Genomic DNA, 72,089 nt, shown 5'->3' with positions numbered 1-72,089 from the left:
GTCGTAAGACATCGAAGGTAGCTTAACTATTTAACCTTTGACACTTTACGTCGATGTGAAACTAATAATCCGGCTGGGCCGACTTGTTCTAACTTGAAAAGGTACACATTTCCCCTCACATTTATAACTTGAAAAGGTACACATTTCCCCTCACTTTTCTAAGTTGAAAAGGTTCACATTTCTTCATCTCTCTTTTCGAACGTTTATTTATAAATTAATAGCTTTGAATCCCTTCCCAGCTAGTTTAGTTGGTGCTATAAATCTAATAGTGTTATAAACAATCCACCCAACAATTCTTATTGTAAAGTTAGTGAAATTTAAGTTTTATACACTAAAGCCCAGTTCACACTATACAATTAAATGGGACACTTAATTATATCCCACTAACGACGTGTAAGCAAGAAAATTGTATAGTGTGAACAGAAAAAGTGTAATAATAACTCCCACTTTTACTGTTCACACTATACAATTTTCTTGCTTACAATTAGTTGGATACCCTTAAGTGGTCCAATTAAATGTAAAGGGTGAACTGGGCAAGATTCAGACACTAAGATTAACGCAGTGAAAAAAAAAACAAATATCCTTGGTCGATTTGAATAGATCGTCGCGTGCACTTTTTACGAATATCAACAAAGATTTCTATTTTAATACGAACCACCAATGGACTGGAAATATATCGAGTTATTTTATTTTGTCTATTTACGAAAATCATGAGCAATGGAATAAATATATAATTCGATTTTAATTTTATATAGATGTTAGCTCTTCTCGGGGAGTGTGTTGAATTTACAGTGAATAGTTTTAAAAAGATTTCTACTGATGGAAGTCCAATTGATTGTAAACAGGTAGCGATTTTCTCGTTTCTGTACAAAATCATATATGGGTTTTTCGAATGTTTCACCTATTGTATTTGTTTAAAGAGATTATGGAAATTTCACGTTAGACGTCATTGCAAATGTAGCTTTTGGGACTAACAGTAAGTTGAACTCCACGCTGAATCGAACAACCTGTAATTCAACACGCCCGAAAGGTGTTTGACGCCGAACATAACTGGAAAACAATTAATGCTTGTAAGCAGAAAATGTTTTTTGTTCCGAATTCGATAGTACATTACAGTAAACATACTAGTATGAGGTTTGACCATTTTAATTAATACCCTTTTTTCTGTATTTTAAAATGATCTCTTAAAATAGTTACATTTACTTTAAAAAAGTTAATACCGTCAAGGTTGAAGATATTTGAAAAAATATTTCCCACTGCAATAACCAAAATATAGACTGAGGGTAAAATCAACAAATATATTTGTGATCTAGAATTTATCGTTTTATATAAATCTAAATGAAAATATTTATTTGAAACTAATCATTAATTTGACAAAGACCTTCGGGTCGAAACTCAACCTATGAATGAGTTAGTTTTAATTAATTGTTAATGTTTTAAAAAATTGTCAAAAATTGAAATAAAACAAGTTTTACATCCATGTGTTTCCTCCGTTCAAAATATTTTTAAATTATTATTTTCCATGGATCCTGAATCTTTCAACATTTATTTCTAACCATTAATGATTAGGAATTTCTAAGTTACCTAGGGTAGCACCATTTTTTAAAGCCATTGTAGCTTTATGCGTGCTGACGGACGGACATTATGTCGACGCTATCTCATTGGCTAAGAGATAGACTCGTGAGAGAGGAATATTTTTTAGTATAAATTGATTTACGTGAGACGTAGGTGATGGAAGAGCGGGGGTCGCTTGACCTCCGCTAGTTAGTGTCAGGTAAAGGTTTTTTTACCTCCCCTAGGAGGGGTTATACAATCATCGTGTCTGTCTGTTTGTGGGCTGCGAACGCGTTACCGGGGCAAAGTTCAAAACGCGTTACCGGAGCAAAGTCGAAAAACCGTTTATGCAGTTTAAAGGTTGGCAAAACCACCGTCTGACGGTGAGCGTTAACAGAGTATTTTGCGGTTGGCGCGGTTTGGTATGGTTGTTTTTTCGTTAACGCTCACCGTCGTGACGGTTTCAACTCAGTTTCATTGGAAATTAAGTTATTGTAATGTATGTGCGTAATGTGGGAATATTGAGTTTGTGATATGACGGTTGTGGGTGTTCAGTGTGTTGAATTTGCATTTTGTATGTATGGGCGTTTTCTCTCTAACTTCTTCTTTTTGACTTTTGGGACGGACCGAGTGCTGAGGGTTACGATAAACGTCTCAACGTCCAAATGGCTGGGTTTCCACCAATTGTTTACGGTATTCGTCTTAGTATCAATTTGCGATCGCATCAGGCGGGATTTGAACCCGAGACCTCCTGTTTGACAGGCGGACGTTCTTATTACGCTTCATCGAAAATTAGACCTTCAGCTTTATCGGAAGCGTTTATTACAAATTAACCGAGTATTAAATTTCGGTTTTTATTAAATAGAACGAAATTTCGTGTTCCATTTAAATTATTGCATCGAAGTAATTCTAATATAGCGTATTCTCTGTTGATTAAAAACGAAAGCGCCGCCCAGGTTTCGAACCCGAGCCCTTCTGCACGACAGGCGAATGTTCTACCACAGAACCACCGATAGAAGTTACGCTTCTTTGAAAATTATAAACTCAGCTTAGTGGAAGAGTATATTAATGATTTTTAAAGTCAAAATTTTTTACGTATGAAATTTTAAAGGTCAAATCTGGTTTTAGCGCAGTCAGCCGAGATAAGAGGGTTAAAGGGTAGACCCTGTGGGTGGTCCACTTTGTTAATTTTTGGTATTTATTTACGGGTTTTCTTATCGATCTATGTATAGTTGTGTTAATGCAAGGCGATAATTTAACGTTTATTGCATTACCAGCTGTCGGTTAGTCAAGTGGCTCTCTGTACTTTGTTGATGGTAAGGTTTTTGCTTCTTGTAAATACATTTGGTGTGGATATTTGGATATCTACGATTTTTAACGCAGTCAATGATTTCCTGGGTGTGCGAGTCATTATATGATATTGGAAATTGGACGGTATTGGTCTTTTTCATGCGGTATGTGTCACAACGTCAACTGGAAGTCTACGAGTGTTGAAATAAAATGAGCGTTAAAGATGCGGCAAGTATTTCGTAAGCGAGAAAAATACAAATACCATCTGATATTTATTTCATTAAAATTTGCTTCGTATTATATTCAACCGATAAACTTGTACTGTAAAAAGGTTTAAATTCAATTGTGCATTGTTTTAGTACGTCTAACTCACTGTTGTAACTACTTAATTTATAATATTTTGAATAAATTAAAATCGGTTGTTTCGTCTCATTTTTTTTATTTTAATTAAAATTTTATACCGGGCGGGATGGAACCGGGATAACGCTTTTAGTAAATAACTCTGAATTGCGGAGATATATCTTTAAGGGTCATCTCGAGAAATTAATACCATTAGGGACAATTCTTCCGAGGAGAGGTATATTTTGGCAAGCTTGTCAACTTGTTTTATATCGCAGTCGGCAATCGGTACCTTCAAATGTAAACAACCAGAGACGTGCATGATACTTGTTGGAAATGAACGGTGCTCGAGTAATACCTAGTGATGTGAATTTACCGGTAAAAATAAAAACGGTGAATTTACCATGAACTTTTTTATTTAATCAAAATAATGGTTTGATGTCACAATAATTATTAAATAAAAAATGCTTTAATCAAAGTAGTTGGAAGGTTTATTTAAGGGGTAGTTGGGATCTATAAAGGCACAGATATTGGAAATGTTTTAGAATTAAAGAGTTATTTTTTGGAATTATTTTAAAAAGCAAAATATATTTCTAAAATAATTTCCATCGATTTTCCTCACCTTTTATAGATTTTAAAACCCTTTCCTTAAATTTGAGCCTTGAAACAAAATTAAGTCTAAGTGGTCGGGATACTTCCCCCACGGGTGTCCCCACCCCTATCCCCACGTATCCCCCCGTTGGCGTGGCCGTTACACATATTTCTCCCTGATTAATCAGTTATTGTGTGTGGTGGTGTCTAAGGCCTAGGGTCGACACCGATGTGTGTGAGTCTCAAACAAAAAAAAAAGCCCTGTATAGACGTCTGCTATGCTGTCGTAACTGGATTCTGCAGTTTTGTGTTTCAAACTACTACTCGGAAAATATTATAACCTTAATTAACATGCTGTTTTATATGTTAAATTAAAATTTTGTATAAATACATAAGAAATTAAACGGTTAAAGGAGTTTGCAACTTTCTATGTAAGCTAATTCTCTTAACGAATTTATAAAACAGACATGTACTAAATTCTATCTATCCAAGTCTGCACTTATTATTTTAAACTTCTGGTTTAAAGTAGAATTATACATCAGTATTTAAATTTGGCATACATCATGAAAAACTGAAGATCCTCACAAGTCAAGTACCCGCTGGTAGTAAAAAAGAGTAACATTTAGAGTTACATTAAAATGACCACATTTCTTTCTAGAAAGGCCTGATGAAATATGTGCAGTTACACTGCAGTAGCCTGTTTGAATTGTTAAAGGGACTTTCAAGAAAGACCTAGTCGAAATGAAATAAGTCATTCAGTCGTAACTTTGGGTTCACAATGTACGGAAACTGAATTACGTATTTTAAATTGACTAGAGGGTCTCTTGGAAGTCTTTAATTAAAGAAAATTCATGACTTATCTTTTCTAAGCTAAAGGAAAAGACACATGGCTCTCCTTGCACTTACAGGCTCTCTCTATAGGAAGATAATATCATCTGTTGTTCGTGAAAATAGAATCTATAATTACTTCCAAATTTCCTCTGTTAACTTGAACAGTCTTGATAAAATTTATTGCAAATCTCTTTTATTCATGACTTTTTTACTAGTTTAGTTTCTATAATGACTTTCAGCAATTTAAATGCTGTAATTTTACACGTAATCCTTTACAATTTAAAATTTTCTCAGTTTACTGTTACAGTTTCAAGGCTCAAATTTAAGGAAAGGGTTTTAAAATCTATAAAAGGTGAGGAAAATCGATGGAAATTATTTTAGAAATATATTTTGCTTTTTAAAATAATTCCAAAAAATAACTCTTTAATTCTAAAACATTTCCAATATCTGTGCCTTCATAGATCCCAACTAGCCCTTAAATAAACCTTCCAACTGCTTTGATTAAAGCATTTTTTATTTAATAGCTGTCCCTTTGCTCTGCCTCACAGGGCACATTTTTCCTAAAATTAATAATTTAAAATAAAGCCATAGGTTAGAAAATAAATAGGTTTAATTTTGAATATATATTGAGAACAGAAATTTTAGTATTATTGAATGTAATTTAATATATTGAATATTATTTTAAATATTTTACTACACATTGGGAAATAATGATGATAATTGGTTATGTCAAATTGAGTTTTAATTTCCCATTGAGACTTAGATAACAAGATAATAGGTGTATAACTGGTTCTAGTAAGCAAGTGAAATATGCTAATTTTGGACTTTTTGGTAAAACTTTCAATAAAAAACAGACCTTTGATGAGATAGTGTTTAAGGGTAGCATAGCATGATTTGTGAATAGCTTTTAATCGTTTACTTTTATCTCAATCATGTATCAAGAGTTTCCAACTCTGCCGAGCTTTCAAATTAAAAACCAACCACGTGTAATTTATATTCACCGAGGCAAAGTGTAATTTATATTCACCGAGGCAAAGTGTAATTTATATTCACTAAGGCAAACGTGTAATTTATAGCCACAAAGGCAAACATTTATCAACAGTACTTGAAAGGTGACTGTACTACCTTACAACGGTATGGCTCGTAACACTACTGATGATAACTGATCCTCAAATAACAATAATTTCAGTCTACTCACTCGTTAAGCTTTTGAATAATTAAGACGCCTTTACATAGAGGATTAAGTTTGAATGCCCAGAATGTTTATTCTTATGAAAAATTATTCAAATATTTACCATACTTCATTACTGTAATTAAAATTCCCAAAATTATTTACACAATGCAGGATGGATACACCTAAATTAAAATTTAATTATTCAATTTTTCTTAAAAAATCAGCTTGTTAAAAAAACTTATGGAACTAAATTTCACTGTCCACAAAATTCTTTCTGGTACTACTAAATTATCTAAATAAGTTATTTTTTACCTAGAATATATGATCGGGTAATTCGGGTTCTACGGGCTAATTTTCCCGACGAAGCAAAGGCTTAACGGTAAAATGTTAATTTCTATTACACTACAATTAAATTCATTACGATAATGATAATTTTAGTTAAAAAATACTTAACTCGAAGACGGACAAAATTTGATTTTTGCGTTTTTCCGGGAACCTGGATACGAGCTGATCAGTTGGCCTTCCATGTCAAAAATGATACTCTAACTCATTACAGTACGAAGGTTCTTATCTACAGTCGACTAACTTTCGTTAAATGACGGGATTCTAATACGATTCTCGCTGATACATTAAAATTAACTGTAGTACTGCCAGACAATAATTGTTGACAGTAAGTATAATCCCGCTAGGGATCCACAATACTGAATCTTGGGCATGAAAATCGCTTAAAATAAAGTCTTAAATTTTTAGCACCAGACTATTGATTCTCCTGCGCTTGGCTGTATTAATTTTAGCCTTAGGAAATCGCGCTGACCCCTTAAATAAGAATGGCCTTCCGGCCATTCTTAAATATATTTTACCATAGCCTTAGGTTACATTAAACTTAGAGAAACCTCATAGATAACCCCTTAGAAATACAGTTAAATGTACGGAACGTAAAATCACAGTGCCGGAAATTCGAAGTCTTTAACAGGAAAATGATTTGGTTTTCTGGTCCAATGTAAAATGTAATTGTTTCTTCTTTTATTTGAAGTTTAACAAAATATTTTGGGTGTTTTTTGCTTTATGAAAGTAATTGGTAAATTTACCGGTAAAACCACTCGGTAAATTTACCGTTATTTTACCATTACCGAGGTAAATTTACCGGCTCACATCTCTAGTAATACCGTACCAGTTCGAACCAAAATACTCCCAGACCGAATTAAATAATAGGCAAGTTGAACAAAATAATAGTTTAGAAATAAATTTGGATGTTGACGATATAAGAAGGTCCTGTAACTGCAACAATCGTGTGCCGCCGTGGCTATGCCTCGGCTAAGAAGCAGAGGAATTAAGGGGCCTAATTGTTCAAAATGACTTAAAATCTGATCTTGTTTGTGGTCAAACTATACGAAATGCTAGGAGAGCTATGCGGGAAGTGTCTGAAGATACTGGTAAAAACATAAATTGTATTATAGACCATGAAGACTTCGCATCGGTTTGTCTGAAAACTAATTACAGAGGTTATTATCACCTAAGGGAGACATGGACAACCTCCTAGAGTATTAACAAACAGGTATGATACTATTAAAATAATATTACTGTATGCTTTTAATTACTTGTTGGTCATTGCTAACGTATTGTTTTGATTTTAGGACATACAGTTAAACGGCTTACCATAATTTCTCTCACATGGTACACGATCATTTGGGAAGAAGAAACCGGTACAAGATACCATTATGTGCAATGTCCCAAATAAGGAAATATTTTCCGAAAATAAACCCAAATAGTTATGTTGGTTATAAAGCTGCATGGCATTTCCCTTAAATTGTGATATATTTGACTAGTCCCAAGAATACTCAATATTTACTAGAGATCTTATTTTAAATTTTCCAAAAAAGTACAAACATTAGTAAATTGAATTTAGATAAAATTGTTAATATAATTATTTTTTTAACTTTCCTTATTAGTCCTTAATACTTCTGTACCTAGACTAGATAAATGTAATTAACTTACGCTTTTTAGTTCAATTTTTAATGCAAATAAAAAGTGTAAATAGGGAGAGTAAATGTATGTGACAAAAACCTATATATTTTGATATTATTGGGTACAAAAGATCTCAAACTGGTAATGTACTTTAAATAAAAAATGTCTAAAGTGGTAATAGTCGTCTTTTTGCAGCGTTAATTAGTGTAGATTTTTCCGGACAAGGTGTGGGGGCTGTTAAGAAACTGTTAAAACTATGTGGAATGTTAAAAATAAGACTTACAAGTTTCAAAACTAAATGTTAAAAAGATTAAAATAAAAGATTTTCTTAAAAGGTATTTTGTATTTTTAAACTTGTTTTTCGGTCGTTAATGATGTATTCGTACACGTCAAAATAACCCTCTGATCCCAATAAACAATGGGTTATCACTTATCAGAGCCACCACAAAATTACGCTCTGGGCCCAATAATCAATGGGTTACCAGAGCCGCCAAATGCGGAACTCTCGTCAAGTTACCTATCCCTCCTGCCGTCAAACAGAGGACTATTGCCGCAAGAAAGAGTAGCACACGTCCGGGCAAGCAGTGAGGCCTCTCAATTTACTTTTAACATTTTCATACCTCCCGGTGGATCAACATCCAACGAGGGAACGCAAAACGCGTCCGCAGCTAAAAGGCAAAACACTTTATCTACATGAACAATCCAAATAATTATCAGCAGAACATTTCCACAAACTACGCGCAGAACATTCCGTTTCCGGAAGATAGGCTTCCACCACTAATCATCTCGAAATACAACGGAGAATATACAAAATGTAATAACTTCTGGAGCCGATTCAGCGCTACCATCGAGAATCATCCAAGGTTAAGTTAAATAGAAAAATTTATCTATCTGACTTCTTATTTAGAAGGGGAAGCTCTTACAAGGAGACATCCCGAAGTGTAACCCACCGATTTTATTCAAACTCGGGGGATTGGCAGACCTTCATGTAACTTGAAAAATCCCTAAGGGAATTTATTCAATGGGCAACCGTTTTGCCATGGCAACGAAAAATGTTTTTGACAAGAACAAATGGAAATTTTCCGTTTGAAAATAACATGGGATTCTGACCGATTCCTAGGACCCCCCCCCCCCCCCCGTGAAAAATTTGAACAAATTTCAAAATTTCGAAAATGCCAAAAATAGAAAAAATAAATAAAAATTGACAAAAAAAACATCAAAATTGATCAACTTTTGATTAATTTGAGGTCAAAATCCCATGTTATTTTCAATGGGAAAATTTAATATTTTGTGTTGTCAAAAACATTTTTCGTTGCCATGGCAATACGGTTGCCCATTGAATAAATTCCCTTTAGGATTTTTCATGATACATGAAGGTCTACCAATCCTCCGAGTTGGAACAAAATCGGTGGGTTACACTTCGGGATGTCTCCTTGTTAGAGCAGTTGATGGTTTAGTTGAGAATGAAGCTTCATATGATGAAGCCGTTCAGATTTTAAAAGAGACGTTCTATAAAAATCAGATATTTATCCATACCCACATGGATAAGTTAAAACAAATTCAGCCCGTTAACGATTCAAATGATATTAAAGGGTTACGCGGCTTGCTAAGCACTTGTCAAACCAATTTAAGAAGCTTAAAGGTTTTGGGTTTTAAGATCGCTGATAGAGCTACGTTTCTCGTTCTTGAATTATTAATAATAATAATAATAATAATAATAATAATATGGCTTTATTGTGGATATCCAACTCAGTTGTAACAACTGATTTCCAGTTGGGTCCAAAGATAAAAATACAGAAAGAAAAATTACATAATGTATAAAATTAGGTTTTATATTAAAATTTTAAAACAAAATCTCGAATAAAAGATTTAAATACAGTGAGAGATGTATTTGATGATATGAAGTTTGCTGGAAGAGAATTCCACAACGAGATTCCCCTATATTTAGGGCTGACCTTTCGAAATAGGGGTGACAGGTTATCAGGATAGTACGCAACGGCACTGTTCATAGTGCCATACTTATGAATGGAGGAGACACGCGTAAACCGATCAGAGACATATTCTGGTACTTGTTTATAGTGGACTTTGTACATAAATATAAGTAAGTGAAAAACATATCTTTGTTTGATTGTAAGCCACTGAACGATGGATCTTGCGTCAGTGGCGGAAGAATGACGTTTGGCTCCAATAATAGTTTTGGTAGCTCTATTTTGAATTACTTGTAGAGGCTTCAGGCGATATTCCGCAGCAACATGGTAAAATAAGTCTCCGTAATCAAATAGAGGCTGGACCAGAGCTTTGTAAAGGGTGTTTAAAAGTTTAACATCAAGCGAGGGTTTGAGAGTGCGTATACACCACAGTCGTTGATTTAGTTTCTTCGTAAGGTACGTCGTATGGTCAGCGAAAGATAAATTTTCATCAATTATTACTCCAAGATATTTCATGGATTTGACCTTGCCAACACAACTTAAAGGTAGCTCTTTAACGTCTCGAAACTCAGCAAGCTTGTTTGGAGTTCCAAAGACCATAAATGTCGACTTTCGTTTTTGGAGCGAAAGGTGTAGTTGGTTATACTCGTGTTCAATATTTAGGACGTCAGAGTCCATCATTTCAATTAATTCGCAAGGAGACCTTGCTTTGGATAATGAAGCGGCGTCATCAGCAAATAGGTGGGCTGTACTATGTTTTAGGGAATCAGCAATCCGATTGATGTGAAGAGAAAATAATAGTGGACCTAGAACATTGCCTTGCGGAACACCAATCTCCGAAATACCATGATCAGAGAGGCAACCCTCCACTGCCACAAATTGGGTACGACCAGAGAGATAAGAGTTGAACCACAAGAGACTTTCTTGTGAAAAACCCAGACTTTCAAGATTGTCCAGCAGTAATTTATGATCGACGGAGTCAAACGCTTTCGCAATATCAAGAAAAACCACACCTACATAAAAGCCCCGAGAAAGGGCGTCCACGATGTCTTCTAGAAGATTGAATACACACGTTATGGTAGAGTGACGTGGGCGAAATCCTGATTGTAAACGGTACAATAAATTGTGTTGGGAAAGATAATTTAATACTTGCACTTGACATAGACGCTCAGGAACCTTAGTTATTGCTTGCAAAATGGCTATCTGCCTATACATTTGAGGATCCTCTGTATCACCCTTTCCTTTATATATTGGACAGATCCGAGCAATCTTCCAATCAGATGGAAAATCCCCAGTTGTAAAACTTAAGTTTATCAGATTAGTTAGAGGCTTAGCAAGTAAAATTGCAACTCCTTTCAAGATTTTAGCGGGAATACCGTCCGGACCAGTTGCTTTATTTAAAGGTAAGGTCTTTAGCTGAGTAAATACTTCATTCACTGAGACTTCTTGCAAAGAAAAGGTTTCTTTCGTGGTTAAATCGATGCGTTGAAGTACACTAGGCCAAGGCTTAGTACTAATAAAGTTATTATTTAGTGCACAGGCGATGTCATAGGGATTGTCAATAATAGTTTCATTAACTGTCAGTTGAGTAATAGCTTGGCGTCGATTACCAATATGACGTTTAAAAGTTTTCCATACCTGCCGTGAATTTCCAGAGCACTGCTGTATTTCAGATCGTTTATACGAATTTTTAGACCACTTTAACTGATTATTGACCAGGTTTCTATAACGCTTGTATTGAGCATCATGGAAATCAGAGTTACAACCAGTACGTCTTGATCTGTGATGATCCCTATGGTACGCTAGCTTACGTATAGTAGAGGAGAACCACGGTGGAGTATTTAGAGTACAGCGTCGCGTAATGATCGGAGCATGTTGATCAAGTAGTTCTATAATACTATCACGCGTGAAAGACCACATTTCATCAACTGAAACAGTATTTGGAGCATTAGATAGGATTTGAGCGAGACTACTTGTAAAAAGGTCCGGAGCAAAAGTACGAAATGAACGAGTTGTGAGAAATTTCGTAACACGCCGAGGTCTTGAATCTTTACGTACACATAGTATTAGGTCATTATCTGAAAGTCCGACACAAATCACAGCGCTGTATTTGAATTTGCTAGGATGGCTAACGTAGATATGGTCAATAAGTGCTGATGTTTTGAGGGTACTACGCGTGGGATTGCAAATGAGTTGTAGTAAACCTGATGTAATAGCTTTGAGAGTTTTACACTTTGGGCTACCAGGACCCAGAAGATCTACATTAAAATCACCCATTAATATCAGTTCACCAGCCACATCAGAGTTAAAATCAGATGAAGTTCTTCCAGTTGCATCACTGTTGCATCTGGAGGGATGTACACGGTAGTAATATAAAATGGAAGAGTTTGCTTCATAGACAGTTTACATGTAAACATTTCCAGATGGGTCATGGGCATGTCCGAACCAGGATCCAACGGAAGGTGATCTTTATAGTAAAGTGCAACGCCGCCTCCCCTACGATCTTTCCGATCATGACGAAAAAAGGTAAAAATAAAGGGTTTTCTTAAAAAGTATTTGTATTTTTAAACTTGTTTTTCGGTCGTTAATGATGTATTCGTACACGTTTTCGAGTTCAACAAGCCCTTGTAATGGCTGCCAGATGAGACCGGGGACCCTGCATTGTTTCGCGGATGCTCCTTTTCAAGAAGGCCCAAGACACGTTTTAAGTGTCATCTCTTGGGGGGAGCGGAAAGCGAACGAGCGGGGCTTAAATGGTATCTTCTGGCATTCAATGAAAAAGAACCACTGTAAATCGGAGAAAACTAAAGCATTCGCTTTTCGGACGCCAAAGCGTTCACCTTGTAAAAAATAAAAGTCCTAAAAAATAAAGCTATATTTCTCGGTTTGAAATAGACTCCGTTTCACTAGTTATTTCACCAATTCGATCAAACGATAGTTTAGTGGATTGTTTCAGTCTGATTCGCTACACTCTTAAAAAGGGTGGGTTGTTTTCAACCCAAAATGGGTTAAAATTCAGCCCAAACCTGGGTCCGTATTTACCCAGCCCAAAATTTGGGTTGTTTAGACTCAACCCATTAAAGGTTAAAAATTCAACTTGATTTTGGGTTGAAATATACCCTACCTTGGGTTGAATCTTAATGGCGTGATTTGCAGTGTAGCTAGGTAGGTAAATTTTAGACCTGAAAATTTTCGTGTGGCTATATAAGACCAAATTTATGTCCCTCTTAGATATGAATAATTTAAAGGATCCATGGAGAAATTATAGGAGGCCATACATACATGGATTACTATTCCTCAAGACAATTACTATCTTGAGCTTTCGTCCCGCAAGTCTTTGTTAAACTAAACTCAAAGAAACCAATTCTCTTATATATATCGTTTCGTAAAAAACCTACAAATTTATCAATTGTTAAAAATAAAAATACATTTTTTAACGATTGATAACGTTTTAGGTTTTTTACGATACGATATATATAAGAAAATTGGTTTCGTTCAAGTTAGTTTGACAAAGACCCGCGGGTCGAAAACTTAAGACAGTTTTTGCCTAGATAAATAATACTCCATGTTGGTCCTCCATTTAACTTTTACTTCTACAATTTCTCCATGAAAAACCCTTCATACATTTGATCGGCCCAGGAATTTTTCTCAAAATCTATACTTTCTAGAAATTTGAAATATTCAGTATGTACGCTCTCGGGGGAGATCGTTATTTTTTGTAAATTTCAGAAATTTCATTTGATCGGCTCAGGAATTTTTCTCAAAATCTATACTTTCTAGAAATTTGAAATATTTAGTATGTACGCTCTCGGGGGAGATCGTTATTTTTTGTAAATTTCATTTGATCGGCTCAGGAATTTTTCTCAAAATCTATACTTTCTAGAAATTTGAAATATTCAGTATGTACGCTCTCGGGGGAGATCGTTATTTTTTGTAAATTTCAGAAAATTCATTTGATCGGCTCAGGAATTTTTCTCAAAATCTATACTTTCTAGAAATTTTAAATATTCAGTATGTACGCTCTCGGGGGAGATCGTTATTTTTTCTAAATTTCAGAAATATCATGAAATTTTTCACGACTTTAGAAGTGTTAGGTTTTGAACGCTACGTGGTAGTACTAGCGTGTTTGTTTTCCATGACCATTTATTTCAGTGACGAAATGTCCTTTTCCACCAGACCAATTCCATTTCCGGTTTTCGAGTATGCTCTACAACTTGCTCATTGAAACTTTTCGTCTACCACGTAGCGTTCAAAAACTAACATTTCTAAAACAGTGAAACATTTCACGATTTTTCGGAAATTTACAAATAATGATCTCCCCCGAGAGAGTACATACTGAAAATTTCTTCATTTCCGTTTCGTTGTAATATTTTTATGCACTTTTTCTTGTATTTTCAACACATTTTATTTTTAATTATTAAAGGAACAAAATATGTACTTTTCAACAAATATGAGAATCGGTAGGAATAAGCTAATCATTGTTGAAAATTTTGAAACCAAATGAGATTTGAAAAGATTCTATATGGATTTCAACCCAAATTTTTAACCTAATTTTAGTTTAATAAAACAACCCATAAAAAAATAACAAATTTAAAAAAATTAACTAATGTTGGGTTGTTATTAACCCAAATTTGGGTTGCAGTGGGACAACCCAATTTTTTTAACTATTCATTTTTAAGAGTGTAAAAACAAACTCTCTCCTAAAATTAAAATTGTTACGGGAAGAAATAAACCGAAATTCTTCAGGGGCATTGTTATGGGCTTCACGTTTTCTCACTACGATTGCTCTCCTCCACAAAGCTGTCTTTGGACAATTTTTTCCAAAATGCTATAAATATATTTGAAGCTCTTGGGTTCTTTGATTGTCCTCGCATGCCACTCGCTTGTAGCCTTTGAGTAATAAAAGTGAAACTGTTCTTTTGATTTTTCATTTTCGGGTCCAATTTCGTAAAGGTTTTGTCTGCCAGTGTTGTTATTGTGGTCTAAAATTCTTAGAATTGTTCTGCATTCCAACACCTCTTTATCAAAATCTCTGTCTTTTGAGCAGTATTTGTTCATCAAACTGTGGTAGTTTTCGAGTGCTGAGGTATGAGAAAACTGATTGATTTGCCATAAGTCTTTTAAAACCAACTTATTATATACAATTCCTTTTAGAGCTTTATGTGCTCTACTACTAGGTTCAAGCCATTTTTTATTTGGGTCACTTCCTCACTTATGGGTTCATGGGCAAATTGCGTAAAATTGGAAAATTCAGGGAATATATGAACATTGATTGTGTGGTACACTATAGACTGCCATGCTTCAACTAACATGCCAGGATCCCCTTCACAATTTTCTGCGCAGTACCACAAGTGTCTACTTATTGATTTTACCATTCATTTAACTCTGCATTTTTCTTTGCGGCTGCTGTCAACTTTTTCCTGATAGATTTTGCGAGGTGCCAGACATAAAACTGGTGATCTATATCTGGATGGTTCTTCTTCATATACGTTCGAACTTGAGTGTGTCTATCAGTGGTTAATTGTGTTATTTGTGTGTTTTTTCCTTCATTTTTTTCATACAACTTTTCAGTGCCTAAAATTCCATATTAGTTGATTTATAGGCAACCTCTTTTTTTCCACTATTTCAAAGTGAATGCATTTATCTGACCCCTGTTTCATAAAGGTATAAATACCCCATCGTGCTGAATGCCCTCTTGAATCACACCTCCCATCAGCTGACATTTTTAGCGTCTCTTCATTTCTAGCTTCCACAAATATACTGGCCTGCTCCTTTTCCCAAATGGAGTTTACTTCTGGTACCAATATATTCCGTTGTATTTTATAGTATGTGGTACTGGAAATTCCTTTGATACCAAAATATTCAAAGAATGAATTTATTGTTTGAAAAGTATTGCCAGTTAATAAGACAGCCGCAGCAATCAAAAGGTTTCCAGCCGGCATTCTACCCAAAAGTGGTTGACTCTTCCATATATTGTCATGACCAATTAGGCAGTTGTTTTTCACACTAATCATGCTTCCCTCAGTTTCAGATTTTGAAATAGTGCTTATATCTGCCACACTCCTACATTCCGAATTTTGGCATAATGCGCGATACAGCAACTCCTTCAGCGCACTTTCAAAAACAATAAACTTCCTTTCCTTGACAATATTTTCTCCTACAAATGCATATTCAGTTATTGAGTCTGAGGTAGCGCTGCATGTGTCTTCAATAATGCTGAAACTGGGTTCATAAACAGATCCCGTTTCTGTATTTGGTGTAACTTCAGTTACGCTACTTAGTGGTGAGAACATGATTCCACATTTGGACTTGATTATCGGATAGTCGGAGGAGTAGAATGAAACATATTTTTTGAAATAATTGGAGTCCGGTCGAATGATGCACTACTTATAGGAGTCTTCACAATTTGGTCACCGGCTATGCTATAAGTAGAGGTATTTGGGCTCTGATCACCATTAATAGAAGCATGTGTATAAACTGCGTACGAATGATCACGTGAAATTTTCGAAGAAATAAGGGCATTCCTTTCAATTACTGCATCAACTTGGGTTTCTACTTTGGAATAATGAAAATTATCCTGTTGATTAGAAATTGATGAATAAAGGTTATAAATATTTTCTGTTTGGGTGGAAATAGACCTAATCAAAATGGGGGTTGAGTTTGGAATATATTCGGACACTGAAGAGCTTGAAATATCGTGCGGTATTGAAGAGCTTGAAATATCGTGTGGTACTGCTGAGTTTGAAAATTCTTTTGGCAATAATCTTTGATTAGAATTAATTACTTCTTGATCCGAATATATACTAATTTCTAGAGTAGGCATAACGTCATCTTTCAACTTCGTTCTTGAGTTTGGTAAACCGAACTTGGGCTTAAAGGAATCGCGATGGAAATGAATTTCACAAACTCTATATAATGTATTATTAACCTTTTCTTGGCCCTTTGAGTGTCTTGCCAAGGCTTCGTTGTATTTATCCTTTACTTTCTCTTTAGCTAGGTTTAACCATTTTTTGGACAACTCTGGATATTTTAAATGGCATGGAATAGAGTAATACTTAATATTGCCAAGTGCATTTTTACAACCCATCTATTATACAAGAAGGCATTTTAATAAATAATTTATAATCAAAACTTCAAAAGAATTCACCTAAACGGCTGGTCCCGATCCGGCACTAAGGTTCGTCTGTAGAGTTATCGTTCAGAGAGCCGACTGCGATTTAAAAAAAAACTTTACCTGACACTACTAGCGGATGTCAAGCGACCCCCGCTCTTCCATCACGTAAATCAATTTCTACTTAAAAACAATTCCTCTCTCATGAGTCTCTCTCTCTTAGCCAATGAGATAGCGTTGGCATAACGTCCACCCGTCAGCACGCATAAAGCTACAATCGCTTTAAAAAATGGTGCTACCCTAGTTCTCAATTTCCGATTCGAAAATAATTTATTTTAAAATTAGGAATGATTTTTAATTTTTTTCGAATATATTAGTATATTGCTATTTGAATGGCCTTTTTAAGGAAACTTACATTAAAATAGGGTGTAATTTTCCTTTAGTTCACTGTTTAAAGGTAATTTATTTCCCATAATCCCATTCAACCGAAACCCACCATTAGATAAAATATCTATTCGTATCTTATTATTAACACGTTTCGTATGTGAACATATTTCGATCTAATGGGGTTTTTTTCAATGGGATTCGATGGATTAGGAATGACTGTGTCGTATGGGATTATTTGTTTTTTATTCGGTCCATTAGAAATTCGATCGAAAGCTAGGTATAACAAATTTCTAACTAATGGGATTCTATCGAAAGGGATCGATAGGTGCGGGTGATTCTTTCAAATAGGACCATATATTTTTATTAGATCGATTAGGAATTCAATCCCATGGTATTCTCTCCAATGGTAGTATTGTAAATCTTGCACCTGAAAAGTGTTTATATCAAAATCTGAAATGTATTTTAAGCTGAGCAACTATTTTTCCGCCTACGCTTGAGCGCATTAAACTTGCCTATATAGAAAAGTGAGCCGACACATTTTAAAAATTTTAATTATTGGGCAGAATTATTACAATCGTGTAGGTGATCTTGAACATAAACAATATATGTATAACAAAGGTGACGGTGCGCAACTCTGAGAGCAATATTACATTAGATATTTAAAAACCATTTAACCACAGTTCTTTTGCCGAAACTTGCCCGAGCTGTTGGGATATCATTCTTTCCCGCTGACACTCTCCAGTTCTTTGTGGATACTGCAGAAACCATTGTTGAAAGACGAAAGAAGAACACCGAGGTAAACACTTTCATTGATCTCTTCGTTTCTATCTAAGATGCCATCGTCTAAGATCTTTCGTTAACTCATTGGTAAAATTAAAGTTTTCACCTATACTGGCCAAAATATTAATAAAACTGATTTCGGAAAACTTGAAACGTTTTTCAGTTTAGTGATTTTAGGTTGAATATGAGTAAAATATCAGATTAAACTTTCTTAAGGAACATCATGACTTTCTGTAACTTCTGGTGGACAGAACGAAGGAGGAAGAACAGACGTCTGCAAACGGGACGGTGAACGGAGAGACAGAAAAAACGGTGGACATCGTCGACAACATCAATAGAATACGTACGCAAAAATTATTTCCTATCTCTTTAAATTTTTAAATTAAATAATAAAAATTTATTTCGCGAAGAAAAATTTTATTTAAAAAAAGGTTCAACCATAAAACCAATCGTCATTTTTTTTTAATATATTTTCTGTAATGTCTATTTACCGATAAACCGTCGCCAATGGTTTAAACGAAGGCAACGTGACTGCTTTCAACCAAATGTCAACGGATCGTTTTTACAGGTCAGGTAGCTCCTTGCTAAAAGCTTCCTATCGGAGGTGACCTTCAGAAAATCAAAATTAAAAAAAAATATTTAGACCACTTCAATTTTTAAATATCTGTCAATTTGTATTAACTTTTTATTACATATTTTTAATAGTTATATATTAGGCTAATGAATATTTTTCTCAGAATATTCTTGAAGAACGGCACGTTTAAATTAACGTTTGAGACCGGGCGTGCGTCACGCACCGCTATTAAACAGAGGTGATAAAGCTCAAAAGTATTTAGTTTTAAGCAATTGGCTAGACTTTAAATTTGTGTGGCGTCTGAGTGTTTCAGATTCTAAATAGTCGGAAGTAATTCACGATATTCAAGACCGCTGAAACGTTCAGGGGCCCCGTTTTAAGAAACTGTCGAATATCAAAAATTGATTTCAAGTTTTGCTTACACAAATTACAAATCAAAATCAAAACATTACAAAGATTCTTTCGCGAAAATCAATTAACTTAATAAGTTGGCAAACATTTAACTATAAAGAATATTAAGAATATTATAGTAATTATAGTTGTTAAAAATGTGCAACGGAAAAGCTTTTGAAGGGAATGCAGTTCAAAAGTAGAAATAGGGTCACCTGGTGAGAGCTTCAAGAACTAAGAAGGCTAGTGCGCTTATTGACTTTCAATTGCTCGATAGAAACGCTACTGCCATCTATGTACGTTTAATACAAAAAAAAGCAAAAGAACAAACCACGAAGTTCGTGCATCGTCCATTCTATTCTTACCTTGTATTCGCTCTATCTCGATAGCATCTTTAAATTTTTACCATAGAAAAGAATAGGAACTGGCACACTTTTGTAAATTATGCCTTTTTTGGAAAACTAGTGTTGCAAGTTGGAAAATATTCCGTATTTTTCCGAAAAATTTAAAAAAGTTTTCATTCCATGATTAGTCTAATATGGTTTGCAAATTTAAATAAAGCGGCATTTTTGCCTCATTTTTTTCGTATCTAAATGTAAATCAAAACCTCTAGACTAGCTTTAAATTGATTAACAATGTTACACTATTAATGTTTTGTAGTATGCTTACTGTTATTAGACATTTATATCGATAAAAAGTTAAAAACATTAAAAACCCTTATAAAGCAATTTATGTTTCAATTTTTTATTTTTCGGAATTGCGGAAAATGAACAACACTATGTAAAACTTTTATTGAACCTATTTCAGAAATCAGATTATTTACTTATAAAATATAATGGAAATAAATTAAGATAACAAACGGATTGAATATAGTGGTTTAGTTGAATGTGCGATACATCCGTGATAGTATAAAAACCAAATACTATTTAAAAAAATAAGAATACATTGGAATGGATCTCAGTTGATCTCAAGCAGTGGCGTAACTAGGAACTCCGCCCCCCCCCCCCCGCGAAAAACGACTCGGGGCCCTTTTAAATAGCACCGATTTTAATCATAAACGTTTGGGGGCCCCCTAGTTCTCACCCCCCCACGCCGCTATTTACGTCACTGACCTCAAGATTACCGTAAGAAAAACCACAATTTTTTCGTTTAATTGTACCCCATATGACAGCCACGTAAGTCAAGGTACTTTAGCGAGGCGTTACTATAAAGTTATATATATATATATATATATATATATATATATATATATATATATATATATATATATATATATATATATATATATTATAGTTTACGACCAATGAAGTAATATTTAGTAGTGTTTTCTAAAAATGTAAGATTTTCAATTTATTGTTTAAAAGGAAATTAAAAAGGAATATTATCCAGGGATGAAGCTCGACCCTCCTTGCTCCAATATTCCAACGTCCCTGACTAACTGGAAAAGAGAATGTGATATTGGACTTTTTGATCGCATTCTTTGACGATCACTTAAGCTTAAAGAACTAGTTTAATTGCTTAAAACCTGTATTATATTGATAAAACGACCACTAAAAAGGAAAAGCCGTTAAAGGGCCAGTGAAACCTAATATTCAGACGGAAGCTCGTTTAAGTTACATGAAGGATGCTACTTTCGTCAAAACCTTTCGCAAAACTTTTATTTGAAATATTTTTATGAAAGAAATGAATTAAGTAATCGCAAAAGTGACATAATTACCAAAAGTGTGTCAATCGGACCAATTTCTTAGTGAATGTTACGAGCGAAATACAAGTTGGAAGGGAAGAAGGGAATGTATGCCTTGGGGATTGAAGGAAGTTAAAACCAACAAATAACGCCTCCTTGTGATGAACGGAGGAACTAAGTAGCACTGGTCAAAGTTAGTGTATTTTTTGATTTTTCGTCGTTCGGTGGAGATGCTATCGCCATCTACCTACGATATAACACCATAGACTAAAAAAAGATCCAGAAAGGCGACAATAAATATTCTTTTATGTGGTCGATCTAGAGTCGAGCATTCATTAAATCTTTAGCAAACGAAAGTACAGGGATTGTCACACTTTTGGTAATTATGTCACTTTTGGTAATCGTTTAGTCACGTACTCCTCCCGATATTTCTCAGTTTGAACTATTTGAAATGTATATTTTTCCTAAAATTATATTAAATCCCCTACAGTCTTGTTGATATAAAATCTTATAGTGCGGTTCCACTTAGAACCTAAGATTCAAATGCATTTTTAATGATTTAATATTATATAAACTCTGAACTATTTGATTAAAGGTGTATGTTTTAGTCATTTTACATAATTTGTTTTGACAAGGTAAAACGTAGAAAATGGTGATTGGTTACCATTTTTGGTTTTGTCATTTTATCCATGATCTTTGACCTTTGTTCAATAGCGTCGGTTTCGGAAATTTAGAAGCTAGAATAGCACGTAGAATAAGAACGTCTCAATTGTCCGGTTCGGCTTGGTAGTTTTCGAGTTACACGCTATAGAAAAATGACGGCCGTTTTCCAAGATGGCGGAACAATCCTACTAGAAATAAGATAATTATGTGCATCGACGTTTTATTTTGTCCTCATTTGACATCGATAAGAGGTACAATGTACGATTCGACACGTCTTGGTTCTATTGTATTTCAAAGTTAAGTTACATCATCTAATTGACTTTCAATCAAATGGTTTAATATAATCTCTATAATTATAAATACTGAAATTTCGTTCCATGGGCGATATAACTAAAAATAAAATTTAATAAAAGTTGTGCTACTACATGGAGGTTAATAAAATAAAATTTATTATTAATCTCTATATTTTGAGATATTTATGGTAATTATCCTTATTAATTGCAATGGGGGATGTTCGATAATCAAGAGAAAGATGAAGTAACGTAAGAATTAGAACAAATGCTATAGTGAACAGAGAAAATACAGTAGTTGCATTTTCAATATTACAAATTGATAAGATCTAAATAATAAAACGTTGACAGATAAATGATGTACGTTGAGAGAAAAAGATAAGGGCTTGCGTAACTTTTATTAACAGCGCACGTGACCATCTCGAGTCGAGTTTCACTGGCTTAAACTAAAACCTTTACGCTCTATCACTTTCCAGTGTCCACCCACTAGTTAAATGCTCTACAACTGCTCTTTTCCTCCCCCTGGAAAGATCTTACAGAAATATTTATCTCGTCACACTGAAAGAAACGATATCTCTGGGCGTGCGCTTGGAAGAGGGGTTTCCCTTCGGTAGTTGTATTTCGGATGTTCTTATAAAAACTAACTCAAGCCCTTTCCTCAGGCAAAATATAAGTAATTTATTTAATATTGTAAGAATAGAAATCAGTTTAAATTCAAGAAAAAAGGTAAATATATTTTTTTACTTCAGTAATATGAAATATTTGAATTATGTTTTATGTGTTTAAATCCAAATATTTTCTTATAAAGTTTTACAAATCTTTTATTGACAATAGTAAAAGCTAACCGATTTAAAAATAAATTTTGGCCACAGCAGCACTCGGCATTTTTCTATTCATTATCCACAAATTGAGAGATAATTTAAAACAAATTAGGCTTGTAGGTAATTTATCCATTTTATATATCCCTATTTCTTGTGGATAAAACAATTATCCGCGAAATTTTGCGATTATCTGAAAAACAAATTAATTTCATTGAATAAATCAGTTATTTTATTCAAAATTTAGTCATTTGTCTCTTACGTATACTTCATTTAATTAAGGAATTGTTAAAAGAAATTATGTGAGTTTTATCAATGGTTAATGAATATCCGAACGCCAGCCTCTAGACCTGTCTCATGATGATGTTCGAATTTTAAAATTCCACATGTGGTCGGAGATATTTATTACATGATAGGCTATGGGAATAGATCAGACAAAATATATTGTATTAGCAAATCACTTTGATTTTTCAATTAACTACTTTCCATGCATTATATTTAATTGTATAGCAAACATAACAATGAACTTAAGGAAATTGTAATGTTATCAAATTGAATGAACCGCAATTTGAAGGCATGTGATTTTTAAATATGCCTTTGCCATTATGGAGAAGCACAACTCATTTGAGTTTTTTTCAGTAAATTTGTGCACGGCAGTTTTTACACATTGAAAATTTAGAAATATAACTGATATTATACTTATATTATAAAATAAATTATAGATTTATAATATTACCAATAAAATTGTTCCTTAACCAAGCTACTAGCTTACTTCGCTTCATAATAGAGTAGAATATATTGGTCTGTACAAATAGCTTTCCACCTTTTGTATTTGATTTCCTTATTTGGTCGTCCTTGATTTAAGTACACCAAACTTTAGATAGGTTAACCGCTTCTTTCGCTGGGAGGATGTAAATGTACGTCAAATATCATCTGGTCTTACGTACACAACCGACGTATTGAGTTTTGGTTTATAATGAAGATAATAATTTTTTTAAGTGTTACGATTATACTCAACTTTTTTTATATGCAATCACATTCTCCCTGCTCAAACGTTATCATTGTTTTTCAGAACAAGGACAGTAGCACATCTGCCAGACCAATTTGAGAGAGTGAAGCGAGAGGGAGCAGCAACATGTTTCTGTCTTTCATTATTTCGCTGCTTGAGTTGGGTGTCACCTTGGCCGTTTTGGTTGTATCAGGATACGCAGCTTACTGGTATGTTAGATTGTTAATAAAATAAAATGTTATCACGTGGTTCAGTGGTATTTTTATCCAACGGATCAACATGAGTTTTTGGATTGTTCTAAAGTTTATTGTAACAGCTTGTTTTTTTGAATGTATTTACCGCAAAATCAAATATTATAAAAGCATCTGTAATAATCAAATCAGTTGGTGGTTTTTTTACGCCTGTTCTGGGTTTTTTGAGCAGGTTAAAAAGTGTAGCCATATGACGTCATTTTACTACAATTCTGTCTTGATGAAAAAAACGAGTTGGAGTAAAAAGGGAGTAGTTAAAGGTTAAAGGTTATTTATAAAAAGTTTCCCATCATATTTTCGTGAATCGAAATTTAAGCAGACGACAAAACTAGATTACTCCCTCTACACCTCCTTTCGAGGAGGAGTAAAAAGTGTAACCCTAATACTCCGGAACAAGCGAACAAAATTCGGGACAGGGTAAATCTTACCCCGAGAACAGGTGAATAACACGTTTTAGGGTAAAAGCTTTACACTTTTTGTCCCCGGACAAGCGAAAAAAAAAACCACCTATTAGGTCTGAAACACAATATCTTAATAGGGAACACAATAATAAATTTTATAGTTAATATCCGCTCTACAGATACACTAATTTTAAATATTTCTATCGAGTATACATTTTCGATACGAAAATGGATATCTTAGTCCAACTGTCAGAACGTAACTTCATTTCTATGGAAACAATTTAGTTTTAATGAATTTCATGGGCCTGGTTTCCTGGAATTAAATTATCAAATATTAATTAAAATAATTGTAGGGTGTATTTCCGAAGATACAATTATTGGCAAGGGAAACCCATCAAAAGCGATGTTCCAATTCCACTTTTAGGAAACGCCATTGGTATTCTAACTGGAAAGGTGAGTCTTTTTGGTTTAATTTTTCAAGTTTTAAATCAGTGATTAAGTACTTTAGTGCCGTTTTCTAGATGCCCTCTAAATATGTGTCTAAATAAAATTAAAAAACAACTGAACGATTATCGGGAAAATAGGGTGGATAAGTCATTACTAGAAAAAATATTTGAACAAAGACTAATTAAACGCAGACAACAGCCGTGTAACAATTTTGGCTTAATTTAAAATATAATATAGCTCTTTAAGTTGATTTTATAAAATCAGAAAAACTGTCGAAAACCCGACTTCTCCGACACCGAATTCCAAACCTTTCCTTGGGATATGGGAAGCATATATTTTCCTGTTGATTGGGTTTGTGAAATTAACATACATCTTAGGAATGAAACGGGACCCATTCTAACTAATATTAGCAAATTTAAAATATTTTAGTCACTTTTAATTTAATTTAAATCTTCTCAAATTAGTAGTGAAATAATTGAACCACAAGCAAATATTTTTAATACAAATTTTTTAGGTAACTCTTCACTTTTTTTATTGACCGTGAAATTTAACAAAGATATAGGACATCTCATTATATCCGATAGCATGCTAGAACAGCGCGAGCCGTATTCTGATTATTATAAAAATGTGACGATACGCGTGCGGATAAAATAGAAGATTGATTCATGTATATTTATAAATAGAAGAAGAAAAGGTACGAAGCTGAAGTTAATATTCGCCCATTAGTGCTGTTCTGAATATATTTTCATTTCGTTGCGTCTCTCATATTACCCAGGATAATTTTTGAACTTTTTTAATCAATAACCTTGAGCATGTTTATTAGATTGCGAAATAGCGTTCTTTGTTATCATCGTACCGTGGATAACCGCTTATCAAAAAATATTGATTTCCAGATTTTTCATGTTTGTTTAATCTCAATAAGACTCTTATCTCCATACCTGTAGACCCTATAAACGATATGCATTTTCTGGCTACTTCAGTCTGCACTATAAACATATACACTGTATATAAAATTGACACTAAGTAAATATTTGGGTTTTTTCGTTCAACAAAGAATAAAATTAATATAGTTAATTTATTTTAGAACAAGTTGCCGGACTGTATTAAACTCATTTAGTTCAATTAAATGCAGCAATTTTTTAATTCCGATCTCAAGACAAATCCTTGTTATATTTTAAGGGAAGCCATGTGATTGTTAGTTAAGTTTTCTGCCATCAGATCCAGTAAGTGCATGGTATTGTAGAGTAAGGCTTAAATAAGTAGTTCCTAAATAAAGCCGAGAAATAACCTGCACTCTTCTAAACGTCGTTTTTGAATTAATTCGTATATCGTCCGAAAAATAACCATATTTATAAATTACAATTTTTACGTATTAGTAGCATGGACTAATTAACACAGGGACACCCCGTTCCCATGTTATTCCTATAGGGAGCTCTGAAAGACCCTTGTTAAATGCTCTTCCTCTTTTTATCCCCCCCCCCCGACAGAATTTTACTCGGGTCAAAACGTCACAAAAAGGAAACGGCTACCGCCATCTAGTATATAGTTTTCAATATCATCTAAGAATTTTGAAAAAAATAGCAGGCGGTTCTATCTCTGTTTTTACAACGGTCTTTTTTTGCCTCGACAATACGTTTTATGATAGTTTTTTAGCATTAGATTATATTTTTATTGGGAAAAATGAAAAACTCTGTATGTAAATCGTGTAAAAGTGGTTCAAGATACAGCATATGAGTGGAGTATGTTTAATAACATTCCCTAAACCCTAAATCATCATCCAATATTACAATAAAGATATTCGGAAATTGATAGCGATAAAAAGGTTGTTTATTAAGTCTTGGTAAACACTAACCAGAAATAAAATTGACATCCAATTATTTTTGTCCCTTTTTTAAGTGGATAAATGAACATCGTTTCATAAGTTAATGAAGAAAAATTCATTTTCTATTTAGTTCAAATTAAGAAGGGCAATTCAAGCTAATTTAAATCCGAAAAACGAAACTACGCGCCACAACATGGTAATCACATTGACTAGGTTTATGACTTGTTCGCCCCCCCCCCTTTTTTTTTCCTCGTTCCCGTTTGACCCTAGTTTTCCGTTAGTTCTTAACTATACCGCCAGAGCGCACATTTAACAATCGCCCGAAGCAAATATTCGGGAACGGGGTGTCCCTGTGTTAATTAGTCCATGTTAGTAGTGTTAAATCTGTAATTAATAATATCAAAATGATAAATAATAGTCGATGACGATAGCTAAATCATTTTCATAAAATAAATAAGGATAAAATTGTAAATGTACTCTGAAAAGTAAAGAAACATAAAACCTTTCTCATGAAAACAATTGATTTAAAATTAGTCAAAATGTATGGTTTAAAGTTGGCTAGTCAAGTTTACGATTTTTTAAACATGAGGATCAATAAAAAATTGCTTTGAACAAATTTGAGAACATGAATAATTGTTTTATTTCCTGAAAATCAACCAGATGCCCGGAAAATATATGGCAACATTCACAGCCAAAAAAAAAACTCATTCATGAAATTAGGATTACAAGCTAAAAAAGATAATTTTGAGGCTTTTCGCATAGGTATTAAGCGTTTCTTTGTACTTAATAATATTTAATCATCTATTTAGAACGCTCACGATGTTGATAATGACCTGTACAAAAAATATGGAAGATTATTTGGGTAAGATATGTTTGTTAAAAATCTTAAAAATTATTACTTTCTTACGTTTAGTGTCAATTTGATTATCATGTACGATGTTGGATTAGAGATTTACTTCGAAAAATAATTAAAAAGTTAAAACACCGATTATTTGAACGGAGTTAAAATTAATAAATATACACAGGTCGTTGCTCTTAAAAAAACCATTTAACTTAGTCCTAATTAAGTCTCAAATTAGCGCACGTGGAAACTAAAAACCACTTACTAGATTAAGCATCTGAATAATTAATAGTCTTATATCATTATTAAGATTAGAACTTCCCACACGTATATTTGGCCTTCTCGCTCTTTATTACATTTTCTTTAAAAGTATATAAACATTATCTAACTCTATATAAAATATTTCCACTTCTGATTTTCCTTTGCAAAAATTGTTAATTTGTTTTTATTTCCGATTTAGGTCGTATTCAGGTCCAAAACCGGCGCTTTACGTGGCCGATCCCGAATTGATAAAACTCATATTCGTCAAGGAATTCAACCACTTTCACACAAGACGGGTAAATAAAATTGACAAATCTACTAAACTTCACGTCAATTGTGCATACTTACGTAATAAGATTATTTATAATATAATTACAAGAGCACTGTGAAATTATCCAAGACCTTGAAACCGCCATGAATACTAACATTAATAGGAAAATTTTTAAAGTTCATAACCCTTGTGTATATTTTATTTAATAACGGAATTGGCATCTACAGGAAAGACAAACAATGTTAAATTTAAAAAGCAGTAAAGCTTAAATAAAATAAAAAAGTGCTACTATGGCTACTATCATGCCATGTTGAAACAAAAAAATGGGAGATGTAACCCGGCCACCTGCTTAAACGCATAAGTCGCTAGATGACTTGGGTCTAAGGTGGTGCCAAGGGTATTAGCTTAGCTGATTATTATTTTTATTATTATAATTATTATTTTTTATTATTATGACATCTTTTATTTCATGGTGAGGCTATACAATAATAACATCATGTCATTTCATAGGTATAAAGGAATATTTTGGAAGGTTTTTTTAAACAAATTGTATAGGACAAATATGCACAAAGTCTATGTGTCAAGCAAAAACGGTAAAAACGTAATTTAGTTTTTAGAAGGTTGATCAAGCAAATCAGCTTGTATTCAAACATTTCGGAATTGGGCCTTAAGCCTGGGTCGATTTCACAAATGTTAATTTTTTCTAGCGACTGTTCGATGTTTTTTAGATTTAAGTCTTTTTTGTACGCCTCGATTAACACAAATTGTTTTAATTTTTCTCTGTAGCGTTTTTTAAGAAAGGTAAAGGGTGTTGTAGAACTACGTTACACAATGAGAGGGAGTAGATAGATAATTTAGCAGCGGTTTTAATTAGACATTTAGCATCAAAAAATTTTCCGTGGTTTGAAAGCCAATAGTTTTGTTCATTTAATGAGAATTCGGTGTCAAATGTGCGAATGATTTTTTCGATATAGTTTAAAAACCTATAACGGTGGAACACGTAAAATATACATGAAGAAAGTCTGCTGGGGTAACGTTGCAAAAGGACAAATATTTTTATTTTTATAATGATTATTATTATTATCAAGATCATATATGAAAATATTTAACCAACTAAACAAGACTAAACATGGGATTATACAGTTTTGTTTCGAATATTAAATATTGATTTGACCTGAACTCCACTACATTTAAAACATTATTGTGAAAAATATACTTCCTTATTTTAAATGCCATGAGATAATGCTCCTCCTTTAAATATTTTAAAAATTTAACCTCGATAAAGGTGATACATCTGTAACCTACATATGAATGAAATCTTTTCCTAACAGGAATTCACGTCTGGAAATCCTTTAACAGATAACATGATATCCATAATTAAAGGAGATGAACAATGGAAAAATCTTCGAAATACAATTACTCCGGCATTTTCAACTGGAAAACTTAAAAAGGTACGCATTTCCTTCTCTCTCTTTTCAAACGTTATTTTAAAATTATGTGTAAGTAGAATTTTCTTTGTCCCGGTTCTTAATTAGTTTAGTTTATTGTAAATCTCTAACAATCTAAAACAAAATCCTCCCTCAATATTCCAAATCAAAAGTAAGTGAAATTAAAATTTGCCCCATCCAGACGTGATGTAAAAATAATCTGCAGTTTAAGATTTTATGCAACAATGTCCAAGCTCAAGACACTAAGAAACAATCCACATATTTAAGACGCTAGGACGCTTCAAGAAAAAATAGTTCAATCCGCATTGCTATACATTTGAAGATCTAAATGCATCTTATACCATCACGTGCCTTTTGCGGAATATCAAGATAGATTTCAATGGTTATCACTTTCACGTGTTTAATTGGTTTTTTCTTCTTTTTATGCGATTATTTGGAAACCTTAAGTAGGGGTTCACGGAACAATACTGTAGGCACCCGAAGACCTTAGTGGACATAAATAGAGCCATTGGTTTACTTCGAACAATAAGTGGATACTTTTCGCTTCGTCTGGGATTTAGGAGTAGGGAAAGAAGAGTAACCATATGACGCCACTTTTCTTCGATTCTGTGGTGGCGAATAGTTCAAGTCTGCTTAAAAATATTTTTCCAAAATGGCTGCCTGTGGCCATTTTACCAAGTAAATTCTGGAGAAGTAGACTTTTTTCAATTTACTCACTTAACTCTTGCTTTAGAGGAGGTGTAAAAAGTGTAGCTCTAATACTCTGACCTTGACGATTATTTTACAGTGTAGAGACATTATCGCCACCAGAACAAGCGAACAGTTTAATTTATTGTAAAAGATGTAAACCTCTTGTACCAGAACAAACGAAAAGTATCGGCCTATGGGGAACAAAAGTGTAAAGTTTGGGGTATCTAAGAAGAAGAACGTGGACGCCTAAACTTTCAGATAGTAGAATGAAAATGGAAATATAATTCCAATTTTTTTTATATAGATGTTACCTCTTATCGGAGAGTGTGCTGAATTTACAGTTAACAGTTTTAAGAAGATTTCTGCAGATGGAAGTCCAATTGATTGTAAAAAGTGAGTTACTTTTTCGCTTAAGACATAATTATTTTTGTCCAAAAATATGATCGACCTATTTTAACATTACTCTACCTTTTTTGGATATTGCGTTGTAGATTTTCTAAATAATCAAAATATTCCATCATTAAAAGCATTGAGATATGGTTCTTGCAAATTAGTTGTAAAAGATATTATTTGTTTAAACTAGATCCAGAAATGTATTAAGATAATAAGTATACAGAAACAACGTGGTTAAATTTTGACATTAGTTTTACAAGCTGGAATTATTGTAATTGTGAGGAAAGTCATTCCTGAGAACCTTTTGGTTTGTTCCCTTTAATTAAGTTTTCGTTAATGTTAACCTATATTTCGCGTCATGCGTCAAATCTTGGAAATTGCATAGCTAAGAGCAATTTCTTGTGGATTTCCAATGAACTACGTTTTATTAAGAATGAATGTAGGTAAATGATAATTTGAAGCCGCAATTGAAACCTTTGTTTTTTTATTCACGCAACGAACTGGGTGCGGCCTTTATATTATCTGATATTTTAATACATTTTTGATTTTACTCGACCTAAAAGGTGGCAATTTAAGTGACAACAAAATGCTTCCCGCTGTACAACTACATTAAATACGGACTATGACAGATAACAATCTAGAAACAAGTGCAGAGTGTACTTTCATGCTTAGATGTCCGCAAGGACCTCCAAATTTTCATTTTCTCCATTTTGTCTCGTATTATTTAGTTTTTGAATTGTCCGTGACCATTAATTGGAAAAATTCGCAGCAAAGAACTTTCTATCTCTAGTTGACTAGATATTTGGTATCTAAATATAAACGGTAAATACCATTTTAGATCAAACTTCCATGGGAAAATAGCTTTGTTTACCTTAAAATGGAAAAATACTCATTAGCTTAACTTTATGACTTATTGATTTATTTAGAATTTCTAACCAATTTAATTTATTTTAGAGTTTATGGGAATTTTACGTTAGACGTCATTGCAAATGTCGCCTTTGGGACGAAATTGGACTCTCACGCCGATCCGAACAACCTTTTCATCCATCACGCCAAAAAGGTGTTTGGCGCCGAGTTTTCTTGGAAAACAATTCTTGCTTGTAAGAAGAAAATATCCTTCATAAAAATTCGAAAAAATATCAACCTAGTACCGAAGTTTGACCATATTAATAATTATTCATATGAAATCCTTATAATCGGGCAACAAAATTGATTTTGTAAATTTCCTTTTGCAAATTTTCTAAAAAAAATAGTAGTAGCCATTACTTTTAATAGTATTTTCATCAGTGTACCTTAAATTAAAAAAAATATTACTGTTATTAGAGCCACTTAAGACAACTGTCTCAATTTAAACCAAAATTAAAAGAAATTAATTTTCTTAGTTTATATCTTTCAATTTATTTAGGAAGATAACTTTCAGAAGTCAGTTGATATGAAAGATATATGCAAAACAAAGGAAACTGTGTACAAAACTTAGACCTATAATATTTATTAATTTTTCAAAATGATTTTTCCTTAGTTCTTATGCCGAAACTTGCCAGAGCTGTTGGAATAACATTCTTTCCCGAAGACACTCTCCAGTTCTTTGCCGATACGGTAGAAACAATTGTTGAACGACGAAAAAATAACAACGAGGTAAATACTTCTCTTCGATCTCTACAAATTATCTAATTAGTAGGATGCTTTCGAAATTTTAGATGTTTAATATCTTAGGTTAGAGAAATATGAAAGCATCGGCCAACAATAATTTTTTTATTACGGAAAGCTATAAACGTCTTCCCTTGTAGTCTAGTAATTTATGATAAATTAGAAATAAAAACATAAGATCACTTTTTTTTAAAGGAGCATCATGACTTTCTGCAACTTATGGTGGACAGTATGAAGGAGGAGGACCAGACGTCTTCAAATGGAATGGCCAACGGAACGACAGAAAAATCGGCGGACAACGTCGACAACATCAAAAGAAAACGTACAGTAAAACTATTTGTTATCGAGTTAAATATTTCTTTCAATCTTAAGCATACGATTAAAAAATAATTATTAAAATTTATTCTAACATAGCCCTATGCTATGTTCTGACATATCAGTGTTTTGGGGGTTTCTAACATAATACACAGAGATTAAAATTCTTTCAAATGCATAATCACAAATATTTTAAATTTTGCATTAGTTTTTTTAAACAATGAAATGTAATTTTTATCCTCAATAGCTTTGACTAAACACGAATTTCTGGCGCAGACAATAATATTTTTCCTCGCTGCATACGATACCACGGCTACTACGTTAACAGCAGCGAGTTACTATTTCGCACTCAACCCAGAAAAACAGAAAAAGGCCACCGAGGAAGTCGATCGCATTTGGAAAGGCAGGGTAATAACCCCCTTACTAATTTATCAAAACGATGTAGATTTGGTCTCGCTTAATAGAATTTTTAAAATTTGCAAAATAATTTTAAAATTTTCAAGAGCGCCAAAGACGCAACTTATAAATATCCCATTTAATTATTCTCCAACAGACGTCAATTGATGCGGATGCTTTGCACGAAGCGAAATACCTCTCAGCTGCAATAGACGAAACCTTAAGGTTATCTCCTCCAGCTACCAGGTCAGTTGTCTGCTACATTATTCATCCTGATCCAATGCAACTACAGATGACTTTCACATGTTCCGTCAATTTAATAATCGTACTACTGTGTATATGATGTGCACTTGTTAGGAATATTCATCTTTCATTGGAATATATTATTTAACATCCATGGCTAATTTGGTGAACGATCAATCGACCGCGGTATGTCCCTTATTAAAAACTACTAGTTTCGCTATGTTTGGATATATTTTGACCTTCTCCGATTTTCTTTTTATATTTCTGGGTTTGAAACGCTCTGCCCTTCAATCTCTTTTAATGTATAATAAATAACTATAATCAGCTAAGCTAATACCCAAGGCACCACCTTAGGCCCAAGTCATCTAGCAACTTTAAATGCCACGCAAATATCTGGAGAATATTAATAGATTAAAGAAATGTTTTCGTTTAGCAGCTAAGCGCTTTTAGCGCTACTTTCTGATTATTTCTATTCATAATTGGTGGTTTGAAATGACGGTATTAAATATTGCTTAGGTTAGAGAGAACATGCATGAAAGAGTTCGTCCTCCCTGACACGGAACTGGTCCTTCCGAAAGGAATAATCATCGAGGTTCCTATTTACGCAATGCATCACGATGAAGAGTTTTTCCCGGAACCGGAAGCCTTCAAACCCGAAAGGTAAAATATATAATTTTTTGTATATCAAAAAATATTTGAATTTCTTTTTTTTTATTTGATTATAAACTCTCAAGGGCTTTTATAAAATTGCACAAATTAAAATTTCCTAGACCCTTTTAATGTATAATTTACACCCACTAAGTTTAAAAAGTAACCTTGTAACGATTATAAATATGAACCAATTGAAACTCTTTGAAAACCTCATAAGGGCTAGAAAAAAGCTATCTACGTGAATAGAAGTATAAAGAAAAGGTTATAAAACGTATTTATTTTCAAACCATTTTACACCTTTTGTCTTTTTACTAAATTAAATTTAAACATTGGATTGGTATTGAAATCCTAAAAGTGCGGACACTTACTTCCATTTGGTTTAGATGAAACTCTTTTCTAAGATCGTTACGCCTTTGCAGTGTATTGTTTAGAGCCAATGGATTTAACCGACAAACTATTTTATGGTTTGAAATAACCCATTTCTAACTCTTAGAGGTTTATTAACACGTCTTTAATGAAAGATCTTAATACATATCACGTGAAAATTCATTCGTTGTGAGTTTTTTAATTAGTTCTTAATTAGTGAACCAAAGTAAAAATTATAACCCTAGTTTTGGACCTCATCCGTACTGTGTTGAAATGCTTGCAATGAACGGACATCTGCCGATAACAATCAAACTAATTTACTGATTTAATTGCCTTCTATTTAAGCAGTTCAAATGGTTTTTGTGATGAAAGGTCAACGATTTAAATAAGGAATATTTAGAATTATTTTTCCAAATGCATAATAAAAAACTGTGATTATTAACTGCATGTATCGCATATTTGGATACATTTTAATTCATATTTTTTTGTAAGCTTTATTGATCCGGTTTAAAAGTCTTTTAAGAATACCGCCAAATAAATATCACAACAAAATTCGATTTATTTTCAAAAGCAATTGTGGCAGAAAATGACTGACCTCACTCACAATTTATTTCACACTACTTTGAAAGCGACAAAAGAATATTTTTCAAATACTTTTAGTCGACTAATTTTCTTATACGTTTGATTAAGATTTTTGGATGAAGAAAGGAGCAACATAGAGCCTTATACTTACATGCCCTTTGGAGCTGGGCCGAGAAATTGCATTGCCATGAGACTGGCTTTGATGGAAGTAAAATTTTGTCTAATTCACATCTTACGTAATTTTGAATTTTCGCCTTCTAATAAAACACAGGTAAGATTCTATTATGACCATGGATTTAGATACAGAAAATGAAACGTGCATGGAGTTGGTTTTGTTTATCTCCAATTACGGCGGAGCTCAATACGAACACTCTTAGGCATTAGCGATGTTCAACAAACAGTATCTTCTCACTCCGTCAGAGGGTGGCAAGTGGTGCGGTCTGAGCTTCCTCCTTAAGGTTTCAAATACTGTTTCGAATATTCCAATCCGAAATGTTAGGGGAGAACCCTTGGGATCGTCATCACGTGGGCAACAAAAGCAGATCGCTTAAAATATCACTTCTCCCCACAATAGACAAACAACAGTTTTGGTATTCATACATGTCATAAATGTATATTGTTGGGGCGAAAATATTCCGTAGCTGAATTAAAATCTAGAAAAAAAGATACATTTGAAAGCTAATTAAATGTTGAGATACTATATAACTAATTTATATATTTATATATATAACATTTTGTATAATTGCATTTAATATTTCAATTTACCTAAAACAACGAACTAATACAGGTATGAAAAATGTCCGCGGCCGCCCATGATCATTGTGTTAAAATGTCCTAATTTTAAAAATAAAACAAATCAGATAATAATTTTCTACACATAAATGTACATGTCATAAATGCATATCGTAGGTTTTATAGTAAAATTTTTTTTAAATGTTACATTTCTGTGGTAGTTTAAAAACCAATAAGAAGAGGAATAAGGAAAGCACCTTATGAAATACTAATTCCGATTTTTTTCAGATACCAATTAAATATTACAACAGTGGCTTACTTCAACCTAAAGACGTTATTCTTAATGTAACCAAAAGGCGTGATTAATTTCTAAATCTTAAAATATTTCTAGATATTTTTATGGTATGTAATGGAAAATCTGTACAATTATATATGTTAAAATAGTTTATTTAATTATTTTATTTTATAAGTATATATAACATATTAGTATTTTAATAGTAATAAGTTAAATAGTATGATGAAATAAAGTCTTCGAATAATAATATATATCAAGTTGTACTAATTTAAAGTAATAACTACATATACATCAACGTGTATCTATGCCTTTAAAGATTCCTTATGACCTCTTAGGGACTGGTGCTTAGTAAAATAACTGTTTCATTTCCTAGACACTGCAGGCTCTAATACTGTATCTGTAAACAAAAATGCAGATACGTGACTTTATTAGGTTTACAGTTTAATTACGAATTTTAATTCCTCAGATTTTTTCATATTACTTTGGTGAAAAGTTACTCAGCACATCGTGAATCGGTCTACTCGGTAGGACAGTCGCCGTTATATTCAAATTAAAGTAGCAAATCGAAATATTTCATGGAAAATAAGCGAGCCCTTTTTTCCAGGAAATTTTCCATATTTTTATTAGCCTAATAATGTTTGTAAATTAAAATTTCGCGGCATTTTTGCCTTATTTTTTTTACCCAAAGTAAAACTCAACATCTAGACTAGTCTAGAATAAAAACCCTTAAAAAGTAATATATTTCAATTTTTAATTTTCCAATTTGCGGAATTAATTATTCCGGAAAATTAACAATAAAAATCAATATAAAAAATAAACTATTTGGACACTTTGTGGTTTACAATTATAATTGGCAGTTAATCTCAATGCCTTATACGTTAACGCTATTCTTCTTTTACCAGCTTTTGTTTTAACCATCTAGTAACTATCAATAACTCTTCGAAGCTACTTCAGAAGTTTCAACACAATTTCAATCTGTTTTTTCACGTAGTACTTAATCCTAGCCGCCGCCGTAATGGACAAAACTTAAATAAATAATATTTATAATTATTTCCTAAATACGTTTGGCGAAGAACAAACCAAATTAAATTATTAAGCACCATACGATCTAAAATTTACATAAAATTAAACTAATAATTAAAAAAAAACATTAGGATAGAAAAAAGTCCGAGACTAACCAAATGTTCTGTTCGAGCAAAAGAAAAAATAAGTTCTCAAAGTCTACTTTAGGTCTCTTGAAACGATAAAACAGAGAATCTCCATATTATAAACACAGGTTCGAGGAAAATTATTTATCTCATGGGTGAAGTCATCATGGCACCACAGAATAATCACTATTCATAGGAATGAGAGAGAACATTACCATCAATCTTACTAGCTCAAATTAGTAATAGTAAGTGTAGGGACATGTTGGCTCCCGTAGCATGAAGAGCTCATTGTTAAACCAAAACTCCGGAATTGAAAGCAATAAAGGTATTAGCACGGCCAACTTTGATCTCTCGCGCTACAGCGGCCATCTGATTCGTTGACGTTTCTGTGTTAAACTATGAGCAAAAGATATGTATGACGTGAGCGCCCCTAGTGGATTTTTATTTTTAGAATAGTTTTTACATTGAAGTCAATATAAAAACCGAGCGTGACGCTGAACTCCTACACAGTTTATAGGGGGAAAATCCTTGCTCGTGGAATTTCGACGAATGTGTTGGCCGCTGTAGCGCGAACAGCACGTGATCAAAGCTGGCCGTGGTATTAGACTAGCTGATTATTAACTTAAGAATATGGGGGACTTAAAAAAATTTAGAAGTTTCTTTTTATCAATGAATATTTCTGCGCAAGTTTCCACACCAGAGTGACTGAGAAAAATCATATCAGCTCAGACAGAGATAGAACCTACTACGATTTAATAGTCTTATTTGTTGAATTTCTGCGCTGCAAAGAGAGGATGTCAAATTTATAGCTGATGACATCATCTTTTGAAGCCTTGGAGACGTTGGAGTAATACCATCTGCCCCACATTTGTTCCGTTTGTATTAAAATGGTTAATAGTTAGCTATGCATGGCCTTTTCTTGCTTCCTTTATAGTTTTATCAAAATTATTTAAATTTAAATGAGGTTTTTATTGCTCTAAGTAGTCCGAGAGGTATCAAAATAGGAACAGGGGTTTCTGAAGTTTAATCTATAATTCATAATCTATTATGAAGATTCTTAAAATATAAGACTTACCATACATTACATGACACCGTTAACGTAAAGAAACACTCGCAATAAGCAAAGCTGATAAACGAAATGAGGTATTTTTGACTAACTTAACAAAGGCAGTTAAAAATATCCTTTTGCGGATTCAATAGTTGTGAAATTTTGCCTTACCTTTTTTGACCCGTGGATTTTGTCTCTACGTATCATCCGGAAAAAGCATAAGGCTAACATTCGAGAAGACCCTGGGTCAAATCATCACTGGGAAAGTTAATTTTCTAAGTAATTACCACTGAAACGAAATGTATGAAAAAGGTATGTCAATGCCAAAAAATTATCTAAATGGAGGAGCTATAGCCCTTATTTGTTCTCTTACAATGCTAAACTATTTGATTATAATAATATAAAAGATTAAGTTAAAATGTGTTAGAAAAAAGGTTTTGAGTTGGTTTATTTCTTCATAAAAATATGGTCATTCACAGTTTCAAGAAAAAATTTATTTACCAATCTCTAATACATTTTGAATTTGCGGTAAATTTAAAAAATATATAATAAAGTATGGGAAACATAGGATAATTATAATACCCTCAAGAGAAGAAAAATACTATTCTTCCCTATCTAATTTTTGAAATATATCCGGGAAAATTACTTATTGTCTGAAAAAATGAAATAATGGTAAATTTCTTTTAGAGTTATTTATGAAATTCAATATGAAGATTGTGATCGAACTAATATAGGGTAGACAAAGCTTAATGAAACAGAGCATTTAAATTGATCTGACAAGGAGACTACCCGAGGTGGTTATCCCAGAATTGGTTCAAACTCGGGTGGTAAGTAGACCATCTTGTAACTTGAAAACCCCTAAAAGGGTGGACCAGAATGGGCTTTCGTTTTGCCATGGCAACCAAAAATGTTTTTCGCAACTTAAAAACTGATTTTCTCTATGAAAATTAACATGGGAAAATCGAAGATTTTAAGGGTCCCCCCAAAAAATATTTTTCAAAAAATTAAAAAAGTTCATCAATTATAGATACATAATTCAGATCATGGCTAAATATGGTACATTTGGACCAATATACGTCAATTTTGGTAAATATGAGAAAATATACATATATTGGGGTAAATACGAGTAATCAGTTTTTAAGTGGTGAAAAACATTTTTGGTTGCCATGGCAAAACGAAAGCCCATTCTTGTCCACCCTTTTAGGGGTTTTCAAGTTACATAAAGGTCTACTTACCACCCGAGTTTGAACCAAATCGGAGATAAAAACCTCGGGTAGTCTCCTTGTGAGTGGGATAAGTCAGCTGTGGCTCATCCGCGTAAGACAAGATACATATCTGTAGGGGCTATTCTGCTATTGCTCCGCCAAAAAGGAATCGTAACGCCACTGGAGTTACGTGATTTTGTCTTTCTCTCGTCAAACGAGAAATAGTAGGTGTTTCGCTGTATGGCGCAATTATTACGGATAACAGGGAGTATATGAGATAAATTCGTCACACTGCAGCCGCTACATTATCGATTTCGTAATAATTTGAAATATGTATAGATTCAAAGAGCATTAAAGAGGACGAAACAACGGATTTATTGTGGTTTCTATATAAAAGAGATAAGTGCCTTTCAAACGGATGCTATCACTAACAATTGTAAGTCAGCGTTTATTTAAATCTTTCGAAATTCCTTGAAGCGCCAAATGTTTCGAATATTCCCGGTAAAACACTACAAGCCAGTCCTAGAAATTTTCAATTTGGAATAATTTATTCCGAATGGGAGATGCTACTTAGGATTATTAGATATCTCAAAGTTATTTAAAAGATATAATCTAGGCTATTTTGTTATTTAAAAGAATTTTTGTTCAAAGTGATTACATTTATTTGAGTCCGAATTTACAATGAGACGCAAAAATTTATATTTTTTAACATTTATATAATATTATAATCTGTTTGGTTTCGTTAGGTAGGCCAAATAAAAATGATCTCCTATTTTATTTTATTTTTAACATTTAAAAGGATTTTAGGGCCATTTTTTGCTTCGTAAAACATGTCGATTCATCCCCAATATTTCAATTTATATTCTTCATGGGATAAAAATCAGTAGAAATTTAAGAAATTTTATGTTTTTGACCAGTAAGGTTTGAAACACCTTTTAAAATGGCCTACCTCACCAACCCCTTGGTGCCGACCTGTCTGGGATAATTTAATGCCATCAAAGACGAGAAAATCAAGCTCAAGGTCATATTATGAAATTAATCAGGTGATTCAAACCAATATATATACACAGTTGCAACCTTAGAAAGTTAAAAATAGTAATATTTAAAAATCAAATAATACACTTTCAACAAAAACAACACAAATTATTTGTGAAGTATTAAATTAGACTGATTAAAATTTAAGAACCTATGTACTTGCTCGTGTTTATTATCGGTAAATACGGTTAACCGCGTATTATTTAAAAGCAATTATTACAAGTTTACACTTTTTAAAGTATTTGTGTTACTAATACGGCCGCCGTTGTCAGTAGCCCGGTAAAACAACGCTGATATTAATAGTTGTATAGCGGCAGGCGTGCAGAGGAAAATCTGATACGCGCAGGATTTTAGTTTTATAAAACACGCTAGAAAAAAGAAACAGAGGAACACCTTACGAAAAAGACTGCATTGATAAGGTTTAACAATGCAAGCTTGACTATTACAATACGTGAAATTTACAATCTGTTTTAGATAACAAATTTTTCGAAGATATTATTAGGATTATATTATACTTTTATGCGCATCTGTATTTCACGTTCTTCCTAAAAGAAGGTGATTACGTAATTTTTACAAATTAGTATATTAGTGAAATAATTCTGCACTTTGAACTTATTGCGCAGTCGTATGATCACTACCTTATTCTTTTCAGATATAGTTTAATAGTATAACTCTTCTAGCGAAGAACAGGCAGACCAATTTGGGAGGGTGAAGCGAGAGGGAGCGGCAACATGTTTCTGTCTTTCATTTTTTCAGTGTTTGAGTTGGGTGTCACCTTGGCCGTTTTGGTTGTATCAGGATACGCCGCTTACTGGTAAGCTACATTTTTGGTAAAGTATCACGAAATTGCGTTGCTCAGGGGCACCCGAAGGATTAAATAGTGTTTTCGTCCGTAGTTTTATAGGAAACCCCGCAATGTTTAGTTTCGTTTGTTTCAAAGTTATTTTATTATATTTTAGTATCTTTTTTGGTATGTGGGTTAATCAAATTTTTAAGAAGGCCAAATTTAGAGCATTTTTAACTTTTCTTTTTCATTTTATCACAAATGAATCAATTTAATTTATTTCAGGCTATTTATATTATGATTTATTTAGAAAATTTTATTACGTTTAAAACGTAGGTTTTTTAAAATTACTTTCCTACAATTATCACATTATTTTAAATTTCCTTAAGTTTTTAAATTCCCTGACGTTTTCCCAATTTTGAACTTTTTCTTGAGCTGTAAACCGTGTTTAATTTCTGACGTCCACGTATTCAACGGAAAAATATTAACTCTGTGAAAACTAAAACGGGAAAGAGATAGAATCTCGAAGCTGACATTATGCAATAAGCTATTGCAAAACTTAATAGTATATAGTTATAATAGATCCGTATTTAAACAGCCTTTATGATAAAAAATAAATGTCGCCAGGGTTTTTTTCGGAACCTCTTTCAACTTTTGACATGATAATCCGTGGAGTGTAACAAAGAGAATTTCAATGGGGGGGGGGAATAATTTTTGGCCAAATCGAGACGTGAGAGGGCACTGATGGCGGAACATTTACGAGTTTAAAACCAAACGGGCGGTTCCGGCGACTCTTTTCCAAGTTTAACACCCAGAATCGTCGAAATTATATGCCCTTAACTGGTCAGAGTGTGCAAAAACTGGTGGCTTTACCGGGGAGTCAAGGTTCGGCTCTTATAACCCATAAAGGCGGTGGTGCACTGGGATATATTAGCTCTAATAAAATGATCATATACAGGGTGTCTTAATTTGTTCGACCAGGCCATTTTTCTCAAAATGTATTTATGCTAGGGTTCTGAAATTTTCAGGGTTTATTTGTTAGGTATGGAAGGCTTTGGTTACTAAATATCAGAAAAATCGAACGATTTTGTGCCGTTTTGGAAAATTTATTTTTCCACCGGTAGGTGTCACGCAAAATGTTTCAATAGAAAAGTTGTAGGGCATAGTCGAAAGTGTAAAAATAATTTTGGTTCGGCTAAAAAAGACCTTATTTTCACTGATTTTGGAGGTCAGGGAAAAAAACAAGTTGTACTAGCAGGCAATAGCCTTTAACGAATTGTAGGTAACATGCATTTCAGTTATAAGATTTCGAAAAATAAACAAATAATAATTAGCCCAAGTGACAAATGTTTTTTAATGACTTCTACAAAATGTTTTCAAAAATTCCACCTTCTGATGCAATGCACAAATATGCACGATGTTGCATATTGCGAAATGCTCCCCGAACCATTTCTGGAGTCACCCGGTGACATGCTTCGATGATTCTTTGTCGTAAATCTTCAACGCTCGTCACAGGTGTTTGGTATACGTAGTCCTTTACGAATCCCCAAAGAAAAAAGTCGAGTGGTGTTAGATCAGGGGATCTTCCAGGCCAACGAAAAGGACCAGTTCTTCCGATCCATCTTCCAGGAAACTCGTCGTTTAGATATGCAACCACGTCACGATATTGGTGAGGTGGCGCCCCATCTTGCTGGAACCAGATGCGTCTGTACTCGGCCAGAGGAATGTCGTCCAACACGTTGGATATTTCATTTTGAAGGAACTCCAAGTAGGTTTGACCGTTAAGACGATTTGGCAGGAAGAACGGGCCAATAGTTCTCTCACCTAACAGACCAGTCCACACATTTAAGCAAAACTGCACTTGGTGGCGGTTAGGAAATCCCCCAGTGTGGATTCTCGTAGTCCCACATATGTTGGTTTTGACGGTTGAAAGGCCCATCTCTTCCGAATGAACATTCGTCGGACATCAGTAGTTGATCGTGAAAATCTTGGTGTGCGTCAGCCATGAGGCAAAACCAATTGCAGAAGTCGAGTCGGTGCTGTCTATCACCGTCATGCAGTCCTTGGTGAAGTGTCGCTCGATAAGGATGAAAATGGTGTCTTTTGAGTGTTCTCCAAACGTAGTTTCGATCCAACCCTAAGTCAAAGCTGGCAGTCCTGACGCTCGCTTGAGGATAGGCGACGAAGTAGGCAAGTATGGTGTTTTCCATGTCGATGTCCTGGAGACCACGACCACGAAACCTCGGATTGATATTACCCCAGTTGTCGAAGTCGCGGGCCACTCTAAGAACCGTCGTATGACTTGGTCTGCAATTGGGAAATCTTCGTCTAAATAACTGACTTACTAGAGTAGCATTACGACGACCTTCTCCGTAAAATAATTCTAGCATATGAGCGCGCTGATCTCGAGTGTAAAGAGGCATACTGGACAACAATCGGCCAAGCTGAGATAATGTTTTAACTTTGAAATGTAAACGCTTTAAATACTACTTGGACAATTGATATTTCACGTTAAAAAACAACAAAAGAAAAATAAGCGTAATTTTTGGTCTACAAATCTTTGTTTGATGATCTTACTCGTAACCACGTCGAAATGGAAGACGTGGTCTTTGTCTACATTGTCTAATTATGTGTTGAACGTAATAATTTTCTTTAACAATAACCTTTTGCAGATCTGATTATTAACTACATAGCTGAAAGCATAAGTTCCCTAAAATAAATGTACATGTGTGTTGTGAAAAATAGGTCTTTTTCAACCGAACCAAGATTATTTTTACACTTTCGACTATGCCCTACAACTTTTCTATTGAAACATTTTGCGTGACACCTACCGGTGAAAAAATAAATTTTCCAAAACGGCACAAAATCGTTCAATTTTTCTGAAATTTAGTAACCAAAGCCTTCCATCCCTAACAAATAAACACTGAAAATTTCAGAACCCTAGCATAAATACATTTTGAGAAAAATGGCCTGATCGAGCAAATTGAGACACCCTGTATAAATGGAAACTGGGTTTCGGCTCAGGCTAACGGAGAGGGTCCAGGAAAACGGGAGGATTGGGTAGCCTGCTGTGGGACGGCGGGTCACCGTTGGAGGCGCAGTGGTCCTGTTTCCCGGCCTTTTGGGGCAACACCGGGTTACTTGGGCCGCTGTGTGCCCGTCATTCCCCTTTAGGAGCTCTTTCTGAAGGGTTTGGCTCTCTACCTACGTAAATAGGGTGTCGGTTGGAGTTGCTATAGCTTCCGCTCTTATTCCCACTGCTGTGTGCGAAGTGAGGGGTTGAACGGCTTGCATCGAATATGCGACCGTCAGTGGTAGGGTTATCTCGCTGCCTTGGCTGTCCTGTCACCTGTCCGGGCTGTGGACGTTGGCTTAGGGTGGTGTGAATTTTGTTTGCTGTACACCAGGCTAGAAATCGGACATGTGCTAATCCTGGAAAATGGTGGTGGGATTGTTATAACCCGGGGCCCCAAACCCATCGGTACACCCTTATTAGGCCGTCCTCCAAATTACAGAAGTTATGAACATTTTCCTCACATTTTAGAACGTTTCGAGTGAGAATGAGAAAGATATTTCCAAATAAGTGAGAAGAGACAAGCAAAGCTACCCCTGTATTTAGCTCTGAATGAGCGAAATGATCGATAATCCAATTTGTTTGTATAAATGACCTGAAGAAAGTAGCGTCTCTTTTGGTTTGAATGTCAGAGACGCTTAGAGATGAGCGCTTCACTTAGTTATAGATTCAGTAAGAAAGAATCGAAGCTTTCCTTAAACTCTAAACAAACTGAGTAAATGATGATTTGTCCTACGAATTTTAACCCGGCTACCTGAATTAATAGCATTAAAAGTCGCTTGATGGCTTAGGCCTAAGGTGGTGCCTTGGCTATTAACCTAGCTGATTATTGTTTTATTTATTAAGTGTACAAACTGAATGTGTTAGGCAAAAAATCTTCGCTTTTACGGTGAGTTTCTAGAAGGTATTTTGTTTCGAATACGACAACTTGCCAATATGCAAATATGTAATATGAATGGCTGAGGACCAGGTGGGTTTCCCTAGTCTTTAGTACAGTAATTTTGATTGTACGAAATGTTTCGCCACTCATAGACTTTTAAATATTTGAACCCCATGAATACATTTCGGGCTAGGCCACTGTCAAAAGTAATCAGTAAGTTAAAGAACTGTAATTGGTTTTTATGTTCATTGTGCTATTTGATAAGATGAACAGAATCTTTAATTTTTTTAGCGCAAAAAGAGCATGCCTTTTTTAAAAAATTGAGAGAAGAGATGAGCTATCAGTAAACAACTTAAATCTCAGCGAGTAAGAAAAAGGTCCTAGAGCTTAGAATAGATTTGGAAAATGGCCCATCACTGAATTACAGTATCATAAAGGAGATCTTAGATATGTAAATTATATTTAATAATTAACACCTTTAACGAAGGGGTTGCCACATAGAAAAAAATTGTACCCCAGATTTCTGATTTACAAATATTTCAATATTTCTTAAATATTTCCAAATATTTCCCGATTTCCAGAATTTTCAAAAAAATTTTTGTTTATTTCTCTAGATTTCCAATATTTCTTTCGTTTTCTCAAGATTTCGTTATATTTCTTTGGATTTCTCGATTTCTTGAAATATTGAAAATATTTCCGTTTATTTATATAGACTTCCCATATTTATTCTGTATTTTCCATATTTCTCCTGGATTTCCAATATTTATTCTGTATTTTCCATATTTCTCCTGGATTTCCAATATTTATTCTTTATTTTCCATATTTCTCCTGGATTTCCAATATTTATTCTGTATTTTCCATATTTCTCCTGGATTTCCAATATTTATTCTGTATTTTCCATACTTCTCCTGGGTTTCCAATATTTATTCTGTATTTTCCATATTTCTCCTGGATTTCCAATATTTCTTGTGAATTTCTAGATTTCTGGAAATAATTATTTCGATTTCTCACTATTTGTACACGAGAGTACAAGTGACTACCCCCTCGATTTCTACACATTTATTCTGTATCGGATAGTAATGAATAGATAAGGAAGGTCGTATATTTTATGTATTGTCAGAACTAAATCTAAATTAATTTATTCTTCTATAACCAGTTTACTCGTAATTTAAATATGACGTATTAATAAGAAATAATTGTAGGGCGTATTTCCGAAGATACAATTATTGGCAAGGCAAACCCGTCAAAAGCGATATTCCAATTCCACTTTTGGGCAACCGAATCGGATTTTTAACTGGAAAGGTAAGCCTTTTTTTATTTTACTTATAAATCCTTGAATAAAGAAAATTTATTATTTATAATCAATATTGTAAAAATCAATTTCAACCCAATCTCAATCACCGTGCTAATTAATTAACACTCTTAAATTAATACCGGGAAATCACCGTGAAACACAACAGATACAAAATCCACACTCCGATATTAATTTTATAGAATTCGCTAGGGTTTCGGCCCGATCTGTGTTCGACAATTGAAAATCATTATTAATTTAAAAAACATTTACACTATTTATCTCGATCATGGAATATCATATATTTAAGGATTGAATGAAACCGATCAAACACGAAATAGGAGATTTCGAATATCAAATGATATACCAATTCATTTTTCACAAATTTTAAACAGCAAATATGGAAGTTTTATTATTTTAAAAACAAACCCACTTGTAACAGCAAATCATTTTGTATTTCATTTACAATTCTTATTGAATTATTCAAATAATTGAAAAGCTATAAAGTTAAAACTAAATTAAAATTTTCGATTTTACCCATAAAGCTTTGAACATTTCTAAACGTGATCCATTCAGTATTCTTTAAATTAACTTTCTTTATGATGAAGATAGTAAAGTTGGGATTCTTATTTATATCTGTTAATTCAGAACTTAATTCGATTTAAGGCGGCAATACACAGCGAAGCTTTTACCCCATCTATGGTCAGACACCAGTACTAAATATTCGAAGGAAAGGGTTGCGTTCATTTGTCAAAGTTGGAACTCAATGCTTGAGCGGAACATTTTAACATTCGTTCAAATTCTATTTCCACTGGATAATATTCTTTTTTTTTTTCAGAAAATTCATGATTTTGATACTGATCTGTATAAAAAATATGGAAGATTATTTGGGTATGTACATTTTTCAAAATTAATAAAAAAAGATTAATTATTTACGTTTAATTTCAATTTGATCATCACATATAATATTTGATAAGAGAATGACCTAACAACCTTTCATTTGTATATAAATACATAGCTGAGCACAGCTTTAGAATGTTTAAGAAATTAATTAATGCAGAAAAAATATATATTAAGGCATTTTATCCTCTAAAAGACAACATAATTCACAAAACCAAATTTGATATTCGATTTCCAGTTAATTGTTGGTGTTAGGTTATATTTTAAGATAAACAGATGGTAGCTGCCTGCAATGCCCGAGTGTATGTGCGATGAAGTATTTCATGGATATCCTATGAACGAAGGTGCTAATGAGTGAGGCTAAGCGTTTAGCAAATTAAGCTTCACAACAAGGACTTCTCCTTCTGTGTAGTAAGGGGAAAGACATTTTGGAAGGTTACCAAAGCAAAGCATGGCTTTAGACAATCGGCCGCCATACGGATCACGTTTAAAAACCACCTTTGGAACTAACTATTACTGTCCAATACAGACGGCAATTTCTTATGATGATATTCTTTGCCGCGTTATTAATCATTATGGTAAATTACAAATATTGTTCAAAAATGGAGCTCCTTAAGTTGTTGCTGATTAACTGCGAAGGCTGCAGGCTCATACCACGGCTGGGGGCAGCCCACACGTTAATACTTGTACTAATACTATGGATATGGGGAAGCGCTCAGTGACAGTGTGTTGAACAGGGAAGGTTACCATCCCAATAAAGCTCATTTACTTACCACGGTTTGAATGAAGCAGACTCTTAGCTTGTGTTAGAATAAATAAAATAAGACGACTTATAATCACTGATGAATGTTCATTCGCTGGGATGTTGCCTTTTACCGTCGTAACAGCCACTACTAGTCAAAGGTGAACCCTCATTAACTACGCGGGCACAACCACCAGGAAAATAAGCTGGTTAATCTTTGGATCAGGGTGTTGGAGTATCGGGTAATTGGCCCGGTATTTATAATGGCACATTAACCGGTGACCGTTACTCGAAAGTTTCAGACTTCGTTGGAGATGTTTATAATGACCTTTCGTTGAATTGATCGTATAACTACAGTCTAAGATCCAATCGACCCACACAACTCACTACTTGAAATCAGTGAACAGGAAATAGTTCCTTCACATTATCCCGCGGCAGCACGCCCATGGCTCGTCGAACATTTGTAGATAATACCACTTTCATTGGCCAGAAAATTAAGAGCCTAATTTTTGCATGTCGTCACGATTTAATCAAAATTTGCATGATTATGCTACAAAAATAGCTGAAATACTTCGCGATCAAGCTGTCATTGGGAGCTACTGTAGTATGCCGTAAATAATTTGATGAAAACGAAACTCATTTTGAACGCCTTATAAAAAATGCTTTCTTTGAAGACATCCACAAAATATCAGGAGCGAAGCAAGCAATAAGCACCCTAGTTGCGTGCCTAAGACCTCAACGTCTCGAAAGAGCAAAAATTAAACAACTTTGCTTTTAGGGCCTAAAAGAAGCCCAATCCGCCACGGTATTTCATATAACCATTCAAAATAATAATTTATCTATTCCGAAGGGGGAAACTTATTGAACGATAATTTTTACCTAAGCGTGGAAATTGGTTCTTTAGCCCCTTCGTTCGTAGGAGATGCCGCGAAATCATCAATGTATATACACGGCCTGATTCAACGAGTCACGCCGCACCCTGTATGTCATACGCCAATTTTCCAACTCAAGTTTGTTAAATTGATTGTCTTTACGATTTAGGTCATACTCGGGGTCAAAACCTGCGCTGTATGTTGCCGATCCAGATTTGATCAAACTCGTGTTCGTCAAGGAATTCAACAACTTTCACACGAGAAGGGTAAATAATGGCGAGGGACTTATAGCTATTAACCCTTTCTTATAGAAACTTTATGAGAAACTCACGTGAAGTATGAAAACAGTGAACAACTACTACACTTGGGCCATAGCAATAATTCCACCGGAAATATCTTTTGATCTGGAACTAAACAACAAACCAATGGATACCGATAGCAGTCCAAATGTTTATTAAATTCCCTAGTATAAATATTTACGTAATAACATGGAGTATAATATAAGTGCAAAAGCGAGTGTGGTGCGTAGGTGGCGTTCTATATACCGGATGGTACGGGGAAGTATGTACCAAATTGAGGGAAATATAATATGGGTCCCAATAGGTAAACAATGTCTAATGTACATGGGTTCTAAAGTACTTCGTTTCAGAGATATGTTCTTCCAAAAACTACTCTTTTCTTCCCTGAACCAAATTCTTTTCATAAAATGATCAGTGGTTTTCATAAGTGAAGCGATAAAATTTCTAACAAGTGGCAAAAGTTCATAATTGCGCTTTTAGATAAGTCTGACAAGGGATACAAGCTATTTTACAATATTGATACTGTTCCAAATAAAGTTAAAAATAAAATTTCGTCGTCACTAATGCTTTTAATTACAAAATAAAAGATACATAAGAAACAGTTATTTTCAATAATTCTGACAAATATATGCTTTGTGCGCCTTTAAATTTGAATCACTACCCGATGGATAAATAACAAAAATACGTTGGTGACAACTTCTTCTATTCCTAGTTTCAATGCTTACCTTTCATATTTTAAATCTTTAACAACGACTTTCCTCTTTGACATACTTGAATACTTCTTGATTGATCAACTCTTGGTTGTGATCAATCTTTAAAAAGCATTAAATCGACAAACTTTCCCAACAGGAAGTCAAGACAGGGAATCCTTTAATTGATAACATGGTAAACTTCCTTAAAGGAGGTGAACAATGGAAAAATCTCCGAAATACAATTACTCCGGCCTTTTCAACTGGTAAACTCAAAAAGGTACGCATTTACTCCTCTGTCTTTCAAAACATTTTCTAATTCACAATCGGCCCACACACTTCAAAATCTTAAATCTTAAATTAATGAAAGATTTGTGCACTAAGACGTCATCTAGAGCTCGGCGTTTTCATAAGAAATAATCACTTTATTTATTTTTATCCATAAACGAAAATTATCCGAAAAAAAACGATTATTTTACATGTTAAATTGCTATATAGCCGTGGATAATATCCATGGATAAACAGTTAATCGTAATTTTTATGGTTAATCAGAACTTTAGCGGTTAATTTATCTGTTTCGCCGAGCTCTAACGTCATCGGCTAGTTTAAGGAATTAAGATATAGTGCTTAATTCTATCCAGAGCACATTCTGCCGAAATTTTGACGAACATTGTCCCTAGAATAAATTCTTCATTTCTTATTCAACTTGTTGAAAAGGTTCAACCTCTATTGAATATTTTAGCGTTAAGGCTCGCGCATTTTTATTTAGGGGGCTCGTAATGTCGCGCGGAAATCCGATGGTTAAATTGTCATCAAATATTTAAATCTATGTCGGCGCATGCCCTTTTAATGACCACTAACATAGTTCTCGGTGGTTTTTTACCTATGAAAACTAGGAACCCTTGCTATCTTTAGTCACAAATCTATTCTATAATACATAAGTAAATAGGTTAACGTAGAACCAAAGCAAAGGCACCTGCGGATTTCATGATGTGATATTAAATGTGGAAAGTTTGACCTCTCGAAAGCAAACTGTTTAAACTCGAGAGGGCTAGAGAAACAAAGAGACAGACAAACAAACATTTGAATGGTGTAATGCAATAGAAATTTAATTTAATTTTACTTTTATACAGATGTTTCCTCTTATTGGAGAGTGTGCTGAAGTTACCGTTAGTACTTTTAAGAAGATTTCTGCAGATGGAAGTCCGATTGACTGTAAAAAGTGAGCGATTTTCTCGTTTAAAGGGCGTATAATATATTATTTTATAACGAAAACGGCTTTTAAAATTTACTTTGTAATAAACTGTTTAAAATTGGCTTTCTTGACCTCAGAGCGATAGCAGTGCCTTATTCCGAAATTTTGGCGCTAGGAGAAATTCTATAGTTTCGCCTATTAGAGTCAATAAACTTTTAAAACGAAAAGAGGTTGATTTTTGGAAAAGCTTGGCGCTTTCTCTTTAAGAGATTTATTTCCGTAAAAATTCCACGGACGTTAATTTCAAACAGTAATCTACTACTTTTGGGAAAATATTGGTATTTTATAAATGACAAAAAAAACACTACATTAGGTTAAAAAACATGGCATTTACACAGACCTGGCAATATAAGGAAATTCAAATCTGGCATCGATTTTATAAGCCTCAATTATTAATTTATTTCTGTAGTTTCGTTCTCAGAAATTTAATTGGTACAAAATTTGACCTCAAATATATCGTGTCAAGATTTCAAAATTAACTTTCTAGCTTTTCTAGTTTTGGAAGTGAAGAGAAGTGAAGAGAAGCACATTGTGAAAAACTAAATGAAAAGAGACTTAAAACGGTTTTAAAATTCACAATTTATTTATTTAGAAAATCCAACGTTTCGGAGGAACTGTTCCTCCTTCTTCAGGGATTTTTACAAGTCTGACAGTATAATGGTAAAAATTTTTGGGACGAAAAAATATTTATGCGCTTTATACATATAGTGGCTACTGTTCTTTAGCCGCGAGCGTTTTTTCTCGAAGGCGAGTCGACCGTCGAACGGTTATATGAGCAACGGGCTCGATATCTTCGTTCGCGCGCGAGGCTACTATTGTCGGAATGGGGGATTCTGCGAGAGGAGGAATTGGTTTGTTGAGTGGGAGAGGGTGAGGACCATAAAAACATTTAAAAAGTGGAGAAAACGTGGATAAGTTAAAGGTACCATCGTCACGGTTTAAACATTGCGCAGATTTTTTTTTAAATTTCGATGGATTCGCATACATTAAAATGAGTTTTATGTAATTTTGGTTGAGCTAGTATGTCTATTGAGTCCCACTTAGCATTATGGCCAAATACACGAAGGTGTTCGCTAAGGGGAGAATTATTGTACGGGTTGTTTATATTTTTGTGCTCTTTAAGCCTTTGATGAAATGGGCGACGGCATTTCCCAATGAAATAATCACCACATTCACAGGAGATTTTATAAATGATGGCCTTGTCGAGGAGGGCAGTTGGTTCTTTGTTATTACATAATAAAGCTAACAATTTGGGTGGTGGGAGATAAATAGGATCGAGACCTACTGATTTAAGATTTTTGGCTATTTTTTGAGAGAAGCCAGGATAAAAGGGGATACATGCTGGGATGAAAGATTTTTTACGTTCTGAAATACAGGGGCTAGAGTTGTTTGGAAACTGACAGTATTAGATAATTTTTTGATATTTTTATTATTATGTGATCTATTTGGGATTCCGAAAAAGAATGATTTAAAGCTGTGGATTTAACTAATTTTAATTCGGAGGAGAGGAAGGAAGAATTGGAGGAAATGGTGAAAGCGCGGTGAATTAATGTTGATAGAGCACTTATTTTTTGGGAAGGATGGTGGCATGATTTCGCGTGTAAATAAGATAAGGCATTGCAAGGCTTACGATAAACTGATGTTTCAAATTGGAGGGTGGCCTGGTTGTTATGTATAAGAATGTCAAGGAAGGGCAGTTTGCTGTCTTGTTCAGTTTCTATGGTAAATTGAATGGCTGGATTGATTGAGTTTAAATGATTGTGGAATTCAGAAAGACAAGCTAAGCTATGGGGCCAAACGCAAAAGGTATCGTCATAAAATTGGAAAAAAACATTTAGGTTTTTTGGGGGCAGAACTGAGGGCAAGTAATTCCAAATTTTCCATAAAGGAATTACATAATAATGGACTTAAAAGGTGAACCCATGGCCATGCCATCGATTTGTTTATAATACTCATTTTGAAATGAGAAACAATTGTTATTTACACATAAACGTGTTAAACTAATATAGTCTGAAATTTCACAATCGGAATATAATTTGGAAGTAATTAATTTGGACTTAAGACAATCTATGGCAGCATTTGTGGGGGTTTTGGTGAAGAGATTAACAACGTCAAAAGAAATGAGGATATCACCAGTTTCTAAGGTAATTTAATTAAGTTCGTCAATGAAATGGGCGGAGTTTTTAATGTGGTGAGGAGTATTGCCGAAAAGATGGTTAAATTTACTGCAAAGCCATTTGGCTAGTGCATGGTTGGGAAGGGGCATTGACACAGGAAACGATTTGACGTGACGGGACGTCAGGTTTATGAATTTTAGGGATGGCATAAATTTTTGGGAGGGCATAGTAAGTTGGGATTAATCTTTTTTGAAAATTGGAGGGAATAACAAGGCTACCTTTAACGGCGTTTTTAACAGAATCATGCAATCTATTAAAAGGGTTTGATGCTAATTTTGAATAAGTGACGGGATCATTAATAATATTACGAATACCTGTTACATATTTGGAGTGATCTAATAGATATAGTTTTCATTTTAATTTGAATTAACTAAATTTCACTATTCCTTCGGGGGCAAAGCATAATTCATCAATTGACTCAACTTTAAAACGCTTTGCTCAAATATCAAGTATAATTTTTAAAAATGGAATTTCAAATATCGACTAATGGAATAAAACAATTTTATTATGAGTGAAGTGTGTCCTCAAGGACATCTGGGTAACGTTTGCTATTTTAACTCAGTTTATTTCATTTTTCCGTACCCTTTACGGAGTATTCTCACCAAAAAACAACTGTTCATCTTTAGTTAACCTAAATTTAATAGCATCTACCATTTTACATCAAGCCTTGATCGGATAGGAGCTTTGGTTACATTAGCAGGACGAAATTACCCTTTGTGGTAACTGCTCAATCTCTACGAAAGTAAAATCTTTGACGTTTTTCAATTTAGATAAATCATAAATTTATATAAGATTGATACAGTTAAAAGTATGCAACTGTGAACATTTGTGAAATATTTGTATTTTCTTATAGTTGTATTTATTTTTAGAGTTTATGGGAATTATACGTTAGACGTTATTGCTAATGTCGCCTTTGGGACGAAATTGGACTCTCACGCCGACCCCAACAACCTTTTCATTCAACACGCCAAAAAGGCGTTTGGTTCTGAGCTTAGCTGGAAAACACTTTTTGCTGGTACGTAGAAATAATAACTCGCACTTGCGAACTATGAATCAGAAATAGAAACTTACTTAAGAGATTGGATTGGCGTAGAAACTTCGGTCTTTGGCGACTGAGATGTTGAATACGGAATGAAAAGACCTCATTTAATCAATATCGATTACGGAAATAAGGGCTCCTAAACTTGAGCATTTCATCATTTCATATATCCGTAACCGTTAAGGCGATAAATTTAAATAATGCGAAACATCAATTTCAGCAATTGAGGGCCTACGAAATTGGGATTAAGATATATCTAAAGCCCTACTGGTGACAAACGTAAACGATGAATGAATGAATAAATTTCAAATGATAAGATTTCGCGGTCACTCATATAGCGGAAATATTTTAGGTTACTTAAAACTCAATGTCTGGATCTTATAATATCGTGTGTTTGTGATCTGATACATGAACGATATATGCCTATAATAGTGACAGTGTACGAAATTAAGAGCAATGTTAAATATTAGATCAACAATTTTATTCGCAGTTCTTCTGCCGAAACTTGCCAATGCTCTTGGAATGTCTTTCTTTAGCGAGGACACTCTCCAATTCTTTGTCGATAGGGTAGAAACAATTGTTGCACGACGAAAGAAGAACAACGAGGTAAAGATTTTTCATTTATTTCTTCAAATTATCTAATTAGTGGGATGCTATCGAGATATTAATCGTATAAGATATTTCATGGGCAATCCTTAGAAAAATATAGACAGGGCTCCGGCTTTGGATAAATAACTTATCCAAATTAAAAGTTTTTTTTTGCATATTTAATCGATTTATAACCGGGAATGATATCCATAAATAAACCGTAAACCGCAATTTTTATGAATAATCGAAATCTTTGTGGTTAATTTATCTGTTCCGCGTAAAGCTCTAAATATTTAATCATTGGTTTATTATGCAAAATAAATAATATTTTTATTGAAAACGTTTTCCTATGTAGTGTTAAGAGCTGTTTTTATATTTATAAAGGAACATCATGACTTTCTCCAAATTCTGGTGGACAGTATGAAGGAGGAAGAACAGACGCCTTCAAATGGAATGGCCAACGGAACGGCAGAAAATTCAATGGACAGTGCCGAAAATATCAAAAGAATACGTACGCCAAAATAATCTGTTCTTGCGTTAATTTTTGTTCTTAATTCTTAGTAGCCGTCGCGCCGGTCTAAAAAGGTTCAGAAATTGCATCTTAAGATAACCTTACACTAACTTTGTAGCTCGTCCTTCGTCCGTATCCCCAGTAAGTTGAGTTCAGCGTATAGCTTATGCTGTGCAAGACACAATCCGCTAGTGTACAACATTATTTGCCTACACAATTCCAATTCGGAAGTCAGTGAAATTAAATTTAACAAACAAAGACGCAAACCTCACGTAAAAATCAACCTGCAGAAAAAGTAATGAAAATAAATTTAAATTCACGTGCCACGATCTTAAAAATAAAAGCATTTTTTAGCGATTATCAACAGAGATCATTATGGTTAGCCATTTCACGTGTTTAACTTATTTTATATCGCCTATTTAGGGAAAACATGAAAATAACTGAAAACATCGAAAACAAAACGTTAGTGTCCGCTGAACTGAGGAAGAGGGAGCTGTTAAAAAACACGCGGTTCGTTTACTCTGTGCAATTAAAACAATTGGGCAAAGTTTTGAAGTTTGAAGGCAAACGGTGTGAACACTATAACGGCACAAACAGATAACTTAAACAAATATAAATTATCTTTTTTTTTTCTAATATTGTATTGTTATTTATAGTATGGAAATCAGTCACAGGGATGTTAATTTAAAATTAAATAAGCTTGAAAATAGGACAATTTTGCATAAGTGTTTGCTTCTGAATTGAAATTGTTGGTTTTCCTCTATAGCTCTGACTAAACACGAGTTTCTGGCGCAGACAATAATATTTTTCCTTGCTGCATACGACACCACGGCTACTACGTTAACCGCAACTAGTTACTATTTGGCACTCAACCCAGAAACACAGAAAAAGGCGCTCGAGGAAGTGGACCGCATTTGGAAAGGCAGGGTAATGAACTCGCTTACTCTTTTAGCAGAACGTTCAATGTCGATTTTGCATTGTTTAGTAAAGTTTTTAGATCGCATTCTATGAATGAATTTTTCGTAAAGAGAAAAAGTTAGCCATTTCAAATATTACTCTAGCACATCTTGATCTCCGATAATAATAGTAATCAACTAGGCTAATACCAAAGGCACCACCTAAGGTCCAAGTCATCTAGGGACTTATAAAGCCTTTAAACCGGTGGTCGGGTCACAATTCCACGAGAGCCAACAGCTCCCTACACTAACTATTACCGTTAACCTCGTAACGTTTTTATGGGAAGGGGAAACCGAAGAACTCGGGGAAAACCCCTTTAACCAGTGGGGAGAGAACTTGCAAACTCATCGTAGAAGGAGTAGTTCCGAGTTTTCAACCAATGCCACATGTTGATATCGAACTCGGCTCATTTTGCAGCGAGGCGAAAGCGCTAACCACTCCTTCACACCAATCGCCTTGTTAGTTGGTGTTTATCGTTTCTATTTGATAATTGTACACTTTCTGTATTCTCTAACAGACGTCAATTGATGCGGATGCTTTGCACGAAGCGAAATACCTCGGAGCCGCAATAGACGAAACCTTAAGGTTATCTCCTCCAGCCACCAGGTCAGTTTTTACTTTCATTTTTCGAGTGATCCAATGCAACTTCGGATTATTTATACATTAAAGCCACATTTTACATTTTCATAAACTCCGGATAATATTTATTCTGGGTTCGAAACGGACTTTAAATCTCTTTTTACAGGATAACCTTGAAATATCTAAAGAATATTACAAGTGTTAAGAAATGTTTTCGTTTAGTGATATCATCTAAGTATAATAATTGGAGATTTTTATATTATTTTTCAGGTTAGAAAGAACCTGCGTGAAAGAGTTCGTCCTCCCGGACACGGGACTGGTCATTCCGAGAGGAATGGTCATCGAGGTTCCTATTTATGCAATGCATCACGATGAAGAGTTTTTTCCGGAGCCAGAAGTCTTCAAACCTGAAAGGTAAAATCAAGTATTATTTCATACGTATATAATTGGAAGAATTAAGATATTTTGCTTATGTTAATTGCATGTGCTAAACTCAATGAAGCAATAACAGTTCATTAATACAACTGAGACATGTGTATTCCCATGTCTTCCTTGAGCTAATCATTTGATATATCATCCTGAATAATCAATGTGAAGTTACCAAATATTTGTTTATTATAAAGTGGAAAATATCCAACTATTTAAACAAGTGTACTTGAGCCGAAGTTATTTTCCCTTGAATCCATTTAACCAGGAAACTATAGAGGTGATACGAATTACGAAAGCGCGTCGAGAAAAAGGCAGGGCTTAACTACGTCAAGTGTAAGACTTAATACGACGTTTCAAATTCATTGGCTCGAATTTTGACGCGAAAAGAATGCGTCGTCATGGTAATAAATGGGCGATCTTCCCGCGCAATGGATTTTGAAACCTCAATTTGTTATCGTACTTAATATTTTGAAGTAATTATAATGTTCTTCGCGAAAGAAGTGTAGTGATACCTAATTTCAGGTATTTGTAGGGTTATAACAGAGATAACCAGTTAAGCTAATACTATAATAACCATGACTAGGCTTAATGACGAGTTTTCGTCGAATTAGGGAAGCGAGGTCCGAGAGTCTTTCTCGTGAGTTTTCCCGCTTTAAGACACGCCCGTTTCTACGAGCTTCATCACGGCCGTAAAAATCTCCCTTAGACATTCCAAGTGTATGCCTATATAGTTTCCTGATTAAACTGATTCTTATATATGTTTTGGTAAAAATGGCTTTTTTAAACACAGCAATTTGATTGAACCATATTTGTTATTAATTGACGACTTTCATAGAAGCCAGCATCGCTGCCAGGCGCGCTTTTTGCAATATGGATATTCACTTTTGACGGTCAAACTCGCGGTAGTAGCGGCCAACTCGCGTGCCCAACTGTGTCCTATGAAAATATGATTCAAGGATAGATTTAACTTCATTGTACTCGGTCTAAAATTCATGTAGTAAATTTACAAAGGGTATTTGTAACTTTTAGGTTGAATATAAGCTTAATACATTTTTAAATGTAACTTTTTTACTTTTTGTGTTATATTTAGTTTTCTATTTAGCTGCTTTTGGGTTAGGCCTAGTTTTCAAAAAGTGTATTAGGATTAGTTAAAGATTAGATAAACGTTTGTTAAGCAACAGGTGAGATTTTTAAACGAGGATGGCAAATCTTATTAGGTAAATGAGAAAAATGGAAGGTTATTTTTTATAAATAGCTTCCATGTGACATGAATATCCATTAACAGCACTGTTTGGGAAACTGCTAAAAGTGGTGGGAGCACATGTTGTGTGGCAGCTAAGAGCAACAAACAAAACGAGAACGCAGCTAGCCTGTAAACACCCTAACGCAGTGTTGTGTACAAATTTCATTGGACGAACCTTTACGCTGAACGTTTTACGGAAAGGGGAAGACAATTTCCAAATTTCCCCCTTCCGACGGCAGCAGGTGCTAAAGCGTATAACCAATGAAAACTGTACACAAGAAAATGCACGCCTTTTGACGGGTTGCGTTCTCCTGGTGTGTTTGTTGCTCCTAGGTGGCCGTATTTGGGAATAGTTCATTTAGTTCCCAAGCTAGTTTTAACCTTTTTCCTACAATCAATACTGAACTCTTTCAAATCAAATTTATTGATAAGCCTTAAATTAGGTTTCAAATTTAAGTCACAAAAAAAGCAAAAGAAATAAAAATAAAAAATATTAGATATATAAAATATACCTATACATTTTTACAGATTTTAATTTTTAAATCACAACAATCAAGCAAGATAAATTAAAACTATATAAGATATGAAAAATATATACTTCATTTCAGACAGAGGATCCATAAGCATGGTTTATAAAAAGCGCCATAATTTCACTACTTTGCGATGCAGCTACTGCAGTAGCCGACAGCCCGACAATGATAATTAAAACCTTGTTCTAAAAGGGCTACCAGCCACTCCTCAAAAGCGCCTACCCATAATGTCTTGCACGCATCTGGCTTCTATGAAAGTCGTCAATTGTAACTTTGCGACAAAAATAGATTTATTAATTTAGCAATCTGGGTTATCGGAAGTAAATCTTGAACTTCAAAATGTTTATGTAGAAAATATCGCAAAATCTTTTAATCTAAAAATAAATCTTACAAAATACCTCGGCAAATCGATTAATGTTCTTATCCGTTTAAATTAGATTTTTGGACGAAGAAAAGAGCCACATTATGCCATACACATACATGCCGTTTGGAACCGGTCCTAGAAATTGCATTGCCATGAGACTGGCTTTGACGGAGGTCAAACTTTGTCTACTTCACATCTTACGCAATTTTGAATTTTCTCCCTCCAATAAAACACAGGTAAGATGCGAAGGAATGAAAAAACTCAACGATTAAAAGTTCACTATAAGGCCAATTGATTGTTAAAATATTTTAATCATTAAAATAATTCAACTAAAAAGCGCGACATGTTTCGGCTTGTGGCGAGTACGCCGCCGTTTTCAAACGCAGTTACAAGTCTACTTGAATTATTTTAATGATTAAAATATTTTTTAAATAAATTTGCCTTATAGTGTACTTTTAATCGTTGAGTTTTTCATTCCTTCGCATGGAGTTACACATTGCTTATCACTGGTAAGATGCTTTAAAGATCTATTCGAAAATAGGTTGAATCATCTTTTTTGCTTCCCCCCCAAAACCCCTCCATTGAAAGCGTCGGTCTGCTTGCTCTCCTGGGTATTAGCTTAGCTGATTATTTTTTTTTATTAAATCGTTCATTCATAGGCCCACTTCTATCTTCATGATCAATATACTAAACTGATTTTAAATTATTTAAACAAAAAATTACAAATTTAATAAAACAATGTTAAGTTAAAAGGAACCACCTATGGACTGCATTGCAAAGGATGATAAAATTAGCGAATAAGTAGATTCGTCCATAATGAAAAGGGATAATAAAGCAAAACACTAAACAAATTTGAAGAAATTTAAAAACTTACTAATAGCTCGTACCGATAGGTCTTCGTGCAGACAAAAAGACGCGAAACTCGAACCAAAGATCCGGTACGAGCTATTAATAAGTTTTTAAATTTCTTCAAATTTGTTTAGGGATTAGCTTTATTATCCCTTTTCATAATGAACTAATCTACCTATTCGCTAATTTTAATAAAACAATGGCCAAAGAACGACCAGAATTTCATTTCAGTTATTTGTCGAGTAATCAACAAATTTTCCCAAATCGTCTAAAATACTCTAACAGGGTTAAATTATTTTACGTAACTTTATTTGTTATTATATAATTTTTCAAAAAAAAACCCATCATTTGGTTGAACGCGTAATTGTCAAAAAGGATTTTAGCTAATACCTATGTTTATATTGAATTTAGAAAGATACTATCTATATCGTAATTAAAACCCGTCAGTTCCTACAAAAGGGGAACTGGGGCAATGCTCCCCTTTTAATAGCTATGCATCACTTCAGATTTAGCTTCTTAAGCCTGGTTCACACGATACCATTTGGTCACGTGCCTGTCGTTGCCCAGTCGCGTCTTAATTGCATTATCACCATGCGTGTGCTAAAGCCCATAATAAAGAGATGCCCCGTATTCATAAAATAAACAAGAAGTAGTCTTAAAATTCCTTATCGGAAGAAACTTTCTCGTTTATTTTTGTAAAAATAATCCGGATGGTGGTCTTTGTTTTCCGCGTAAAAATAAATTAATTGTTCCTCTTGTTCAGTGCTGAAAGCTTGCTTCGAGTTTTCCGACATTTTAACCACGGAATAAAACTGTGTGCGAAGCGAAGAATAAACGGAGTTTCTCACCTGCCCTGTGAACTCCCCTGAACTAATGCGCCATAAATCGGCCAAAACCCCGTTCAACCCGTTCAAGTAGATTTTGGCCGAACAGAATGAACTTCGAAACATTTCGATGGAGTTCCTCCCACTTACACCCACCTTTGTACTACTGAAGCTGCCAGTCGCGCGATAAAATAGCTTTCTACCTGTTTTTGGTCGTACTCGCCTACGACTTCAGCAAACCTCTTCATACGATGTGATTTTCAAATTTTGGTATCGTGTGAACCACGCTTTAGAAATGTTTTTAACAATAAAACCGTAGAGTAAACCACTCACATAGAGTGGAAGGCCCTATGGAAGCTCATGAAACATTAATCCTAACGGGCAAACTTGTTTTCGAGGCCTCAATAAATTTAGTCTGAAGAGCGATGGTGTTGTTTTAAATTTTTTTCAATATAAACTTACTTTTTTATCCAGATATTGTACATTAACTTTAGGCAAACTTCTTAATTTCCCGCCTGGAAAAAAAAGACGTTGCGTACGAAAATTGTTAATAAGTTTCGCTGATAGGCTTCCACTCTACAGGGTCTTTTTTTTTGCTCGGAAAAGTGTTTTTTTTCAAAAACTATTTATAGTACCGATTTCAAATTTGGAAGGTCAATTCTCTATACCGGGGGACATCAGTTTGAGAAATTTGAGCGTTTTCGGTAATGTTTTTCACCAATTTTGAAAAATTATTTTTCGACCACTAGGTGCGAGATAAAAAATTTCTATTATAAAGTTGTAGGCCGTCATCGAAAACCCTTAAAAATTGTTCACTCGACGAAAAACAACTTATTTATCAGTGAAAATTCGAGCTTGAAAAATTTACAAGTTGGTGAAGCCAAATTACGATTGTTTGAAACGATAATTGAAAAGGGAACAAGTCTAATACAAACGTAGTAGAGTTTTCACACTTGAAAAAATGTACACGTTTGGTTTTTAAATGCAGATATTTTATTCACATAAATTTTTACAAAACATTTTCAATAATATCACCATTGGCTGCAACACAGGTTTGTGCGCGGACAATTAAGTTCTCAAACGCTTTCTCTACCATTTCTGGTGTGACGTCTCGGCAAGCACTGATTATTCGTCTAATGAGTTCCTCCCTAGTTTCAATGGCCGTGGCGTATACCTTTGCTTTAACGAATCCCCAGAGAAAATAATCCAGCGGTGTTAGGTCAGGTGACCTTGCTGGCCAATGCACTGGACCATTTCTCCCTATCCACCTTTCAGGAAACTCGTTGTTGAGGTGCTCAGTTACTTGCCGGGAAAAATGCGGAGGGGCGCCATCTTGCTGAAACCACAACTGACGTCTTTCAGCCAATGGAAGGTCGTCGATTGCGTCACTCAGTTCGTTCGGTAGAAAATGTAAATACCTTTGGCCGTTGAGGTTCGTCGGCAGGAAAAAGGGACCAATCAAACGGTTTCCAACAAGTCCAACCCAAACATTGACCCGTTCAAATTGAACCTGGTGATGATATTCAAAACCCCAATGTGGGTTGATGTCAGACCAAAGATGGCTGTTTTGATGATTAAAGGGCCCATCTCTATCTTCTTGGACAGCATTTAGTAACCAGTTGCTAAATTCATAACGTCTTTGATGGTCTCCGTCAATTAGTCCTTGGTGGAGCGTAGCTCTGTATGGGTGATAGCGATTCTTACGAAGAATTTTCCACACACGATTTGCAGAACAACCCAAATCAGCAGCGTCGTTAGCGCAACTGTGACGAGGATATGCCACAAAGTACGCGAGTACATTGTTCTCGAAGTCTAAATCCGGTTGACCCAATCCGCGAAACCTAGGTTGCAAGTTACCAAATTGATTGAAATCGTGAATTGCTCGTCTTACTGTATTTACAGATGGTGCTCCATTTGGATGTCTTTCTGCGAAGATTTCAGTCACCCTTCTAAGGTTTTGCGCTGCTTCTCCATAGTAAATGGCAACTATCTCGGTACGCTCAGCTACTGAATAACGAGGCATTGTTCGAAATATTATCAAACACTGATAATAATCTCCCAAAGTTTTCCTTTAAATACCCAATGCATGTTTAGGATTGACCTATAGCCTCGTGTTTTTTAAATCCGGTCGTTTTTTTAACCAAAGTTTCAACCGGATTAGGTAATTCGGTTTCAATTATCGTTTCAAACAATCGTAATTTGGCTTCACCAACTTGTAAATTTTTCAAGCTCGAATTTTCACTGATAAATAAGTTGTTTTTCGTCGAGTGAACAATTTTTAAGGGTTTTCGATGACGGCCTACAACTTTATAATAGAAATTTTTTATCTCGCACCTAGTGGTCGAAAAATAATTTTTCAAAATTGGTGAAAAACATTACCGAAAACGCTCAAATTTCTCAAACTGATGTCCCCCGGTATAGAGAATTGACCTTCCAAATTTGAAATCGGTACTATAAATAGTTTTTGAAAAAAAACACTTTTCCGAGCAAAAAAAAAGACCCTGTATATGAATGGGCTACTCAGTGCCGGTCCTAGCCCTTGATCAGGGTAGAGCGAGATGGTTTTTCTGCACCCTTTGGTCGACGTTTTCATATCACATAAATTGTGTTTTATTTTTCACATTTGGCATTTTGACGCCCTTTGCCCCCTGGCGCCTAGAGTGACCGCTCCTTTCGCTTTACCCCAGGGCCGGCGCTGGGGCTACTATAATAAAACTAGAATAAAACATTATTCCTCGATTTCCTGATTAAAAAACCTAATTTCACCGGATCCGTTACACTGCCAGCCAGAGCAATAAAATCGTTCTTTTTATTTATCTAGCTAAAGGTCACTCTAAGATTTAGTTTTTTGCACGTTGGTCACATGGCCAAAGCTTATGTAGTCACCCATCTCTCCATCCAATATTCCCTAGTAATGTTATAGCCAAGGAAAAAATTAATTTTTTAAGTTTTTAGATTAGGCTTAGTTTCTCTTACTGCACAGTTTAGCGACTGGTACCAGTTTGCATATTTATAAGAACATTTTGTATAATTCCATTTAATATTTCAATGTACCTTAAACAACGAACTAATACAGGAATGAAGTTAACGATTGGCCCCTAGAAAAATGTCCGCGGGCGCCCATGTGTTAAAATTTCCTATTTTTAAAAATAAAACAAATCAGATAATAAATGCATATCGTAGGTTTTATAGTTAAAACTTTTATAAATGTTACATTTCTGTGGTACTTTAAAAACCAATAAGAAGAGTAATAAGGAAAGCACCTTACGAAATACTAATTCCGATTTTTTTTTCAGATACCAATTAAATATTACAACAGCGGTTTACTTCAACCTAAAGGCGTTATTTTGAATGTAACAAAAAGGCCTCATTAAATTCCAAAACTGAAAAATTCGAAATTTATTTATATGACTTTTAAAAATAAATTAGTCTAAATAAATCATCTTTAAACTTGATTATTATTTATTAGGTAACAGGTTAATATAATGAACTAAAATCTTTTAATAATTAAATATTTTTCCTTTTTCGTACAATTTTTAATATTTTGAAAATTTTATAAATAAAATTGTCATTATCTACAGTCACAACCTACACTAGATATTTTTTTTAAAACTATAAGATCCTTACACCACCTTTATTTTAAATTTCGGTTTGGGAAATTATATCACGAATATATCGTATTTGAATGAAATTTTCTGGGTGTTGGCAAAGAGCTGATCCCATTTGTGAAAGTATCAGTTTAGTAATCAATTACATCCATGACTGACTATATTGGTGTTCAGTCGTTCAACACCTGTATGACTCAATAGGGAAAGGAAATTGAGCTTCTTTGGTCCAACAAAGTGGTCGTTCGAGTGGCATCTGCGAAATAAGTATGAATCATTTACACAATTCTTATCGATAGATTCGATAGAAAGGCCATGAACTGTTATAGAAATAGATTAGAGCTATATCGGGACCAATTCCTCACTGCTTCCGAATCACTAAACTTTAGTAATCTGTCGGATGCCATTTCATATTAATGTGAGAGAGAATCTCTTAAATCGAGTTTACCAAACTTTTGAGAATCATATTAACGTTACCGATAACTCTGCTGTAGGGCTGAAACATCGTTTAGCGTTTAGACGACTTAAAACGTTCTTAAGAAACACAATCTGGAAAGTAGATTAATTGATGTAAAACAATTGTAGAGGCTAGATAATGTCGTGATATCTTTTGTAGATAAAATTTATTTATGGTGAGTTTGTCTAGAAAATTTCCATAATGTAGCACGACTTGTTTTCGAGTTATTAGCGCTTTCTTGCAATTTTCCCTTTTACGACCTTTGTGATTTTAGTAAATATTTTCTCGATTTCCTATTTGTCAAATCCGATCGGGTCAAAGCTATTTAGACATAGAACGTGACGTGGAATACTTTTCTAATTGGAACTAACTGTCTAACACTTACGGTTCTCGAGATACATTTTGGATGACCTTGAAGACATGGTTCAAGGTCATCGATATTTTCATAGTAGGTGTTCCCCCTACACGCACTATGCGACCTGAAAATTTCAAATTCGTACTTAAAACAGATTTTGAGATATTCGCCCTCGATCATTTTTAGTCGACACCCTGTATTTAGAGTCAGATGATAGACAAATACGAATTAATTTAAACTATAGTTATTTTTTTTTCTAAATGATTGCAATATTTCCCTTTTAATAAATATCGTTTCAGTTATCCTAGTAGCCAATGATATATTTAGGTAACTATCAACGAATTAAACCCTGGAAAGATATATTGTTCGTGAGACCCTCCCTAGGAAAGATAACTATCCGCGCCCCTGGTTTAAAATTATCAAAGGTTTTACATAGATGTTAATGTTTTGTGGATGGTTTAATCTGCATAAACAGTTTCATAAAAAATATCTTCGAAGATTATGTGTACTATTTACGCTTTACGTTTGCCCTAGCTAGCTTGGAAATGAACTATCCGCTTTAGATTTGAATTTAAAGACTATATACATATGATTCTGTTAATATGAATCACATCTTAGCTTAATAATTTAGCCTTTTAGTCCTTTTGGTCAATTTTTGACTGCAAATCTATAAATACTTATTTAATTAAGTTCGATTTGGTTGGAAATCACCGCTATAAGACTTTTAGACGGATCAACCTTACTGAAAATGGCACACTATAGTGAACCGCTCTTAAAAGTAAAAATTAAGCTTATTAAAAACAATTATGATATAGTCAATTTAGTCATCCGATTCAAAAATTTATCTTGGATCACTCCGCACTATCTGTTGTTAGTTACTATGGTAATTAGGGGGGTACGTTTTTCGTATTTCCGAATCTAGGGTACGATGTGCATATAAACTTTGATAAAACGAAAGTATAAAAATTTCCTTTGTTTCGAGTCAAATTCTTGGCGGCATATACCAATACCGGCGTGCTCCCGACAGTATTTCGGGAATTATTGTATAAAAATTATTTCGAATATAATTTTCTAAATGATTTGAGATGTGTGTGGCGAATGGTTGAGGCTTCCTCGACATATCCTGCGCTCCAGGCGCGGATCTAGGATCTGCTAAAGAGGGGGGCCCATACATTTTATATGTGAAAAAAAATTAAGTTTTTCATTTTATCGCCATCTAAGGTTAGAGCTAACTTGTGTCGCCATCTACAGTTAGAGCTAACATGTATCGCCGTCTACAATTTGAGCTAACATGTATCGCCGTCTACAATTTGAGCTTACATGTATCGTCATCTACGGTTAGTTAACACGTACCTCCATCCTATTTAAATAGACGCTTAAAATGACTTTATACGAGGCATGCAATGTCAGTGCTGGGAGGCGACATGTTAAATCGCCTCGCCAAACCTAAGTCAGAGAATTCAGCTAAATGACCCCAATCATCGTCTGGAGCATTGAATTGGGAAAAATACTGCTAGAATTACAATTACGATTTCGGTTGCCATGGTTACGCGGGACCTGTTCTGATAAGACTGTACGAATTTCATCTTTATAATTAGGCGGTAGCGCCATCTATATTTTGTAAAATTATGGCTAAAAATAAATAATTATTAGCTAACTCACCGTAACTTGAGTTAAAAAGGATCGTGTTGACAAAATAAAATTATTTTTAAACAACTTCAAAGGTTTGTTTGTTACGATAAATCATACATTTCAATTTCGCATCAGATTCGCGAAAAAATTCAATTGCAATATAGTTGCCACCACTAGAGACAGATGCCGCCACGGTAGAACGATAAAGTTGACATAGTCTCCTTATGGAACAAATTGTCCCGGGCCAGCCAGATTTAGTTTAGTACCTCTATTTATTCCCAACTCAATGGTATGGAGCATTTAAAACAAAGAGTCTGGAGTTCAGACTCCCAAGTTCGACCAGAATCACGATATCGATGACTCATTGTAAATTTAAAAATTATTGCTACTATTCTCTCGTAACGAACCGTTTAATGATGAGGGGTTGAAAGTGATGAACTTTCAAGTTTTAGAAAGACATTACCTTCCCTTCCGGTCCTCATTTCTTTGAAAATATACCAGCGATATTTCTATGACTCCAGTAGAATTAAAGGTTTAGTTTAGTCTATCGTTTTAAATCCATTTTCTCTGTTTCATATTGCATTCTATTATTCCGTTTAATAATAATGTAATTGAAAGATAAAATTTAAATTTTAGGTTTTATAAACCAAAACTACCCAGGCCAGAAACAAAATTATGCAAAAGAATTAACCTTACCTTACAAACTTGAAATTTAAAACTACTAACAACAAAGACAACATTAGTTTTTACCGCGTGAATCGAATAACGAGCTGCTATAAAACATATGTCTCGATACTTTTCAAAAGCGAGTAAAGTAGGACTCCCTACTCTATGTTACTTTCACCATGCACGTTGTTTATGCGATGGTTTCACGGTTATTGTTGCTATATTTATAAAATTTTGGGCTGGCCGTCTGTACTATCGGCTAAGAAAACTTAAAGGAATATTTGAAGCAAGCAAATAATGAACTTGAGCTAACATAAGAAAACACTAGTTGCACTGTACTACTGATATAACCTAAAAATAAATATTTTAACTACTCTTTATATAGTACGTCTATGGTCTGCCCCCCCCCCCCCCCCCTTGGATCCACGCCTGCTGCGCTCGGAAAATTAGTGTGTTTTTTAACCATGGGCATTATGTCGCGCAGTAATGAGGGGGACTTCATCGTTTTATTACAGATCTCTAATAAAGTTCTGCAACAACGGAAGCTCATCAACACTATACCGGGCAATTATGCGACCCTGTAAGACTCGAAACCAAGCATCTGCTGAGAGTGGTGCTAGGGTAGAAAATGATTAGTAGTGGCTGTTAACGTTACCATCAATGTAAAATGAGGCTTGATCCATGGTTGTAATTGGTCCCAGATTTAATCTGACACAACTCGGTAGAACGTAAGGGGGGAGGGGGCTGCGAGTTTGCTACATTCAAACCTGGATGTAAATGAGCTTTATAGACTTGGTACCTTCTCTGGTTGAAGGGGTTTCCCCCAAGTTCTTCGATTTCCCCTTTCCATAAAATCTTGTCTGGGTTAACAGTAAGAGTTAGTGAAGGGAGCTGTTGGCTGTCCACCACTTCCCTACGCAATGTTACCTGGCCACCTGAATTAAGGGTATTAAAGGTATATAGATGACTTGGGCCTAGTTTGTTTACATTGATTATGAGCCTATCTTATTATTTTTAATTATTATACTAGTTTAACTAGTTAGCAGCCTCGCGAGAGCCAGGATGAACAGGCTGGGTACGATAGCCCACTGGGTGTGGAAACCGAACCAGAGAAGCATATGTAGCCTGCTGTACTGAAATCCGTGTACATACTGAATTTCGCAATTCATAAAGCCGGTCGACTTCATGGGCATTTTAACCTCATTCTGCTTAAAACAACAACACCTCGTTGAGTTTAATTTTGGAATTATGGTTGCAATTTGTTATAATTATGTTTACGGACAATACTTGGCCATTCGGGGAAGTGAGATAATGTCATGAAAGGTTGAAAGCTCCCGGAAACATTAGAAATGATGGAGACCAGACCCAACCGGACGACCAATAAACCACCATCGTTAACAAACAAATATTCACAAACCACTATTTCCTCCATCTGCTAAAAATGTAGACAGTCTCGTAAGTTATTACAATAAAATTTCTATATAATAATGGTCAAATTTAATAATAGACAGCTAGGCTAATACCCAAGGCACCACCTTAGGCCTAACTCATCATACGACATTTAAAGCCATTAATTATATTATATTTGGTGTAAATACGGTAAACAATTTAACTGATCATATCTTAACTATGGTACAGAGGTTTCGCAATTAACTTATAGTGTAGTCACCCTACGCTCCGGAGAGGGGCTCTTGTGTTTAAGATATGCTCAATATCTCGTCAAATGTGCTCAACCTATTAATGAAAGATAAACGTTAGCGATAGTTAAGAATACTTAAACGGCGCGGCATTATAAATTAAGTAGTTACAACAGTGCGTTAGACGTACTAAAACAATGCACAATTGAGGTTAACCCTTCTTACAGTACAAGCTTATCAGTTGAATATAATACGAAGCAAATTTTAATAAAATAAATATCTACAGAGGGTATTTGTATTTTTCTCGCTTATGAAATAATTGCTGCATCTTTAACGCTCATTTTATATCAACCCTCGCCCTTGATGAAGATACCGTAGAATAGCTATATTCGACATCTGGTAGTGGACGACTCGTAGACTTCCAGTTGACGTTGTGACACATACCGCATGAAAAAGACCAATGCCATCCAATTTCCAATATCATATAATGACTCGCACACCCAGGAAATCAATGGCTGCATTAGGAATCGTAGATGCCCAAATATCCACACCAATAAAAAAAATTATTAACAAGAAGCGAAATTCTTACCATTCACAAAGCACAGAAAGCCACTTGACTAAACGACAGCTCGTAAATCAATAAATGACCGTAGACGGAATAGTTATGGCTCTTTATAAATAAAAACAAACGAACCCAATTCATGAACTGCATTAAACATCTTAATCAGCCGAGAAAACGTTTAAAATAAATTACGAAGTAATGACGAACCAGTTAAAAACCAGACCAACATAAGTGTAAGCGCACGATGTATGCAACTCGATAAAAATATACGACTGAAAAAACGAAATAGATTACAAAAAACTAACGGGTTCTACCCTTTTAACTATCTCATCTGCTGACTGCGCTAAAACAAGATTTGACCTTTAAATTTTCATACGTAAAATATTTAGACTTTAACAAGTTCACAAAAATTAAAAAACAAAGTTCAATATACAATATCCACAGATATTGTATTCATCCGTTTAGTAAAAAAAACCCTCCTTATCATAATGGTTCCTTTACTTTCGTTATGTCCCCAAGGAAGTCAATGGCTCGGCAGTGAACTATCCGCATTGTAACAATGCGACCCGAGTTCATATCCTGATCACGATCAAGTTTTACAATATTTAAATAAATATAAGATTAGTATAATTTATGAATATTTAATGAAATATAAGATTAATATAATTTATGAATATTTAATGAAATATAAGATTAATATAATTTATGAATATTTAATGAAATATAAGATTAATATAATTTATGAATATTTAATGAAATATAAGATTAATATAATTTATAAATATTTAATTAAATATAAGATTAATATAATTTATAAATATTTAATTAAATATAAGATTAATATAATTTATAAATATTTAATTAAATATAAGATTAATATAATTTATAAATATTTAATTAAATATAAGATTAATATAATTTATAAATATTTAATTAAATATAAGATTAATGTAATTTATAAATATTTAATTAAATATAAGATTAATATAATTATAAATATTTCATTAAATATAAGATTAATATAATTATAAATATTTAATTAAATATAAGATTAATATAATTTATAAATATTTAATTAAATATAAGATTAATATAATTTATAAATATTTAATTAAATATACGATTAATATAATTTATAAATATTTAATTAAATATAAGATTAATATAATTTATAAATATTTAATTAAATATAAGATTAATATAATTTATAAATATTTAATTAAATATAAGATTAATATAATTTATAATTATTTAATTAAATATAAGATTAATATAATTTATAAATATTTAAAATGATGTAGATTAAATTATAGTACCTAACGTTATAACTTCGTAAAGGACATTCGCTAAAGTGGTTTTCGAAAAGCGCCTTAGCTTAACAAGCGTCGCGTCGCTGGCTTAGTGGTTAGAGTAAATCTCTTGCACGCAGCAGGCCCGGGTTCGATTCCCAGCCGGCGTCAATAAATCGCAATTTGGCACTGAGACGAATACCGTGTACAATTGGTGGAAACTCTTCCATTGGACGTTGAGAGGTTGCATAACACTCATCACTCAGTCCGTCCCAAAAGTCAATAAGAAGAAGTTGAAGAGGAAACGCCCGCACATGCACAACAGACTCAACACACACAAACACAACAGACTCCACAAGCACAACAGACTCAATACCCACAACCGTCATAATACAAACACAACATTCACACCCTACACATAAACATTACAATAACGAAATATACAATCAAACTGAATTAAAACTGTCACGACGGTGAGCGTTAACGAAAAAAACACCATCCAAACGTCACCCAACCGCAAATTAATCTGTTAACGCTCACCGTCGCAAAGTGGTTTTGCCAACCCTTCGACAGTCCTAGCAACTGCGTACGCAATGATTAACTTTAGCACGGAAAATGCGAACGCGTTCGCAGGACAGAAAGACACAGACACACAGACAGACAGACACACATATACACACACACAGACAGACAGACACACATACACACAGACAGGCAGACACGGTGATTGTATAACCCCTCCTAGGGGACTTTGTCCCCTCGGAGAGGTAATTAAAGATACAATTTCGATATAGTAGCGCTCGCGAAAAATTAAAACTAAAAAATAAACTACTGACAAAGAAAAGTGACTCGTACCTTTGAAAGGAATAAAAACAGCACTGTCGTTGAGCGAATCACTCGCGTTGAATATTGGAAATTTAAAAAATAAATAAATTATTTCGCAAAAAAATTACAGAATATTTTTATATTAAAAATTAAATTTGGGAGGCCCCTTAAGACGACTTTTGGAGGCCCCTACCAAAATTTCAAGTAGGCCAGGCCTACCCCGGCCTATTGCTGGCGCCGCTACTGGCGTTGCATAGCAACGGAAAGCCAAAAAGGGGTGAGTGTGGTGGAGAATAGTATAGACGATAAGTTAAGTTAGA

The 72,089-nt window shown here is 34.2% G+C and overlaps 2 protein-coding genes and 1 long non-coding RNA gene across 6 annotated transcripts; all 3 read left to right on the top strand.

The window, feature by feature from the left end:
- The first annotated feature begins 11,985 nt into the window (after positions 1-11,985).
- On the top strand, positions 11,986-17,929 carry LOC149940458 (uncharacterized). The gene is made up of 3 exons (XR_016481353.1): positions 11,986-12,036; positions 12,096-12,198; positions 17,851-17,929. It is a non-coding gene; the product is annotated as an uncharacterized LOC149940458 (long non-coding RNA).
- A 4,169-nt stretch (positions 17,930-22,098) lies between these two features.
- Positions 22,099-35,584, top strand: LOC149940457 (cytochrome P450 3A8-like). The gene is made up of 15 exons (XM_090178780.1): positions 22,099-22,277; positions 23,442-23,587; positions 24,384-24,483; positions 27,109-27,161; positions 27,601-27,697; positions 29,004-29,123; positions 30,115-30,203; positions 31,158-31,303; positions 31,723-31,838; positions 32,046-32,172; positions 32,413-32,573; positions 32,719-32,807; positions 33,321-33,464; positions 34,512-34,674; positions 35,424-35,584. Exons 2-15 carry the CDS (start codon positions 23,505-23,507, stop codon positions 35,499-35,501), a joined length of 1,566 nt encoding a protein of 521 aa, XP_090034906.1. The 5' UTR covers positions 22,099-22,277; positions 23,442-23,504; the 3' UTR covers positions 35,502-35,584.
- Positions 35,585-39,172: 3,588 nt separating this feature from the next.
- Positions 39,173-64,132, top strand: LOC149940456 (cytochrome P450 3A5-like). 4 transcript variants are annotated; one of them, XM_090178100.1, is made up of 16 exons: positions 39,181-39,267; positions 39,749-39,874; positions 40,519-40,680; positions 45,806-45,905; positions 46,733-46,785; positions 48,578-48,674; positions 49,557-49,676; positions 50,530-50,618; positions 53,698-53,843; positions 54,358-54,473; positions 54,840-54,966; positions 55,733-55,893; positions 56,441-56,529; positions 56,773-56,916; positions 59,142-59,304; positions 64,038-64,132. In XM_090178100.1, exons 3-16 carry the CDS (start codon positions 40,598-40,600, stop codon positions 64,113-64,115), a joined length of 1,566 nt encoding a protein of 521 aa, XP_090034226.1. In that variant the 5' UTR covers positions 39,181-39,267; positions 39,749-39,874; positions 40,519-40,597; the 3' UTR covers positions 64,116-64,132. The 4 variants fall into 4 exon arrangements, with proteins under 4 accessions (XP_090034225.1, XP_090034226.1, XP_090034224.1 ...); XM_090178099.1 differs by lacking the exon at positions 39,749-39,874 and having other exon boundaries at positions 39,173-39,267; XM_090178098.1 differs by lacking the exon at positions 39,749-39,874 and having other exon boundaries at positions 39,235-39,267; positions 40,547-40,680.
- Positions 64,133-72,089: the final 7,957 nt, after the last annotated feature.

Source organism: Leiobunum rupestre, chromosome 6 (assembly GCF_980474605.1).
Source record: "Leiobunum rupestre chromosome 6, qqLeiRupe1.1.hap1, whole genome shotgun sequence".
Taxonomy (NCBI): Eukaryota; Metazoa; Arthropoda; class Arachnida; order Opiliones; family Sclerosomatidae; genus Leiobunum; species Leiobunum rupestre.
The sequence above is the reverse complement of the archived record's forward strand: the minus strand, read 5'-3'. Positions and strand labels throughout refer to the sequence as shown.

What these genes read in the sequence shown, in the direction of transcription:
- LOC149940457 (XM_090178780.1), top strand. Translation starts at nt 23,505, where the DNA reads ATGTTTCTGTCTTTCATTATTTCGCTGCTTGAGTTGGGTGTCACCTTG. An exon ending in CAACTGGAAAACTTAAAAAG is followed by an intron (nt 29,124 to 30,114) that starts GTACGCATTTCC and finishes TTTTTTATATAG; the next exon opens with ATGTTACCTCTTATCGGAGA. An exon ending in CGACAACATCAAAAGAAAAC is followed by an intron (nt 32,173 to 32,412) that starts GTACAGTAAAAC and finishes TATCCTCAATAG; the next exon opens with CTTTGACTAAACACGAATTT.
- LOC149940456 (XM_090178098.1), top strand. An exon ending in ACCGCATTTGGAAAGGCAGG is followed by an intron (nt 55,894 to 56,440) that starts GTAATGAACTCG and finishes ATTCTCTAACAG; the next exon opens with ACGTCAATTGATGCGGATGC. An exon ending in TTATCTCCTCCAGCCACCAG is followed by an intron (nt 56,530 to 56,772) that starts GTCAGTTTTTAC and finishes ATTATTTTTCAG; the next exon opens with GTTAGAAAGAACCTGCGTGA.